Raw genomic sequence first — 72,089 nt, forward strand, 5'->3', positions numbered from 1 at the left:
ATTGCCAGACCAAACCAAGCAAGAGTACAAGAGACAGCTTTTTAAAGTTATTACAGCAATGGGTTTATTGCACGAAACAATAGAAAATACAGGATAAAAAAAGACTCCACCACTTGGCTAGGAGCCAAAGTAACAAAGAAAATGAGAAAGTGCTCACTCTGTTAGCTGGGAGCCAAAGTAACAAATAAACCAAAATACATGAAAGCAAAATGTAATAAATGTCCAACAGAAAAAAATTTAATGTTCAATCAAAAAACACAGGGGTAAAGTGCAATTCATGTGCAAACATCTATCCAGCATCCTCCCGGGGCAGACAGTCAGGCACTGGCTAACTGAACATCTCTCAGACTGGAATCACAACTAAAGAAAAATATACAAATAAACACATGGTAATCAAACACAAATCCAAACCAAATGTATATATAAAATGTTGCTGTGTTTATATTCCTGACCATAATCAGTAACAGTAATGTCCACACCATTTCACTCGAAGAGAACTCTGGGATCATATTTGAATTAGAAAGTTGCTGTTTTTTTTAATAATAGCCAAAATGAAAGGCTGTGATATCAAACAGCAGCTGATCACATTGAGGAGCCAAGAATGAAAAACTCACTCTATCTCAGCTCTGCCCCTGGGACTATAAGATGTACTGTCTATAAGGGTCTGGGTGATGAGGCAGCAATGGATTGGGCTTGAAGGTGCCATGTTATATCTAATTCAGCTTGGAGCATGTGTACAGTACTTCATAACAGAAGTACATATGTTATTTTTTTTTTATATGTTAAAAAATCTGATAAAATATGTTGTTCAACATGTCTATCAATACTATTCTGAATAGAATGTATTCATACTCACTGCTGGGCCTTAAGGTTCCTTTTAATTTTTTTTTTTTTTTTTTTCACAATTCAGCAAATTGATGTAACTTAGGGTTATATATAAGGGTTCTGTAGAAAAATGTTAATATGTTTGTAACAGGCTGTTGATGTGTGGGTGTGTGTATTCGCTTGTAGAGACAGAGGTTGAAACTGATGCACCCTGAAGGCAAACAGGATTTATTTACATATACTGGAACCCCACATGACACTATCAGCAATGGTAGCTCACGGGGGACATACGGCCAGTGTGCAAAAAGCAAAATAAACACTGTACAAAAACTATAAAATAAAAAGTGCAGTGATTACAGCAACCAGATGATTACAGTAAAGTTTTTAGCTCTCTTTGTCCAAGTAGCGTGGACGGTGTTCAGCCTATTCTCTTTGACTTTGCAGCAACCCAAAAGTGAATAAACGGGACCTCTTTATATCTGAAACCATGCTGGAACAAATCTACCTGATGATTAGCCACAGCTGGCAATCATACTTCATTAATTATTTACAATAATTACAATAAACACACACTCTTTACAATACATTTACACAAAAACCCCTCTTCATGTGCAGGGCTTGCCCTGCCACAATGTTGCATATGCAAGTTGGGATAACATTACTTAATAATGCAGAGTGGGCATAATATTACTTTTATCAATAACAAGGTAATAAAACATGTTAGATTTTTAATGGGAGTAATAATATTGCAGTTACTTTCCTTAAAAAATAAACAAGCTTGCCCTTACCCTTTCTCTGTTATACACCCATATTGGTGGTCTTTTCTTTTTTTAAAGCCAAAGCACATTTCAGTTCAGTTGTAACCGCTAACGAGAACAGCTCTTTAATCTATTTATAGTCAGCACAGCAATCATTTTCACTCCTATTAACATGTGCAAAGTTGCATACACTGTAATGATAACAATTTGCTACATCCAGTCTTATATTAAGAGTTGTTTCTTTGTTATGCTACAAGCATTTTAAAAAACTGTTTGACACATTTAATACATGAATTACCAGACATGCAGTTAAAAAGTAAATAATAGTCACAACACCTGTTTTGCAGGACAAGACAAGAGAAAGAAATACAACGAGTAATATATAAAGAGTATTATAACACGCTACTTTTTTTTTATTAATTAGTAAGTAAAGACATTATATTCATTTTTTTCTGAAGAAATTAGTGACGAGTAATAAGTTCCTTTTTTTCAGTAACATGCCCAACATTGTATGTGCATAATAGGTTTATAATAAATACACACACAGTCAGTTTTTTTAAGCAAATAATAAATGGAAAGTACATATCACTTTCTTGTAGAATGTTGCCATTTGTTTTTAGCTTTTTGTATTTGTGTAACATTATGTCTGGGTTTGTTGATTTGTTACCCTTGGGTTTTTCTATTATATTTTTTTGTTGGCCAAATACGTCAGACTGCATTTGCAGTTCTTAAATACAACTTCAAAACTTTGTGTAAACCCAGTTTAGGAAAGCTGTATGATATCCATAGTTGTGCAAGGCCAAATGGGAAAGACGACAAAAACATTTAAATATACCCTCCCTTATTTTAATATTAATTAGGTCATTTCCACCATTCACCATTGTGGATCAAGCTTTTCAGTAGCTCATGGTGGCAGATCTGACATTAAGGATCACTTGCAAAACAAAACGCAAGTTGAAGCAAAAAGCAGCTCCAGCATTTCTCCTTTTTTCGCTGAGGCAACTCTTGGTGAGCAAGAGTTTAATCGAGTGCTGTCAAAGACACTTACACCATGTTGTAAAAAACAACCAGAATTGTAGGTTGATGGACTTGATCTAAACTGATTCACAAGTTATGTGATGAAAGGTTTTACTGTGCTCACACCAAGACTGAAACTGTGATGGAAGTTTTATAATTCAAACTCTATAAGACAGAGACTCAGTAGGACAAGCAAATTTGACTAAACAAGTTTAAAGGTTTACAAACCCGAGAACACTCCCAACACACGCAGGTGTTAGGAAACCGAGCAATGTTATGACTACGCAGAACAAACTGTAAGTACTTATATTATTTCTTCTTCAATGAGGAAATGTATCTTAGCCAATCGTACTCTCTAGCATAACTCGTCTAGCAACATTAAAGTGGCCTATCAAATTATACAATAACAACACATCATATGACTAATATTATACCTAGTTATAATTAACTTATTATGGCTTTAGCAAGCATGTCTTGTTCCTCCTGGCACCATGACAATCTCTGTCTTGTCACGTAGGCTTTCTTGTAGTTACTTTAAAGCATGACTATATATGGGCATTTTCAATCTACCTTAAACCCTCCTCCCTTAGCAATAACAGGATGTGTGGTGAAGGCTGAAAGAGGAAGAGAAACATCCAGACTATAAAAGCTTATCTCTTAATTCTTAAACTTAATCAAACTTCTTATTACATTGGTATAATCCCTTTTTAAGTCACACAGGCTAAACAAACACATGAACAAACAACTCAGAGGTTAGTACATAAATTGCATGAGATGTAATTTTCCCACCACAAAACCATAGTGATTAACGTGTTGGCTCCACTCATTAAAAAGTACTGGGGTAACCAGCAATAAAGTAAATAAAAAGTACGCAAAATTTTAAAATGTAATATATATGGTTAGAACACAAATTCTAAAGAGATGGTGCAGTGGCTGTGCTCTAGTCATGTTGTTGTTTTATTTCTGTTAATTTAAAACTATTTTAAATGTTAACTCCCTGTGACAGAGATCGAATGACTCCTGGTGTTAGATCTCCCCCCCTCCCCCCCTCCCCTCGACCTGTGAGGGCGCTGTGTAAAGGGAACAAGATACCTTGGACTAGTTGGCCTGACAATTCATTCCCAGGGTTTGGCGGAAGTTGGCCATCTAGAAAGGGGGCGGAGCTATGGTAATACAAGCCATTGACCCGGAAGATTAAAGGCATGGCATCTGCAGATTGGAGGAGCAGATGTGCTAGTTAACCAAGGGGTTATGCTTGACAGTATAAATAGGGGACATAGTGATGTGATCTGTTCATTGTAATGGTTATGCTACTTGACCAAAAGGACCCGAGGGAAAAACTAACAGTGATTGTTTTTGTTTGTTTTGTCTGTCTAAAGTCTACTGTTTGTCTAGTTTGTTAGACTAGATGGCTAACACGATCAGGAGCTGTCACCCATGGCCAGCACAAAGCCCGGACACCAGAGCACTAACTTTTCACAAAATAAATTGTGGAAGAGGTGACCGTGTTTGTGTTTGGTGTGTTTGGACTTTGTTATTATTTAAAGGACTGCATAATTCCCTGTGCTGAACACATCACTGTGTATTGCCATTCCTCCTATTTGTTTTCTGTTTGGTCATCAAACCCCTGGATTAAAATAAACAGAACTCATTTTCACCCGTACTTTGTTGTCTGTCTCTTCATTATTGGATTACCACACTGCATCTGCATGTACCACCTACCACTTTGCTACACTCCCGTTCTGAGCTTTAGAAATCTGGTCACCAGTGGAGGCTCCTTGGTGGAAGCAAGGGAGGCACAGCCTCCTCAACTTTTCAAATAAAAAAAAAATTATATATGTTCCATAAATTAAAGTAAAGTATTATTGGCTAAAATAAAAGAAAGAAATTATTTTAACCTAAATCCCAGATTTAACATTCCTAAATGAACAGCTAGTGTGGCTGCTGAGCGATTAGAGTACTAGCAGAGGCAGATGGTGTTATGGTGCTGGAGGAGTGTTTTTTATGAGGGGAGGCTCTGCTGCCATGGCAAACTCTTATCTCCCATTAAACACAGTAACAGCAGTAACAGATTGCATGAGCTGAGCACATGTTTTAATTGGAGGAGGTAATGCCTCCGATTGCGAACTCCTGTCTGTCTGAAACACAGCACTCACACCAGCAGATCATGTGATCTGAGCACGGGTTTTAATTGGAGGAACCACCCTCATCCTCCCACCCTCTGCTGAGCACTACTGTAAAGCACTAAGTATGAGTGTTGATTGAAATTGTATCTTTTTGTTCCACATCGCATCAGCGAAAACATATAAATTATATATGTTTTGTTATTGTTTTGTTTTGGTGCTTGTCTTGTCCAGGCATTAAATGTAAAAGATCAAATCTGAAGGGAGGCCACAATCAAAAATTGAACTGTTAATAAGAACAGGTCATTTCATAGTTGTTGGTATGACAGAGATTAGCTGACCAGAGGTGTAGCAAATAACCATCTTTACTGCTGGCCTTGGTTACTTTTCAGTAACTGTGCTAGCATGGTCAAAGTATATCTTTATTGATTTAAAAAAAAATTGGACTGGGCTAAATCATCACACCAAGTTGAGAGACCATGTCAGTTGTGAAGTTAAACTTCAACTTCTGGGGCAGGTTACCCCTGTTTTCAACGTGATGCTCCAGAGGCGTGTTGAGTGTCCCACAATGCTATACTGATCACCTGTCTCACACTTGTAATTAAGCATTTCGTGAAGAAATTTCTTGTCCCCACTATCATGTCGAGAATGGTCATCATCTTTCTTCTTTTCTTTCTCTCTTGAAGAATCTTCCAAATAATGATTCGCCGTCTGGTATCACTTGAATCCATAGCTAACTAGCTAGCTAGAACATGGAATGCTATGTGACAGTGGGTAAATTTTTTCATTGGTACAATTGCACAATATCGATAACAAACATAAAAAACACATACATTCATACCCACTCAAGTCCTGGTTTTGTCTGTGGGATTATTGTGCATTGTGGGAGATTTATTTGGAAGAAGTGCGGCTCACTTCAGTTCACCGGTATGAAATCTGTTATTTCATGGAATATAAAGAAGTGCGGCTCTAACACGTACTTAATTTCAATTCAATGCTGGAGCACCAGTTTGAAACCCTTGGTAAGTGTACGTGTATAAAACAGTTAGAAGTAAGAAATTCTCTGTGTCTTCTCTCTGTCAGCGCTGTCAGTCACACAGACGACACTGTGGGAGCAGCGGGAAAGTTTTTTTTTTTTAATACATCTATAGATAAACTCAGAAGGCTCGCAAAATAACAATAAATGTGTTTTTTTTTTATTTTATTAACTATAATTAAAAATACTGTTTCTGCTTTTTCTATTTTATTACTTTTAGGAGAAGGTTTCCAATCAGCCTCTTTGCTTCAACATACAACTGAGTAATGTAACTTGCTCCTAAAATTTGACTGAATTGCTTCTTTATATTACATAGATATTTTTCATATGTACAGATTTATTAAGTTAATTTGGCCATTTATTATTTTAACAAATTAAGTTGATAGGGTGTGTTTGATTTTTGTCTGACTTTCACCTGCTTTAACAACTTTGTTTAGAAAATATTTTATGCAAAGTATGTTAAAGTGACATGGTCTTGAAATCTAAATGCTTAACAGCTTTGAATTGGGGTAAAACGTTAAGACGATATGAAGTGCCAGTCAGAATAGAATAATAAGATTCTTGTGCAGCTGGTTGCTTAAGGGGACCCCAAGGTCTCTTCTTTTGTCTGCCTCCCCATTGTCACTGAGGTGGCTGCACAGTAAATCTGCAGTGTGAAAAAAAAATGGTCGACACACGCTTCGGAGGACAGCTTGTGCTGGTCTTCGTCGCTCCAGGGGTGGTAGTGGTGAGTTGAGCTTAAAAATAATTGGCAGAAAATAATAAAAAATAATAATTGCCGATTACTAACTAAAGAAAATAAAAATAAAAATATGGCTCTGTGACAGGTCAAGGAGGCCTGTGCATTTTTTGTTTGTTTATTTTTAGAACGGGGTCTCCTCTTCCACCCCTATGTTATTTTGTGTTTGTTTATTTATTATTTATTATATTTATATGACGGCTTAGCCAAGTTGTTTTGTTATTTTTTAATTAAATGTGACGGCGAAGAGCCGTAGGTTTTGTTTGGCAGCGTGGATGGGAAGCACCATCCACATTAAACTACAGTACCTTGTGTGAATGCGTGACCGTCAGCTAGTCATTATTGAATTAGCTGGCAGTCACGCATAATAACTACCTGTGCAGACTATGACCAAGGATTAATGAGAGAATTAATAGTCGTTAACCCCTCGGCCATGATATAAAAGACTTGCAGCTTTGGCTGCAAAACGGCCAAAGGTTGCAGAAAGTGATATCACTAACCCCCCAAAGGATGAATCCCCAGCACCCCACTAAAGATCCCTTTGAGTGCAGACAAACAAAAGAACCACCAATGCATATACAAAGAAAGAAAGAAAGAAAGAAAGAAAGAAAGAAAGAAAGAAAGAAAGAAAGAAAGTGTCTTACACAACAAAGGTTAGTAACTGGCTCCCCACTAACTATGTGAAGACTCAGTGGAAAGGAAAAAAAAAAAAACTCTTTTTAGGGGGAAACCTTTTGTGGCCCTGGCGGAATGGTCATCCCCACTCCGGACATACTTGCAATGGACTGGTGCAGAAGATATCTCAGATGGGGCAGAAAGAATGTATGCTTTAACTGCTGATGAGGTCCAGCGCCCCATATTTTTGATTAGATGCTAGATAATCTTTGCTCTTGCTGCTGAGGTGGCTGCCTCGATTCTGAATGAATGAAGAGTATAGAATTGCAGGGGAAGACCTGCTCTGGAAACCAACGTGGACAGATGGGATGTGAACCAATACCTGAATATAACAGTCCAGGGTTTGCGTTCTGCGACATATTTCTGCATGGAAGCATATGGGCACAGAGAGTCAATTTTTGATAGCTGAATAAACTGACCTCGTCGAAGCTAATCCGTTTTGGAAATGCACAGGAACAGGATAAAGTGGGAATCTAGGAATGAGCATGAGATCACTGCAGTGATAATGCCAATAGAAGAAAATGTATATTATGAGCATTTAAAAAAAAATGCGGTTCGAAATATGGCTCGATTTGGATGAAGCGAGTGCAATCACAGGCACAGTGGTTAAAGTCAAACACGTGTGCTCCGTCCCCAAAAGTCGATTCTGATCAAAATAAAAACCCAGCACAAGCGCATTTAGTGGTACAGTGACAGTGTCCAGCCAATCAATGCTGAGTGGGTTGGGGAATCTGCTATCCAATCAGGGCCAGGCAACAATCCGTTTAAGAGACAGAATTTGCTTGCGTCACCGCAAGGCTCCGTTTTGAATGTAGACGTGGCGATTATGTTGAGCGGCAGCAGCACAAAGAAAGAACAAACAGTGCAAGTCATAACAGCAAGTAGTAGGTCGAGAAAATACATAGGAGATTGTTATATTAACCCTAGCGGTCCATTTACTCAGCACTCATCAGGCAAGTCAGGTCCAATTTATTTTCACACAAGTGGTTTGTTTTACACGCACTGTTTAATTTTTTTTTTCCCCCAGTGTAAAACAGGTTAAAAAGGCATTGAATCACAAAAAAACTCAGTACTGTATCCCCAGCCAAGCCCCACCCCTTGTTCACTGTATTTTTCACATACCTCTTTATAGACGTGCATACTGATAAATCCACTCCTGATCACTTGTTTTATCACCAAACTCCTCAATAATGCAATCCAAGTTATTGTTTTATTACTGTAACATCTCAAAAAGCCCTGCAAATGTCTGTGATATTCTTTGAGCGCTGAATGCAGAAGCAGCTACCTCCTTTGTTATGTCTGTGTTAACTCTGTAGTGCATGGGGCTATGAGATACGCCCTTTTTTCGGTTTCATTTGGGTCCTATCGGTCTCACCCGGCCATTGAAAGGTTTTCTCTGCTTTTTCCGGAGAAAAAACGACTAGAGACCCGTGCTTTACGTCTTTTTGATGATGTCAGACAGGGTCCGACATTGGACTGGAAAGGGTAAATTGTAATGTCGGACCTGGTCCGACATAGGACCGTAAAGGGTTAATAAAAGAGGTCGAGGCACATAAGGCAATCATTTATTATTTATATCAAGGTACATTATTTCATGGCATTGACATTACTACATGTAAAGTGTAAAATACTTACTACCCTCTCTGATCTGTCTACCAGTAGAAGCAGCTGATTCATTTTCTAGTGGGACATGAAGTGCCGCATCATGTTCCCTCTGAGTTTGTAATCTACTACAGTTTCAATAAAACCAGGGCTTTAATTCTTGTGGAATATTGATTTGTAACAGTGATTAAACATAACGATAACCTTCAGAGATTTAAGCCCTCGTATTGACAAATCTCCGATCCATTTTCTAATTCGTTATAATGTTTTGCCTGTTAAGTTAATACATTTCAGGCAGCAAAACAGATATCTTGTTTCAGGTCTGCCGATAGTAGTGACATATTTTAATCACAGAAACAAAGCAAATACTTTGTGGTAAGTTTGCACAACAGTTAACTTGTTTAAAGTTGCACATGATGCACGCACTCACACACAGCACTAGTAACAACCAGGGAAAGAAAGGACAGACATACACATACAGAAGTGGCACACCTGTTATGTGGCTCTCCATATACTGTGCGTAGATATTTTCACTTGTAATAATTGCCATGAAAATAAATTGCTACAGTCCTCGTGAAAATAAATGTAGTACTCCATTGTATTGCAAAATAGGATATTTTTGTAATTCATATATTTGTTTATTATTCATTTACGAATAACATTGTTAGTTTCTTATGTTTTGGTGTTTTTTGATCTTACGTTCTTTTTTCTTTTAGTTTACTTTTCTTTCTTTGAGTTCCTCTTTCTATGTCAGTCCAAGCACACGCAGTTGCTGCTTAGGACTACTTTGCTTTTTATAGTGTGTTCAATCCTTAAAGTTCCTGATTGCGCTACTAAATAAATCTGGTTTTAATGCAGTGCTCAATTGTCTATTTAGGACCAGAATCTCTCTCTCTCTTCTCTTAGAAGCCGTTCAGTCGAGTACGACTCTCGGCCACTCTATGGATCAATGTTCTCCACGTCTTCCGATCTTTCACAGCTTCTTTCAATTCTGCTATGTTCAGTCCAGTATCTTTCTTGATGGTATCTAGCCAGCGAGTTCTTGGGCGGCCTCTTCCTCTTTTGCCACCGATCATTCCAAGCATGACATCCTTCTCAAGCGACTTGCCTCGCATGATGTGACCAAAGTAGGAGAGCTTTTGCTTTGTCTTGGCTTCCAGTGAGATTTTCGGTTTGATCCATTCCAGAACTGCTTGGTTCGTTATTCTGGCTGTCCATGGAATGTGTAGCAGAAGTCTCCAGCACCACAGTTCAAATGCATCGATCTTTCGCCTGTCTGCCTTTTTCAGCGTCCAGGTTTCGCAGCCATATGTTGCTACTGGGAAAACTATCGCACTGACCAATCTGCATTTGGTTGCCAGGCTGATGTCTTTGCTCTTCCAGATGTTGTTCATACTGACCATCACATTTCTTCCAAGTGCCAGCCATCTCTTGATGTCAGGGGTGCAGTCGCAATCTTGATCAATTTTGGAACCAAGAAAGATGAAATCTTCAACCACTTCAATTTCTTCATTGTTGATCTTGATATTAACGTTCACATTTTTTGCTGTTGTCATGATCTTTGTCTTCTTGATGTTCATGCACAGTCCAACGTTCTCACTTTCTTCTTTGACTTTCATGATCAGATGTTCGAGATCCTTCTTGTTTTCAGCCAGCAGGGTGGTATTGTCGGCGTATCGGAGGTTGTTGATGTTTCTGCCGCCTATTGTCACGCCAATCTTGGACTCATCCAGGCCTGCTCGCTGCATGACAGCTTCTGCGTACATGTTGAAAGCTGCTGGTGACAGGATGCATCCTTGACGTCTACCCTTTCCGATCTTGAACCAATCCGTGCCTCCATATGGCATTTGGAGTGTAGCTTCTTGATCTTGATAGAGTGATCTTATGAGTTCGGTCAGGTGTGGTGGTGTGCCCATTTCCTCCAGGCAGGTCCAGAGCTTGTTGCGCTCAAATACATCGAACTCCTTCGAATAATCGATGAAACACATGTAGAAATCTTTCTGATACTCCCTGGTTTTTTCCATAATCTATCGAAGGTTGGCAATGAGATCACGAGTGCCTCTGCCTTTCCTGAAGCCAGCTTGCACATCTGGCATTTCCCCATCGACGGTTGTACTTAAGTGTTGTTGGATGATCTTCAGAAGGATTTTGCTTGTGTGTGGTATCAGGGCTATGGTGCGGTAATTCGAGCAATCCTTCGTGTCACCCATGAATACTGATCTTTTCCATTCCTTCGGCCACTCACACGTGCTCCATATACTTTGACATAACACTGTTAATGCTGCCGCTGGTATGGGCTTGAGCAATTCTGCTGGTATGCCATCAATTCCTGGGGCTTTTCGGTTGGCTGATTGCAGAATCACTTTGGTGAATATGTTAATGATACTACACCCCGAAATTTGTGCTGACATGTGGAGATGGGGCAGGCGCTACATAACAGCGCAGGACATGTCTTCAGAATACCATTTCAGCACAGTGGGGTTTTTTTTATGTCTCTGCTCCATTTTTGCACGACAGAATCAGGGACAAGAGCCGTTTGCGCTGTGATAAGAATACAGCCCATAGTTTCCATTGTTAGGTCATCAAATGTAGAGAAGCAGCCTTGATTGTGGACTGAAATGAAATTGTCAAGAATATCTATAGAGACAGGTAGACGAGAAGGAGAAGCGGTCAGAGAGATTTTAGAGATTACGCGCAGGAGGAGACGGATAGCTGGTATTGATAGGAGAGTTGGGGAGGTAATAGACATCAAGTGAAAATTGTATTGTATTCCTGACAGATAGGATTTGATTGTAGCTGGTGCAAGATGTAAAGAGTCTTTTTCATGACTATGAATGCCATAATCCAGTGCAGGTTGAATGGGGTCGGATTAATCCTGCTCTGGGAGCAGAAAGTCAAAAATGTGGTCCAGCCAGTTGAATAAGAGGATCTGGTGGAAGGAGTGAGTGCTGCAGTCATGCTGCAGTCATGCTTGTGCTACATTGAGCAGTCCGCTGAAAGTTGAGTTCAGTTCAAAATTAGCTGGCTGAACTGGAGGGGGGAGGGGGTCACTGCTGGACTTGGACACTGCTGTAGGGATGGAGGGCTTGGATTAGAATATTATTTGATATTTAATCCATATTAACTGATGCAGTAATTGCATAATTAGAGGGGAACCGGAATGACCTTTATTGATAATATGAACTGTAGATTTGTTATCACAGAAAAATAGTATTGATTTCTTTGACCAAATATGAACCCATAGATTTGTTAATGACTATTGGGTAGATTTCGAAAAGAGCTGTGGATTTTAGATGGGGTGTGGTTTTCTATTTCTAGCAGCTATTCATTAGAAAACCATTTATGACCTCCAAACCCAGATAATGAGGCATCCGTAAATAAAGCCAGATCGTGTGGTACTAAAATGAAATCATCATAGAAGATAAAGAGGCCGTTCCAATGCTGTATGAGAGCAGACCACATTTTAATGTCTTTTCTAGCTTCTGATTGAATATTGATGTAGGAGTCCAAGTTTTTTGCTGTTGATGAAAGAGCAAGTAATCAAGATATAAATGTCCAACCCTGGGGGATAATTCAAATTGCAAAATTAAAATGACCCAGCAATGAGAGCAGTGCACGTTTCCTGAACATTAAAATGATCTGAAAATCCTGAATAAGGGAATGAATATTATCAAGTTTAGATACAAGGAGGCTGGCTTCGAAATTTCAAGTCTGATTCCTAATGTAATTTGTCAATGCACCGACCAGAGGGGAGGCATGCCTTGATTTAGTCTTTTCAAATAACGAAGACAGAAAAACTAAAACAGAGGTCAGAGAACCATTGGCAAACTCAGATCACAACATGGCCTCATTTGAAGTGCTTTTTAAAACCACAAAAGGAACGACTAAAGCTAAGGTTTACAATTTTAAAAAGGCCAACTATGAAGGAATGAAGTAGAGGCTAACAGAAGATGACTGGAGCAAAATAGAGAACACATCCACAGATGACTATTTTGCAAAAGAATTACATCCCAAAAGTAGACAAATCTAAATCTAAAACAAAATGGTTTAATAGATCAATTAAAAAATATCCAGAGACAAAAGGTACTTTACAGAATGTTTAAAAGGAACCAAGAACAAAGTACACAGAAAGAGTACTTGGAAGTCAAAATGGAAGTTAGAAAGACCAAGAGAGAAATTGAAATGAGCACTGCCAAGGGGGCTAAAACCAATTCCAAAACGTTTTTCCAATATTCTAACAGTAAAAGAACTTTCAAGGAGGAAGTAAAATGTCTAAGAGATACAAATGGCAAAATCATAGATGAAGAGAAAAAAATAGCAAATATATTACACCATTACTTTTCATAAGTTTTAACAAAGGAGGCTACCTACAACTTGCCCCACATGCCAACCTGTTCCTATCCAGTTTTAAATAACTTTAGCATAACAGAGGCAGAAGTGTTAAATGGATTAGGAGCTTTTAAAATAAACAAATCCCCTGGGCCAGATGAGTTCCTTCCGATAGTACTCAAAGAAATTAAAGAAGTTATTTACAAACCGCTAACCAAGATCAGTCATGGTTAGAGTTGACAACAGAATAGAGTTTTTTAAATATTCTTTTTTTTTAAGCGTAAGTGTTTTAACTTTGTAACCGAAAACATGAACGTTTATTATGCCATCCTACAATAAAATGTGCAATGCTTCATATAATGTTTTTCAGCAGAATGTCCTTAATTAATTTATTGTGTGAAATAGTGATGTCTTGTTTTTTAGATTTTATTGGTGTTGACAGAGAAGCAAGTTTTCTTCATATTTTTTTTTTTTTTCACACACTTAACTATATTATTTTTCAAACGCATTATTAAAAGTATATGTGAATTTTGGGGTTCAAATATTTTCTTTGAAGGTGATTTCTGCCTCCATGCGTGATCGTGACATCATGAATTATAACTTCTAAAAACATGCCTTAGGCTAGTAACATAATAAACTAGTTTAGAAATCGGAGTCCTATAAAAATGAAAATTACACACCTTGCTAAATCCAGGACACTAACCTTAATAGTTCTAAAGGATGCACTAGCAGAATCAAAGGGTATTGTAACTGTGGGGAAGTGGGGTAAATAATGGCATTTTCTAAAGTATCGGTATAAAGAAATTGATGAAATGAAATATATTTGTTTATTATTATTAGTTATTGTTATGATTTATGTATATATGACAGCGAAAAGCCAATATATTATTTGTAATTTATTATTGTGTGGCAGGATGAGCAAGGTGCCGTCCGCCGTGGTATTGTTTGATATTATTTCTTGTTTTAAATATCTTGTGAAGATGCGAGACCCGGAGTGGAACAGGGAGGACCTCCCGATGGGCCAGAGACGCTGAGCATTGGGAATGCTGGGAATGACAACACCACTCTCTGCCCTTCTCAGACATGGCAGCCGTGGTGATCAACTACTTGGCTGCCAAGATGGGACTGCCCCAATAGGTTAACTTCTGAGCCGGAGGAGCAATACCTACCTGCACCTTCATAGAGCTAGAGGGAGACTACCTGCAGCTCCCACCTTCACCACAAGAGGGAGACTATCTGCAGCTCCCACCTTTACTGCAAAAGGAAGGACCAGGACGTGATGCTGGCATTCCTCAGAAGCCATTGCAGCGGCCGCGAAGAGGGCCAGCACTGCCTTAGCCACTGTTAGAATGGCCAACCTCAGCACCATGAATCTGTCATCAGGGATTGAAGTGGTGCTCCCACTGCCACATTGGTGCGGGGAGGAAATAAACTGTGCTCTGCCCTTTAGAAATTGGCAGGGATGGGGTTAAATTCCCCTACCTGCCTGGCTTTATTGTGTTCAGGTGGCTGGGGTTGATTAGTTGATTAGTTTTGATTAGCTTAATTAACGATCAATCAGTGCCCAGCCACCTGACATAAAAGGAGGCCTCTGCTTTCCATTAGGAAGAGGGAGCTGAGGAAGCAGGTTGGTGGTTTTTTGTTTGTGATTTTTGAATCCAGTGAAGGCATCGCCCAGCCTGGAAACCTTAATTTTGTAAGTTTTGCTTTGCTTTTTGTGTTTAAATTCCTTTGTTTTGTGTTTATTTATAATAAAAGTATATTTTTTTGAACTGCAGTCTGTCTCTGGGCCTCTATCCACTCGCCAGCCTGTCACAGAAGCCCTGTTTAATTGAACTACTGCACAACACAATGACGGAAACTACGTATCTTCTGTAGATAGGCTTTTTTTATTACTTCTTCTTCCTGTGTGCAATGCACTTAGGCAAAAACAAAAATGTAGATAAATATAATTTTTAAAAAATTAAAAAATACTCCAAAGCTGTTAACTTTCTTGTTTACTGTTCAGATGACAACTGTGTTTTAATCAGCCTATCAGTCTGCATTGGTTTTTCTGTGACCTGCTGTACCCTACATAGCAGGTGGGACAGTCAGTGCTGCATTGTTTTGAATTAGGTTGGACACACTTAGCCACGCTTAGACACACTTGTAATTGTATTGTTTTTTTATTTTTAGAACAGGGTCTCCCCCTCTGCCCCTGTGTTATTTTGTATTTGTTTATTTGTTTATTGTATTGTGTTTTATTTTGGATATAGATGACGGCGAACCGCCATGTGTTTTGTTTATTGTTTTATATTTGTAAATATGACGGGATAGCCGTGCGGTTTTGTTTTTGTGTATGTTTTATTTTTGCAGCGTGAATGGGAAGCCCATCCTTGTTGATTTAAAACTTCGTGCAGAAGGTGGCCATTTCCCGAATTAAGTGATTTAATTTGTTGTTAATCTGGAGATGGTCACCTGTAGTTTTCAGGGTTTTTTTTGTTGTTATAATTTTTTGGAGTGAGGAAGAGAAGGATGGGAGGAATAAGGGAAAAGGAGGAGCTGGAAGAAGCAGCAGCAACAGCTGCAGCAAGTCTGCTTGACATGTTTGAGGGGGGAGGAATGGTGTTTTAAAGTTGGCGAAGTCAGCCACGTATTGCCTGACTGCTACCACCCTCCACCCCAGGAAGAGGAGGTGGTTGACTGGGAAGCCCTCCTCCGCAGCATGGGAGTGCATTACTGCTGCAGCATCTGTGGGGAGTGAGGGAATTTCCCAACTAACTGCACCCTCCCACCAGAGGAACTTCCTGCGCCTGAGTGGGAGGAGCCAGAACGTCCTGCACCTGAGTGGGAGGAGCCTGAACATCCACAGCTGAGGGCTCTTCTTCGCCTGGGGCCACTGCCTGCCATGCATCGCCTGGGGCTGCTACTAGTCCTGTAGGACCGCTGGAAGCACTGGGGCCGGCCCCTCAGAAAAGGGGGCTGCTGGCTACAAAGAAGGGGGGGGGGAGGTTAGGAGACCAGCCACACTTTCACGGGAGGAAGTACGGTGGACGGATCCCCTACAAATGGGAGCTATCGGCCTTAAAGAAGTGGGGGGGGGGGGTCAGGAGACCAGTTCCCCCTGCTACAGTTCGGCTGGAGCCCCGGAAGAGGGAGCTACCAACCAGGAAGACATGGGGGGAGGAGGACCTCCCACCATGGCCACCCCCATGGACATTGAGACTATCGGGGGAGGTGGCCGTTGGGGCCTTGTGTGCTTCACACAAGGAGGGGGATATGTAACAGGGTGGTAGGAACACCCTGATGTTTAATCATATTGTTTGTTTATTTTTAGAACCTAACTCCCCCTCCGCCCCTGTGTTATTTTGTATTTATTTATTTGTTTATTGTATTGTGTTTTATTTTGGATATAGATGACGGAGAACCACCGTGTGTTTTGTTTATTGTTTTATATTTGTAAATATGACAGGATAGCTGTGCGTTTTTGTTTTTGTGTATGTTTTGTTTTTGCAGCGTGGATGGAAAGCCCATCCACGTTGATTTAAAACCTCGAGCAGAAGGTGGCCAAAGCAAAACAAGCAAAGTATATTTTGGCTGAGGATCATGTCAAGACATTTCCCAAAGAAACCGTACATGCAGATGGAGGTAATTGTTTTGCACATATTGTGACTTAAAGAAAATATGATCGATCACTATTTAGCTTCAGAATCACACATTAAACAAAAGGCTACTACAGTGGCTGCTAAACAGAAAGTAAAATAAACAGCTTTCAGAAACCAAACTGGAAAATCAGCGTAGACAAAAAAGTATTCCTGTGTTGGTTGTACCCAAGTTAAATCTGCACTACAGGTACAATCAAGAACAGCTACCTCGGTTCAAACAACCTGCACTTTACTTTTTAAACACAGTTTGAATTAGACTCGTAGACACGTTTTCTTGTTTTGACGCAGAACTGATAAAATAAATTCCTGGATGGGACAAATAACATGACAGCAAACGTGTTGCATATATGGACTTTATTAAAGAATGCCAGATACCTCTGTATAACTGTTTTGGAACTGTTTCTAATTGATTTCCACATCTGTATAACTTGGCAAGATTTCCATTACATACAGTAGATGTTAAAACTTCATGCTGATTTGAACTCGGCTCTCGCCAAGATAAGCACCAACTAAGACGTAGCTTTACAGTAAACTAATGTGATCCATCTGCATCTCCACTAAGTGCTTTCCATCTGATGATGTAGATATCCTTCTGTCTGGTGTTGATGGCTGAAGTGTAATGCTGCTTCCAGGGATCAGCTCATTTTGCCTCCCCAGCACATTGGCACACACAACAGCTGCGATGCTGGCTCCGGGATCAGTCCAGTGCGGTCTCCCCAGCGCATCAGCATGACAACAGTCTGGATTGAGCTAAGTAGGGTCCATCTCTGGTATCTTCAAGTGGGCACCTTCCATCTTCTGTGTTTTGTCAACTAGCCTACGACACCTTAAGTGATCGGCAGTGATTCTGGGTCCCAGCATCACCCCCCTCCGCCACCCACTCAACTCAGCCCAGCTTTGCCTTACACTTCCATCCAATTCAGTGGATGCAGACGTACAGTCTCAATGTATGGGCAAATCCATACCAGACAGAGAATGCTGGCATCAACTGTTGGGAGATGTTGCATGCTTGCCTTTTAACAAATTACAACACTCTGTTTCAGTAAGGAGCAAGTATCATAATTTTTAGGCTTTTATAGTGCTATGAAATATTATCTAGGTGTATTTAATGTTTAAACAAGTCCGCTAAATTTCAGTGAAATCCTAATTATAACCCTCGTCCTACCTGGATGACTTGGCCATGCGCATAACACATCCTTTTTGCCAATGACATAACTTTAGAACTCCTTGCAGCACATTCTGTAATTCATTTTTACTTTTGAGCTTTGATTACGAGCACAAGCTTCAATTCACAGTCATAATAATAATAATAATAATAATAATAATAAAATAGTGTCCCACCAGCATGATGCTTCACACCCAACTTGCCACCGTGTGATGCTGCACTCTTTTTTTTACACAATTTACAAAATGCGATTGAATCCAGTTTATTTTTTCCCACTGTGTTCGGTACGTGCACTCTGTGTGTTTTCTTTTTAGTGACAGGCTCGTCAACACCAGCCCCCATGACACTTTTGCCAGTAAAACCAGAGGCACCAAGTAAAACACATGACGCATACCGCATCATGTGGTTGCATGTTAACGTGGTGGATAGTCGCATATATGCAATGCAAACAATTAACTCAAACAACACACCCTAAACCAGTATGCTGTTGCAACACAAGACAGTACAGCAGCTACATATACGAAATTTCCTAATGCCTGGACTTAACGTTTACTCTAAAATTCGGGACAAATGGCATCCCGACAATACCTCAATCGGGGCGCGGACAAAGCCCCTAATATCTGGACAATCTCAATTTTATCAGGACATCTGTTTAAATACGATGTTTCTGCTCTGGAAATGTTATGTAGGATGTTCATAAATAAAAATATTAAGTTGTATCCGATTGTTTGTTTTTCATTTTCATATCGAAGCCATTTTAAAATGGAGCCACACATTTTGCGGGTGTGGCGGTTGTATGTAGTCTGAAATCTCGAAGGTTCTAGTGTTAAACATCTTGTGAAGATGCTTGGCTGATCAGCTACTGAGTATTTAATTAGCTGACAGCCACGCATCCTTATTAAACTTGTGCAGACTATGGCCATAATATAAAAAAAGCTGCAGTTTGGCTCCACAAGAAAGTGTGTTCAGAGTTGAGAACGAGTGTGCAGTTAGGAGGTAATTTAATTTAAAGAAAGATGACAACTGCTACGTCTGCTGGTTTTGCAACCAGCGTACTACTTGTTGCTGTTTTTTGTTTGTTGGTTTGGCCAACATGCTGTAATGAATGACCCCTACTGGCCGAATAGGCACATTGTATGTGTGCATAAAAGACATGACTACACATATATGTATAAAGGGGTTGCAGATAGAAGATTGCCATTGATTGGTTCTTGATAATTGTGTAGATGAGCATAAATGAGGGCAAGGTATCTTTTCTTGTTGTGTTCCAACCATGTTTTTAACAGGTTTCATTACATTTCATTTTACACCCTCCACACAGGGAATTACTCTGACAACTTAAGAATATGCACAACCCTAATAGAATGCAATATGAAAACCTGATATGAAACTTGTAGCTGTATTACTACAATTATTTGTGGAAGTTAATTATTATCCAATATATTATTTTCAAAATATACCATAGCTGACCTTTTGAATCATTTTATCCTCAATATGTATTTAATTTTCTTCTTAACTGGATGCTATGAACTATAAATTCATAAATTCAAACTATAAGTTCAGCCTGAAATACAATCAAAACAATGCAGACCTTTGAGGGCTCATCCGTGAAATCATTTCATGGAGTATCCTCTTATCAAATCTCTAAATGCAAATCATCTAAAATTCTTCCTCTGTATTTGTGTTTTATATAGGAAAATCACAAAATCTGGTTTATGCTTTATAATTTAGCCTAAAATCCCACAGCTGTATTATTAACTAGTAATACGTCCAAGCCAGCTATTAAAGGAAATGTTATCTATAGAAGATGGTTTGATCAAACTTCCAATCCATTACCCATTACTAGAAGTACTTCCTGTCAATGGTTTGTAGAATCTATGTACAAATAAATGTTATCACAGCTAAGCTGCAAGGTAAATGTTAACATTGATTATGCGCTGATATACTATTTAGTAGGCCGGCGCTGAGCAACAAGGAGAAACGAATATCCATAATGATTATGCCATTTTTTTCCGAGTAAGAGTCATACTCATTCTCAGTAATTACAAACATGAGTAATATATATATATATATATATATATATATCTATATATATATATCTATATTATATATATATAGGGGGGGATATATACTGTTTTGTTACGTAACTTAATCACGGACCGAGGTTATCCCAGTCACTGTTGATAGTAGAGTTCCAGACGTAATATCTTTGTAGGCCCCTACTTCCTCCTTCTTGCCGGTACATGTCGTCAGAAGCCACTGCCTGTGGAATGTTTGAGACTGGAGTGATTACCATCATTAGTGCTTATGTACATTTAATTATAATATGAAATAAACTTACCTCATAATGCTGTGTAACCTTCTCTGACACATCGTCCGATTTAAACCCCACCATTTTCTGTGCTGGATAATTATTTTGTTAATTTTCTAAGCAACTGAATGTGACTGCATTCATATTTTCTGCATTTCAACGTCCAGATATTTTTGTTAGGTTCAAAACTCAGAGCAAATTTCACCTGCTTCAGCAATTACAAAACGTAAATAAGTTGGCTCCTTTGGTCAGTGCTTTCATCTCATATTATGCTCACAAAGGGTTTTACTGAACTGGCGCCCGTTTCATAAAAGTGATCTGAGAGGAATCGCTGTCTCAGACCTTTCGCAGGTTGCAATTTGTGTTTCATAAAACCTTTGCAGGGCTGCTTTCACTAGAAATCTGCAACTGCTAGAGACCATCCACAAGTAGTAATTTTTCATCACAAATCATTTCAGTAGATATCGCAGCTCTCATAATACTACTAGCTTGTCATCGATATGGAATATGAGAAGAGAAAGAGTCTTTAGGGACTGGGAAAAACCTCTTGATGTGTATACAGACTCAGAATTGGTATCAAAGTACTGATTGCCAAGAGTAAAGAATTAATTTGTGTGATTTATTAGATCAAGAAATTAGAAATAAAACACAACAAAATATGTCAAAGAAAAATACCCCTCTTTGTGCAAAGCACACATGACCTCAATGGCCACAATGCGGAATGGCTGGCATCCTTGGACGAAGCAAGGCAGGCATCCTTGGGCAAAGCAAGGCAGGCATCCTTGGGCAAAGCGAGAAAGGCATCCTTGGGTGAAGCAAGGCAGGCATCCTTGGACGAAGCGAAGCAGGGAGTCAGGACAAGCTGGGGTGTTGGCCCTCTTCTCGGCCACTGCGGCCGGGCGGTTCTTCCCCATGCTTCCCTTGCATAGGCTGCTGAGGACCGCCAGCATCTAGTCCTGGTTCTTCTGGTGAAGGAAGAGGCAGCTCCTGCTCCTCTCCCCCTGATGGTGGGGGAAGTGATACCAGCAGACATTCATCCTCTGCTGGTGGGGGAAGTGATACCAGCAGGCATTTACCCTCTGCTGGTGGGGGAAATTATACCAGCAGGCATTCACCCTCTGCTGGTGGAGGTGGCAGAGGCAGAGGCAGCTCCTGCTGCTCTGCTCCTACCAATGGAGGTGGCAGAGGCAGAAACAGCTCCTGCTGCTCTGCTCCTGCCGAAGGAGGTGGCGGAGGCGTGTAGTCTCCTGGTGTAGGAAGTTGGAACAGTGTGTAGTCTCCTGGCGGTGGAGGTGGGAGCGGCATGTAGTCTACCTTTATTACAGGAGACTGGTGCGGCTCTCCCTCACTTGCAGGGGAAGGTGATGGAGGCAGAGGAAGCACCTGCTACTCTCCTCCAGGTGGTGACAGTAGGGGAAGTGATACCAACAGGCACTCACCCTCTGCTGGTGGAGATGGGAACAGCTCCCTCTCGGGCTTTGGATCTCCGCTACCTGGGCTGCTGTTCTATATATAGCTGCCTCCAGATAGCAGAGTACCAACTCCACCCCTTCCTCCAGGGAGTTTGGGGTGTGTTCCCTCTCATACACCTCCCATCACTCCCTGTCCATCAGCCACAGAACCCGGATGGCTATTGGCATGGACTTGGCCTCCAGCCCAGCATTGTCGCGGATCCAGTCCCTCAGCCTGACGACGTCCTCTGACATTTTTTTTTTGTTTGTTTTTTTTATTGTTTTTTTTAACAAGAAATTGTGGTTCCTGCTCTGGTCTGCGTCTAGGAGGCGCTGGTAATCCCACTTCTAACACCACACGTCACAAAGACGGCCGGAGTGGGGGACGTCAGACCAGAAACAGGAACCAGGAAATAAATGACAGAGAGGTGGAATTTGGTGGAGCTGAGCTCAGCATTTAATAAATAAACAGACAGTCAGAAAATAAACGGTTGTAAGACAAACAAAAACACAGGACACGGCACATTCGCCAAAACAAAGGAAACAAACAAAACGGACTATACTAAACAAACACAGTGAGCAGATATTTTTTAACTACTATTTCTTCTTCTTATTATTACCTCCGTCTCCAATCCTGTTCTCCACTCACCGAACACACAACCCGAGTGAGTGAATACATGCAGCTTTTATGCAGCTGTACCGAGACTCGATTCCTACTCAATCGTTCAATTGGAGTCGCGGAACAACTGCACGTGAATTAATAAAGTGCAATTCCCCGTGCTCACATATTATTACATTTTACTTGCATGTGAAGTGCTGTGCAATCCTCGTGCCTAAATACAAATATACATTTTAAACACTCATGTTACACAGATCCGTTTATATCCTGTGTACCAATGACTATACACCAACATTAAGACACAACACAAAATACACACAGGGGCAGGCACTTTGCCACATACCCGTATCATTGTAAGTCTTAACTACTCTTAAGTTCTATGCAAGCAGTAGTTTTCAGGAAGTAGTAGCCAACTACTACTTCCAAGTAAGGTCACTGTTTCTAGATGCGTATTCAAAGTTTCTACACCCTTACCATACACATTGGTGACTACATACACTTTCCGGAAGAACCCACAGAAATGGATGGCTTTTGCGAGACAGAGGTTAAGTAATAATAATAATAAAAATAATAATAATAGTAATAGTGATTTAAATAATAATAATAATAATAATAATAAATAATAATAATAATAATAATAATAATAATAATAACTATTTAAGTATTTTAAATGTGCCCACAAATTAGCTAGGCTATAGCTTTTATACATTGTAAATTAATTTGATCAATCATGAATCCTAAATCATACCTTCAAACATTCACCCAAAGATATTGTATTATAAATAGGAAGTGTAGGAACAATTCAATAATTGACAATTTAATGTTTATCTGGGTTGATTAGTTCTCTTATGAATAATATTTAATTGAAGTGTTACAAAGATTGAGGATTTACTATGAACACACATACACGTGCAGACACAAGGAATGTTTAATCAACAGTCGTATTTAATTAAGTACAAAAATATTAAACCAAAATCAGAAAAGTCAGAAAGATAATCTCTTAGTCTCAAAGCACCAAACACAAGTTCAAAGCTCTCCCTGCACTCATGCTGGTTAGCAGGCAATTGAAATATGACACCACCTATCTCCTCACCCATAAGGCATCAACTTCAACAGCAAGCAAGCTGTGACGTAGCTAGTACCTTGCTCACACACACGCACACACACACACATGCACGCATGCAACATGCAAATGTCTAACTACCTGTCCATGTAGCAGCACTGCATAGCTCATCCAAAGAGGCGCCATGAAGGAAAGCCCACGAAGCTGCCTGGCCCCTGGTAGAATGGGCCATAATTTCCCCCGGTAAGGGGGAGTACTTCTGTTCATATGCCAAGCGTATTGCATCTGCCACCCAGGGCACTAGATGTTGCTTCGATAGGCTACGCAGAGTTCAAACTGGGCAGAGCATGTGCTGCAAGGTCTGAAAGTTTCAAAAACTGGTTGGTTAATATGGAATGAAGATACCACCTTTGGCAAAAAGGATGGATTTGTTCTTAATGTTACCTGCAAGTCATTTCCAGTGAAAGCTATACATGTGTCATCGATGGAAAGCGCATGAAACTCACTTACTTGTCTGGCAGACTTAATGGCTATTAAAAACACCACCTTCAAGAAAATAGGGCACCGTTCTGCTGACGCCATGGGCTCGAATGGGGGACCCGTAAGGACCCGCAGTACCAGTTCTAGATCCTGGATGTTTTAAGGTTAAAAAATTATAAGAAAAAAAGTTTTCTCTAAGTGAACTGGGCAAGACTGGGGTAAGTGGTAAACACGTGACCACAGGTAGAATTGGACAACACCATGGCAAATTAATTGTAATATTACTAAATGTAAAGCGTTTCTAGGTACCAGCATAGAACAAATGAAAATGGGAACAGAAAATATGTACAGTACAGTACTTACAGTATTGAACATCTGTCTCCATCTTTTGACACACATCTATATGCCCCGAATCTGAGTAAATATGGTATTGTTAGAAGTGTAGAATACAAATCAGGTTTATGATTGTTTTAGGCACAGGTGAGACACTGTGTTCATATTTGGTCGTTGCATTACAAAAAAGTCATTGCTGCTTTAAAGACAGTCCAGCGAAGAACAACCAGACTAGTCTATTTTTAGGTCTGCTGCTCTTCAGATCTTAAAATAGATCCCAAACAGATAGATACAGTATGACTATTAGTTTTAGTCATTTGTATTAGGCTGTGGGAAAGCAGAAGCTCTGCTCATTGGGGTGTGGGTATTGTGGCTGGCAGCCATCTTGGCTCGGGAGTGGGCGACCATCCTGGTACCAAGACAGCCTTTTCACAGCTACATGTGAAATAAGGTTTAATACCTTTTCACAGCCACATATGAATTAAAGTTTAATTGTTTAATGTTTAATTGGTCAATTAGAAAAATGTGGAATGTGGCCAGGTAGTGATTGAATTACTGATTATCAATGAACTCCTGGCCACATTCTATATAAGTGCATGTTTGGTGCAGCGGCAGTGAATGTGTAAGAGAGAGTGTTCAGTGAAGTCACTTGCCCAGCTTGAACAGTGGCACACTACGCCACACGGAGAAGGCATATAACATGATAGACTTTGGGTGCTATTTTGTTTTGAAGTGTTTTGTTCAAACCTTTTGTTTTGTGAACAATAATGAAAATACTCAAGAGAGGTGAAATACAGTTTCTAACTGGGTTGACTATTACAAGGGCACAGACCAGCCTTGACCGGTACACTTAGCCATGTTGTTATTATTTGTTTATTTAGCAGACATGGATGTGTGAACCATGCATCAGCTGCAGAGTCACTTAAAACAACGACGTCTCACCTGAAAGACGAAGCACAAGGAGGTTAAGTGACTTGTGCAAGGTCACACAGTGGGTCAACGAGTGTGCCGGGATTCGGACCGGGAACCTCCTGATTACAAGCCCTTTTCTTTAACCCCCAGACCACACAGCCTCCTTGGGTACAGTAAATACTTCTAGAAAGGTGCAGCAGTTTTTACTTTGTTTATTTTTTCATTTTACGTGCAACTTAAAACCCGGTCATTACATCAAACAAAAAAATAAATAAATGTCAGTCTCCGTGTATAAATTTGTACTGTACACACAATATTTCCCAGAATGTGTTTGGACAGTATTGTGTTATTGAACTGTTAGTGTAACACTGATTTTCATATGCTGTCATCATTTGCATATGTCATATTTATGACAGGATTCTAGAAAAAGCCAAGAGCCATCATCACTCTTCTTTATTGGGCTTGTGCATTAAAACATATACTACACCACCTTACAAAATGTAATGGCCCCAGTATTGTCCCAGTAATTCTTGTTGAAGGGTAGAATAAAGGTTGTAGCTGATTCTTAGCTATTGTATAAAATATTTAAGTCTGCTGTCAGTAAATATTTAATATGATCATTATATATATATATATATATATATATATATATATATATATATATATATATATATATATATATATATATATATATATGGTTTATTTTAAGTGTGCACGTCATATCAAGTAGAATCTTTCGACAAGTCCTAATAAATATAGTTTGGGAATGTTAAAGACTAATAAACATTGTATCGGCCAGTCTCAATGTATTTAAACCTTTTTTTTTTTTTTTTTTTAACTAGGGTAAGAACCTTTGGGACTAATGAAGGTGACACTCATACATAAACAACACCAAAATTTGGGAAGCACTATTTGTGATTGAAGAGAGATGTTTAACTGTAGATTAACTGTCACACTGTCAAAATCAATTGAAGGTTTTAAAAACCCAAGGTGTTATCAGGTATCACTTTTTTAAGCGATTGCAAAGTTCGGTTACATTTTTTTAGGAGATCCTAAAACTGGCAAGAGGAATCTGAAAATAATTGCAAGCTGTTTTTCCATCTTTCAGAAACAAATGGGAAACATTACAATTGCTTTCAATGCACATTTAAGGCAGTAAGCTAAGCATGGCACGTGCCTTCTGAAGTCATACATTTCTCTAATTATATTTGTGAAGATGTTCAGTGTTAAGCCTGCACGTACTCATATTTATAAGATATGCATTGTCCTGGACAGCACATGTCAAATGAATACTCAACAAAATGGCAAACATATTATTTTTTAATAATAGTGTCATACTTCATTATCCAGTTCACTGTTACTTCAGCATATAATTAAAACTTTCCTGAATTAGAAAGGCTAAGTGGATGGTTATCTCTTGAGCACACACATTAGGCAATCACAGACGCCAACAGTCCAGTGATAAATGTTAATACAAAATTATTAGTTTCTGCACTACATATGAAACAACCTGAATTGTTGAAATCAAAAATTGTGGAAAGGATGAAATGTTGACACACAGAGACACAGAACAATCTGAAAGTAAAATTGTTACAAAAAGATGTATCCAATATCAAAAATGACCCTTATTCCATCTTGGAAAAAAACAAAAAACAGAGCTTATTCCACCTAAAACTTTTTTTTTTTTTTAACAAAAAAACTGTATGCAACTTCACATCTGAGCTTGAGGGGAATACATGTATAAGTGTCTCACACATGTACTGCGTGTTTGAGAACCTGGAAACATCAAATAAATAGAGATGTGCGAACCAGTGTGTGATGGGGTATGCCCGACCCTATATCTATAATGAATGTAAACAATTGCTACTCATGCTGGGGATAAACCAGCATACCTGTTTTGTTTGTATAGGTGTATTTGTTTTGGCCATCGTGCCATTTTGATTTTGAGAAAGTGTTTTGTTTCTGATTGATAAATTGATAAATATTGATAAATATTCACTCAGAGCTTCATCTCGCAATACTGTGCCTTTGTATACTTCCTGGTCTGTGACATCACTACTCAGCCATCCATGACACAGTGTCATGAAAAATAGTGTCCTTATGAAATAGTGTCCTAAGTTCACCCTGATTGTTTGGACTGTATCGTGATGTTATCTACCAGCCTATTTGCCATGCCACTATTTGAAATACTGTTCAATCTCAGGATAATGTTACTGTTACTACAAGGGAAAACATTTTATTACAAACAAGTTAATATTTCTATTTTTGTTTGTTTGTTTTGTTATAGTTATGATTTAGCTGAGCCAGAGAAATAGAAGATTCTCGATGTGGTCTAGATATTAATTGTCTTCTGTGTTCAAGTTATCCTGGAAAGGTGTTTCACGAATAAATTCTAATTATGGCTAGGGGTTCTGATTTTTTTGGTTACATTTTTCCAAATTCTTTACAGTTTTAAAACAAATATGTATTCCGTGATGTATGGAACAGGAGCTCCCACCCGTTATTAAACATTATTGATTTACTGCAGTAGAGAGCCTTGCCGTCTCCTCTCTATTTGTCTCCCCAACATACTTGCGTATATCCAAACAGTTGTAAAACGATTAAATAACACAGTGAGTAGTAAATGTCTGTTATAAAAACATCTTTTATTATTTATAATATGGTAGTTATGCTGGGTAATTCCATTTAGTTGTAACTCTGCATTTAAATCACCTCTTCTTTATCATGTTTTTTTAACCATATGTAAACCTCTAAATGTTAGTAATGTTAACAGTATTATTTTTCAGTGTTTTTACTATGCAACCTGTTTAGTGGCTTGCTTTGCACATTTCCAGCCTGGATACTGTATCATTGTACATCTGAGGAGAGCTTGCAGTGGTGTAAGTTTGGTTGCCATGGTGATGTGCTTTGTACCCTTTCTACAGAGAACTATTGAGACAGAGAAAGAGAGTTCCCTCATTTCACAAGATGCTTTGTCAGCCTCTTGATCTAGTTTTACTATGAGGAAAAATAACAAACAATGAAAAGTCAAACTAATTAAATTGAATATATCATAATTCTTTAGCTTGGCAATGTACAAGTAAGATGTATTTCATTTCTTTTCTTTGGTAGATTTGTTTTTTTTCAGCTTCCAAATATTTAAGTATATTTGATGCATTGGTAAGATATTTTGGGGAAAGTGGAAAATGTCTTATTCTGTGCTTAAAAATTCAAGAAAACACTATTCTCATGTGAGGTTATTAACTTTTATTCAGTGCATATTAGCATTGTAACTACATTTATAAACCGTAAACAATTTTACACGGCTTGACCATTCGTCCTTGCATTCACCATATTCAGAGGTGTACTATGTTCAATATACACAAACCGCAGAGCTGAATTAGACTCCTATGAATTTTACATTGTGGAGCTGTCTGTCAGATATGGACGGACCATGAATTACGATTATCACAAAGCTTTCGATTATCAGCAGCTATATTGGCAGCAGATAACCACATCATTGACTGGGCACAACCTGATTCAGATGTTGTTCAACAGGATTTTTGGCAGTCTCAGATCTAATACATGCAGGGTCTGCGGTGCCACTGGTCACTCAACATCTCTCTGCCCGAAGGCAGCCATAACATCATTCTTCTCCAGATCAGCAGTCGGCATCACTCCTCCTCACTATTCAAACAGAATCCCCAACCACATACTTTCTTCAGTCACCCATGAGCAATCCACAAGGCAAGACAAATATGGGCGCAGAATCAGATTTGCAGGAGGAAGGCAAATCTGCAATAATGTCAATACCAGTTTGTGTTCAAACAGGCAATGAAGTTTCATTCACATGTGCAGTCCTTGCAGGGATGCTCACTCTAAAACAATCTGCCTAGTAACTCCCAAATGACTTTCTTCAATGCTCACAGTCTCCACTCCCATAAACATTTTGGTACCGTCACAAAAACTTCTGAATCATCCAGACAAGATTTTCACTTATTTAACAGACTGGAAAATGTTTTTTCAACCGAGCTCAGTCAAATTCCTTCTTCCTCTTTAAAAAGTAAAAAACTTCATTCTGCTAATCAAGACCCAGAGTCAGTTCAATCTCTCATTGAAAAATAAATCAAAAAAGGATTTATAGTTGGCCCATTTTCAGCTCCCCCATTTCCAATCCACAGGACTAATGTCACCATGGGGGGGTCAAGCACCAGCAGCATCAACTCGCTCATTCCTCACAATCAATTTTGTCTTCATTACATTACCATCTCAGACGCAATTCATGCAATTAAATTAGCAGGCTATGGTTCATGGTTAGCAAAAGCAGATATATCAGACATATTTAAATTAATGCCAATCAATCCTTCTCTTCGCCAAGTGTTTGGTATATTTTGTGAAGGAAAGTTTTATTTCGTACTCAGTTAACCTTTGGCTACTGCAGCAGCCTGAATATATTCAACACTCTTTCAGAAGCGCTATGCTGGGTACTTCTCAATGCTTACCATGTTCCATTTCTGCTCTACCTCCTTGATGATTTTCTTCCATCTCCCCTCCCTCAGGTCCACCAGCAGAAACAATCACTAACCTTAAGAGTTTATTTTCAGAAGTTGGTGTCCCGCTTTCTGAAGAAAAAACAATCATTCCCTGCATTCTCTGGAATTTCTTGTATTCATACAGGACACAGAAAGATTTGAAGCCAGTCTCTTTGTGTCTAAACTCAACCATATTCATTTTTTTCCATAACTTTTAGATCATTAAAACAATCAGAAAACATGCACTGATTTCCTTGCTGGTCCATTTCAACTTTGTAATTCGCATTATCCCCCAAGGGAAGACGTTTATATCTCGACTATTTGGCTCGCATCGACAGCAGAAAACTTGAAGTCCTACATTAATATTTCCTCAGAAACTAGGAAAGACATTAAAATGTGTCCGGCTCTTATTCAGCACTGGAATGGCCTGTCTATGTTTTATAACAATTTCATTTCAGCACTACACAACATGGCTTTGTTTACAGATACCTCATCTCTGGGATTCGGAGGTTGATTAAACAATCAATAGTTTTCCAGTATATGGCCTCAGGAAATTGAAAATCTATCTCTACATTTAAAATCCACAAATCGTTGTTATTCTACTGCGATAATATAGCTACACTTTACATTATTAATAAAGGCCGTTCCAGTTCCCCTCTTATCATGCATTTGCTGCAGCGGCTAATATGGATTTCAGTATCCAACAATTTTCTTATACAAGCCCGTCATCTACCGGGCATTTATAATAATACAGCTGATGCTCTTTCACGTTTACAGATTTCCGAATTCCACAGTCTGGTTCCTATAGCTCTGCCATTTCCAGCAGCAACTCCACAGTTCAATCAGCTGATTTTCAACTGAATCCAACTATCAGTAAGTTACTTAACCCTTTGAGGTCCATTTATTCAGCACTTGTCAGACGGGTCAGGTCCAATTTATTTTACACACGCTGTTTAATAATTTTTTTTTCAGAGTTAAACAGGTTTAAAAGGCATTCAATCACCAAAGGACACTCAGTACTGTATCTCCAGCCAAGCCCTGCCCCTTGTTCGTTGTATTTTTCACATACCTCTTTATAGATGTGCATACTGATAAATCCTCTCCTGATCCCTCGTTTTATTATCAAACTCCTCAACACTGCAATCCAAGACATTATTTTATTACTATAACATCTCAAAAAGCTCAGCAAATATCTGTAATATTCTTTGAGCGCTGAATGCAGAAGCAGCTATCTCCTTTGTTTATGTCCGTGTTATCTCTGTGGTGCATGGATACGCCCTTCTTTTTCGGATTCATTCGGCTCCTATTGGTCTCACCCGGCCATTGAAAGGTTTTCTCTGCTTTTTCTGGAGAAAAACAACTACAGACCTGTGCTTTACATCTTTTTGATGATGTCAGACAGGTTCTGACATTGGACTGGAAAGGGAAAATTGTAATGTCGGTCCTGGTCCGACATAGGACTTCAAAGGATTCATTCAGCGCAAGGTTACATGGCTTCAGCACTTGTCCCTTCTCTATAGGTTGGGCCTGCTATGTAACTTTCTGCTCCCAAAGCAGGATTAATCCTATTCCACTTAACCAGGAATGGATCATGGCTTTCATAGTTCATGCAAAGGATTATTTACATCTGGCACCAGCTACAATCAAATTCTATTTGTCAGGAATTCAACACCAATTTCACTTCTCCAACTATACTATCAATCCCAGTTGTCCATCTCTTCCTTGGAGGAATTTTCAAGAGCTCTCCGGCTCCAACTCCTGCTTGCCTGCCTATCGTTATATAGACATTATTGGCATTTGATTTCAATCATCCATCAAGGCTGCTTTTCTCCTGTTGATTATTTAACAATGGAAGCCATATGCCTATCTGCATTTTTTGGGTTCTTGAGATGCTCTGCATATCAGTTCCTTCTATTTCCAGTTTTCCTACTCTGGGTATCCTCTGCAGTGATCTCACGCATATTCTAGATTCCCATTTGATTCTCTTCCTTTGCATTTCAAAAACGGATCAGCTTCGGCAAGGACAACGTATTCAGCTTTCAAAAATCAACTCTCATCTATGCTCATATGCTTCCATGTTGAAATATATCCCAACTATCCTTCTGACCCCCTGTTCATCAATGCAGGCAGGTCTGTTATATATCTCTCCACTTTGGTTTCCAGAACAGGTCTTCCCCCATAATTCCACACTCCTCATTCATTCAGAGTCGGTGCAGCCACTTCAGCAGCAAGAGCAAAAATTAATCAGCAACTAATCAAAAATATGGGATGCTGGACCGCATCAGCAGTGGAAGCTTACATTACTTCTTCCCCATTCGAAATATCCTCTGCTCATCAATCCATTGCTAGTATGTCTGGAGTGGGGATGACCTTTCCGCCTTGGCCACCAAAGGTTTTCTCCCTAAAAAGATATATACTTTTTTCCTTTCCACTGTGTAGAGGATCTTCACATAGTTGGTAGGGTACAGCTTACTAACACCTTGGTCATGTTAAGTGTTCTCTATCCTTATTGTGTTAAATGCTCGCTCTCTCTCTCTCTCTCTCTCTCTCTCTCTCTCTCTCTCTCTCTCTCTCTCTCTATATATATATATATATATATATATATATATATATTATATATATATATATATATATATATAGTGATACAGCAGGGAGGTGGTTAAAAGCTTCCCTGCCCAAAAACATGTGAGAATGCACATTGGTGTGTGGGTCTTAATTGAATTAGATATGTGTTAATTGTTTTATTATTAGTTATTCCCTGCAAGTGATGTTAATTGTAAATTAGAACCAGGTGCAGGGTATTTAAAGAAAGCAGTCAGTGTTTCTCAGGGCTGCTATGTGAAGAGCCTGCCTGGGTAAGTGTGTGCGCCTGGACGTATAAAAACTAAAGTACAGTCTTTTGTTGGTATTTTATGACAGGTAAACGGCTTAGTCGTCCTGCGTGTTTGTCAGTCAGGGACCTGTCCATGTGTAGTCAGCGCTACAAAACGGAGTTAGGTTTTGTTTCTGTTTTGCTGTGTATTTGTTTTTGTGTATATTAAAAATAGCACACAAGTGCTTAAGCTTCCATTTGCATGTCCTTGGTCCTGTCTTAAGGGGCAACGTACATGTGTGAGTTGCAGTCATTTTACTATATATATTGTAAGATAGCAGGGAGGGGGTTAAAATTCCTCCCTGCTAAAACCTTGTGAAAATGCACTTGTGGGTGAATGGGTAAGGGTTGCTAATTGTGTTAATTGTTTTTATTGTTTAGTTAATCCCCTGCACCTGGTGCTAATTGTAAATTGGAGCCAGGTGCAGGGTATTTAAGAGAGGCAGCCAGTTTGCTCAAGGCTGCTGAGGAAAGAGCCCGAGTGTGTGTGTGTGTGTGTGTGTGTGTGTGTGTGTGTGTGTGTGTGTGTGTGTGTGTGTGTGTGTGTGTGAGAGAGAGAGAGAGAGAGAGAGAGAGAGAGAGAGAGAGAGAGTGTGTGAGAGAGAGAGTGTGACCAGTCGTTTCAGGAAAAGGTATTGTGTATAACAGGTAAACGGCTTAGCTGTCCTGTGGGTAGTCAGGGATCCATTAATGTTTAGTCAGAGCTCCAAAGGAGAGCTAGGTGTTTCTTTTGTTTGTTTTTGTTTGGTGTTTATTAAAAGTGCGTGCAAGCGCTGGAAAAATCAATTTCTGTGTCATGGGTCTGTTTTAAAGGGACAACAAACAGTGTGAGTTGCGAAGGATATATTATATATATATATATATATATATATATATATATATATATATATATATATAATATATATATATATATATATATATATATATATATACACACACACACGTACACACACACAGACTATACCAAAACCGTGACTATTAACAATTGTACAGTTTCCAACCGTGTGACAAAGAGCCAGGTCTCTGGTTCCTGCGCAAGTAGGTGCACCTGTGATAAATCAGCTGCGACGGGCAGTCGGAGACGCGTTGCTAAGCAACCAGCTGACCCTGTATGAATCTGGAAAGGGAGGAATAAAAGAACATTTGCTAGGGTTGTAAATTAGCCTTTGCTTAACGCTTTCTGAGGACAGTGAATCAAATATGGTATATAAGTAAATGTCATGGTTCCTACTTTACCATTTCAACATTACAGCTGTATGTTTTAATTAGATGGTGAGATTTCAGTAACAATCTACATAAAATATGTCATTTGAATGAAGTGACAAGCAGTGGCGTGCAACAACTTTCTAGATGACAGATAAAAAAATTTCGTCTAACGTACACATAGTGATTAAATAAATGAGTTTACTGCAAAGCTGCAGCTTAGTTGGTGCTTATCTTGGTGAGAGCCGAGTTCAAATTAACATGAAGTTCAACATCTACTTTCATGTAATGGAAATCATGAAGATCTGGATACATCCAGTTTGCTGTGAATAGTGCAGCTGGCTACAAGGGAAATATCTTATGACAGCATGGAGAGATATCTGACAGGAGGAAAAGACCCCATTCGGGCTGGCAAGGGTTAGCTACCCTGGCCGGCAGTATCCATCTCTATGTTTTCAAAGGTAAACAGGATGCTGGAAACACCTGCCCAAGGCTTCTAAGAAATTAAAGAGAAAAATACCCCTAGAGTCTGCGAGAGTGGGGACAGAAGATGACTCAATGTTGGATAACACGGTTAACGACTTAGGAATGGAAACGGATAGACGTGAGGAGGACTTGCGTGGATACAACTAGTGATGAAACTAATGATCCTTGAGAACCCGGTCAGATGAACCAGCATAAGAGAGAAAAGAACCTCAACCGGCACAAGCCTGGAGTTAAATGGCCAAGAGCTTGTGAGCAAACTGCGTGGGACGCAGTAAACACTGATCTCTGTTTTACTTTGGAAAGGTTAAATGGAACAGATGAAAAGAAGCTGGATAAATTTGGGGAATCATCTATGCATATGGAAGCGAGAGGTTTGGAATTGAAAAAAGGAAGGAAAAAGTACAAACTATTCCTGGAAAGTCTAGACAGCAGCAGTAGATTGAACGCTTAGTTAGAGAAAGGAAGCAGTTGAGGAAGCAATGGACAAAAGCAGAACAAAGTCAGAAGGAGGGACTCAATCTGTTACAAAGGGTCATAAAAGATAATCTTGCAACATTGCACAGAGCTGAGCGCCTACGGAAATGCTACAAAAAGAAAGAGCGTGTGAGAACTAACTTTTATAAAGATCCATTCAAATTTGTAAAGAAGATATTCACCAGTGAGAAAAATGGTAACTAAAATCATCTAAGTTTGAGCTGGAGAGATATTTGGAGGAAACACGTGCAGATTCAAAAAGACAGGAGCCTATGTCAATTCCTTCAGATATCCCAACTATCAATCCACCCAAATACCAAATGGAGGACTGTGCACCTAAGTGGAAAGAAGTAGAGCAAGCTGTGAAAAAAGTAAGGGCATCATCATCTTCAGGGCCTAATGGAGTTCCATACAGAGTACAAGAGTGCTTCTGAAGTTCTACGAATCCTGTTGAAATTGATGAGTGTCAAGGGAAAAACAGGTTGTACCAAGAGCATGGCGCCGAGCAGGTAGAGTCTTTATACCAAAAGAAAAGGATTCTACAAGCATCGGTCAGTTTCGTCCTATTTCCCTATTAAACGCTGAAGGCAAGATTTTCTTCTGCATTGTTGCTCAGAGATTGTCAACCTACCTATCAAACAACTGCTTCATTGACAATTCAGTACAAAAAGCAGGCATTCCAGGTTTCCCAGGATGCTTAGAACACATCAGTATAATCTGGCAATAAATTATATCAGCAAAAAAGGAGAGGAAGGAGCTCCATGTGACATTCTTGTATTTGGCTAATGTATATGGTTCTGTGCCACATGAACTTCTTTGGGCAGCATTTGATTTTTTCAGCATACCGATAACAATAACAAATTTAGTGAAAGCCTACTCTGGAGATTTGCAATTTAGTTTTTCAACTTCAGAATTCAGCACTACATGGCAATGCCTAGAAGTTGGAATAATGGCAGGATGTACCATTTCTCCACTGGCTTTTACCATGGCTATGGAAGTAATTATTAGGGAATCAAAATGGGTAGTGGGAGGAGAGTGCTTGACTTCTGGAATGCGACTACCACCAATTGGAGCATACATGGATGACATGACAACAATGATTACAACAGTAGCCTGCACTAATCGGTTATTGGGCAAATTAACCAATAGCATTGAATGGGCACAAATGCAATTCAAGCCCACTAAATCAAGGGGCATCTCTATCATGAAAGGTAAAGTAGTAGATAAAAGGTTCTACATTAATGGTGAGGCAATACCAACAGTGTCAGAGAAGCCAGTGAAAAGTCTAGAGAGGTGTTACGACGGAGATCTAAAGGACACAGTTCGTGTGGGAGAAGTTAGACAACAAGCAGTGGAAAGGTTGAAGAGCATAGACAGCAGCGCTTTGTCAGGCAAACTGAAACTCTGGTGCTTTCAGTTTGGTCTACTGCCAAGACTGCTGTGGCCACTGACTGTGTACGAGGTTTCCTTGACAACAGTTGAGAAGCTGGAAACTTTAATCAGTTCATACGTCAGGAAATGGTTGGGAGTTCCACGCTGCCTCAGGAGTTTAAATGCGCCAAAGTCAGACTGGAAATGAGATTACTAGATTCACGTGACAAATGCGTAAGTGAGGCAGCACCTGCGTTGAAAGCTGGAAGAAAATGGACGGCAAAGAAAGCTGTGGAAGACGCTAAGGCTGCCCTTCGAATCAGAGATATTATGGGGCAATTTCAGCATGGAAAAGGAGGTTTTGGTCTCAGTTCAGCTCCTCCTACATGGCACAAGGCAACCCCAGCTCAACGGAGGAAGCTGGTAGTCAATGAGGTGCAAAAGCAGGAGGAGAGGATCAGGTGTGTAAAGGATCAGTTTCTTCATCAGATCAGCATATAATGTTCTCCCATCACCACAGAACCTAAACCTTTGGGTGGGTGAGTTTCCTTCATGTCCTTTGTGTTCATCACCTGCAACATTAAGGCACATTTTGACAGGATGTGAGGTGGGTCTTAGCCAAGGATGCTTTACTTGGCGCCATGACCAGGTGCTGCGATGTTTGGCCTTAGCATTGGAAGACAAACATAACCTGACCAATAAGTTACCACCAGTTCCATCAGAGCATTACACAAAAAGACAATATTCCTCCGTCCAGGAGAGCAACCACCAAGAAAATGTGTCAAAATCAAGCCTCGCTCAGGACAACTGGAAGCTGCTAGAGACTGGAAGATGCTGGCAGATGTTGGTCAACGGCTTATTTTTCCACCTGAGATTGCCACCACTAACCTTCGACCAGACATTGTCTTGTGGTCTGGATCAGCACACCTTGTTCATCTGGTAGAGTTAACAGTGTCATGGGAAGATGCTGTGGATGAGGCGTATGAGAGGAAGAAACTTCGATATACTCAACTAGCTGCTGAAGCGGAACAGCGAGGATGGAGAGTCCGAGTTTACAGTGGAGGTGGGTTGTCGAGGATTTGTGGCACACTCTACAACCCAATTTCTCAGAGACGTCGGGTTCAGTGGACAAGAGTTGTGTCGCACAGTGAAGAACTTATCTGAAGCAGCAGAGAGGAGCAGCAACTGGCTGTGGTTGAGACGGAAAGATTCTGTATAGGGATCTCAAGCACAATAGAAAGAAAGCAACGCTGATGTACAGGTAAGTAAGCTGGGCTGAGCTGAGTGGGGGGTGGAGGGGGGTGATGCTGGGACGCCAGAATCACTGTTGAGCCCTCTTGATGTGTCATGGGCTAGTCAACGAAACGCAGAGGATGGAAGGTGCCCACTTGAAGACCCCAGAGATGTACCCTACTTAGCTCAATCCAGACGGTTGTCATGTTGATGCGCTGGGGAGACGGCACTGGGTTGATCCCCAGAGCCAGCAATGCAGCCGTTGTGTGTGCTGATGCGCTGGGGAGGCAAAATGAGCTGATCCCTGGAGCCAGCATTACACTTCAGCAATCAACACCAGACAGAACGATATCTACATCATCAGAAGGAAAACAATGCAAATGGATGGAGATGCAGATGGATCACATTAGTTTACTGCAAAGCTATATCTTAGTTGGTGCTTATCTTGGCAAGAGCTGAGTTCAAATCAGTCTACTCTCATGTAAAGGAAATCACCAAATACATTAGTTTTGGCAAATACTACAAGTCAAACATAATGGAAGCTGAGAATATACAAACCTGTGATTACTTTACATTTCTACTGAAATGAAAAAAACAATTCTTCAATCTTTTTTAAGAAATTCCTCAGTGACCAAGTCGTGGAAATCTGGATGGCTGTGCCAACAGCCTTTTCACTAAACGTTCTATTGTGATGTCAAGAGTTCACACCGCTAGCTGTTCTCTCAAGGTCAGAAGCACCAACCTAGGCACGTGATACAACTTACAGCACTGCATGCATTGACCAGCAAAACATGAACAGATTACTTAAATCAAGACCTATGTATATTTCATATTCTTAAAAATGTTGTAAAATAGACATTTTTTGTGTGAATTCAGGGTCATGCAATGCATGTATTGAATATATTGACGGCACGCCAATGATGATAAGGAAACTGGTTGCACTATTGCAGATGAATGTGTGCTACTGCTCCTATTATGCAAAATGCCACACTGAGCATGTATGATCTTAAGGTTATTACAGAATTACAATGTAAACAAAAGTCTGTATTCCATCTCTGACTCAGGAATCCCTGGCTGCTTACTCTGCTCACACGTTGGATAGGCTGCTGCCGCTCCTCACCGCACCGCTCTGTCTCTGACTCAGGAAACACCGGATTCTGGAACTCTGCTTTACACGCTTGCATTTAATGGAAAGCTCTTTGTCTTGTTTGGTTTTTAAAATGCTTTATTTAAATAGTAAAAGGTACACAAAATAACAATCTTCAATACAAGGAATCCAAGGGATCCCTGGGTCTGACTCCAGCCACCTAGCTCAGTATAAGTATTCGTTCACATTTCCTGGGGTTAGATAGCCCTAGTTCCACCCCTAGTCCCCGTAGCCAGCAACCTATTGAAAGTAAGGCATACTTATCAAAACTCTCTAATTGGTCAAAATCCTACAGAGCTTGGCTACCCTCAGTCCGGGCTCATGCTGCGACTAGATGGTTGTCAAGTGTACCATAGCGTGTGTGACTAATGCTTTTGTGTTCTTCAGTTTTACTGTACATAATTATAATAAAGTAACTCTGACAAGGTGGTGGTGTGGTGACATCAGGCCAGATGCAGGAAGAAAAACAAATACTGTGGTGCAAAATGCGCAACGTGCACCATTTGTATTTTACAAAAATAAATACAAAAATAAATACAAAATTTTAACAAAAAAAAAAAAAAAAAACCCTGCTCACAGAACAAAATAAATATTGAACAAACACAAATCTCAAACAAAAACACAGTTCAGGCTGGGCAATCGCTTTCACTGACCCTGTATTTAGTTTTTTAAACTGCTCTCGCTCTCGCTCTTTTCTCTCCTCTGAACACCCACCCAGAACAGGGAGAATTGCAGGCTTTTATATTAGTGACCGAGGGATTAAATAGCTATCAGTTATCTGATAATCCTTTGGTCACATTCTGCATAGGTTTTTAATGTGGCTGGGGCTTCTTATCCACGCTGCACAACAATACAAAACATATGGCTCTTTGTGGTCACAATTAATCAAACAATAACAAAACATTACGGTGTCATTGTGGCAAAAGTGCCCACCCCTGTGTGTATTTTGTGTTATATGTTGTGTGTTGGTGTATAGTCACTGGTACGCGGGATATAAATGGGTCTGTGTAACACAAATGTTTAAAATGTATGTTTGTATTTAGGCACGAGGATTGCACAACACTTCACGTGCAAGTAAAAAGTAATAATATATGAGTACGGGGAATTGCACTTTATTAATTCAAGCGCAGCATGTTTTCACTCACTCGGGGTTGTGTGTTCGGTGTGGAGAACGGGATTGGAGGCAGTGGTAATAATAAGAAGAAGAAATAGTAGTAAAAAAATAGAAGCTCACCGTGTTTGTCTGTGCAGTCCATTTTGTTTGTCTCTTTTGTTTTGGCGAATGTGCCATGTCCTGTGTTTTTGTTTGTTACAACCGTTTTATTTACTGCTCTGTTAATTCATTAAATGCTGAGTGAGGCCATTCGCTCAGCTCCACCAAACTCCACCTCTCTGTCGTTTATTTCTTGGTTCTTGTTTCTGGTCTGACGTCCCCCATTCAGACCGTCTTTGTGACACGTGGTGTCAGAACCGGGACTACCAGCGCCTCCTAGACACGGATCAGAGCAGGTTTTGGGGGGGAAAAAAAAGAGGACTTTTTTTTTTGTGTGTGGGAGAAAAAAAAAAATAATAATAATAAAGAAATGGGGAGAAGAAGTGGGAGAGGAAAGCGGCAGCAACGACTGCAGGAGGAGGAGGACACAGAGGAGTTCTGCCTGAGGGCTAGGAATCCAGGGCGATATAACCAGCCATCGCCGGTGTGACCCCTCTGCGAACAGGGGCATCGCTTTTCAAGCTGTCCCTTCCGCAGTTATGAAGAGGACGAACTAGAGTCCAGGAGGGATGAGACAGAGCCTTTCCCGTCCTCTGAGGAGATGCAGGACTGGATGTCGGACCCGGAGTGGAGCGGGAAGGACCTCCCACTGGTTGTTAACCTGCTGTTGGCCAGAGATGGGGAACGTTGGGAATGCTGGGAACAACATTTCTACCCAGTGCTCTTCGTGAACCCTGCAGCCATGGTGATTAACTACTTGGAGGTCGATGTGGGATTGCCCCAGCAGGTTAAATTCCAAGTGAGTGAAGCCTCGCCTACCTGCATCCTCACTGGGCTGAAGGGAGATGACTTGCTGCTCCCATCTCCACCAGCAGAGGAAGAATGTCTGCTGGTTTTGCCTCCAGAGCCAGAGGGAGAGGAGCCGTTGCTGCCATCTCCAGTGCCAGAGGAAGAGGTCCCACCACTGTCTGGGGGAGGGAGGGAGAGCAATACCAGTCCCCTGTAATAAGGGTAGACTACACGCCACTACCACTTCTGCCGCCAGGAGGCTACATACCTCTCATACCTCTCCCACCTCCATCGGCAGGAGACTACATGCCTCTGCCACCTTCCACCTCCAGGAGCAGAGCAGCAGGAGCTGGTATCACTTCCCCCACCAGCAGAGGATGAATGCCTTCTGATATCACTTCCCCTACCAGCAGAGGATGAATGCCTTCTGATATCACTTCCCCTACCAGCAGAGGATGAATGCCTACTGGTATCTCTTCCCCCACCATCACGAGGAGAGGAGCTGGAGCTGCCTCTGCCTCCATCACCATCAGGGGGAGAGGAGCAGGAGTTGCCTCTCCCTGCACCAGAAGGACCAGGAATAGATGCTGGCTGCCGCAGTGGCCGAGAAGAGGGCCAACACCCACACCCAGCTTGACTCCCTGCCTCGCTTCGCCCAAGGTTGCCTGTCTCGCTTCATCCAAGGATGCCTGTCTCGCTTCGTCCAAGGATGCCTGTCTCGCATCGCCCAAGGATGCCTGTCTGGCTTCTTCCAAGGATGCCTGTCTCGCTTCGCCTAAGGATACCTGTCTCGCATCACCCAAGGATGCCTGCCTCGCTTCGCCCAAGGATGCCTGTCTGGGATGGGGTTAAATCCCCCTACCTGCCTAGGTTTATTGTGTTCAGTTGGCTGGGGTTGATTGGAGTAATTAACGATCAATCAACACCCAGCCAGCACTCAGCCACTTGACATAAAAAGAGGCCTCAGCTTCCCTTTAGGGAGAGGAGGGAGCTGAGGAAGCAAGCTAATGGTTGTGCTTGCTGTTTTTTGGTTTGCTTGTTTGTTTTTTTATATTTTTCTGATCCAGTGAAGGCATCACCCATCCTGGAAACCTTTATTTTTGTAAGTTCTGCTTTGTGTTTTGTTATTTGTGTATAAATACCTTTGTTTTGGCCCTTGTGCCCTTTTATTTTGTGTTTATTTGTGAATAAAAATATAATTTTTTTGAACTGCAGTCTGTCTCTGGGCCTCTATCCACTCGCCAGCCTGTCACACATGGTGTTAGTGTGGGATATAGTGCGTCCAGGAGGCTCAGAGCAGTATTGCATTTTTTTTTTTTAACTTTGGGGACAGTTTTTAAAAAAAAAAAAGATAAATAAATAACAGAAATGGGAAAGAAGAGCAGACAGCGGCAAAGCCAGAAGGAGGTGCAGCAGCCAAAGAAATGTAGGCTGCAGCAACAACAGCCACTGCTGGAGGACCCGGCCAGCCTCTTCCCCTGGTGTTCCTGGGGCGGGAAGGAGGACCACCGTTGGAGGTCCTGCCCAGAAGGGCCACCGGCAGACTGGTGCAGCAGGAGGCGGCCACAACTAGGCAGGATGCCCCTACTATCAGGCCCAGAAAGAGGAGCAGTTCTCACCCTGGGCATCAGCAGCCACCCCACTACCTCCAGCGTCACCACCGTCCCAGGAGATATGGGACTGGCTGGTGCACCCTGAGGCGGACCTCTTCCACCACCTCCCCGTAGCTATAAACACGCTGTGGTGTCGAGATGGGGGAGGTGGGAAGAGTGGGAGGAAAAATATCACCCGGCATCCTTCCCAGAGGTTGCCCTCATGGGCCTGAATTACCTCACTGTAGACATGGAAGCGGCTCCAGTCATTCAAACAGAGAGGGTGGAGCTGCCGTCCCGAGAGCCAGAGGGGGTGGAGCTGCCGTCCCGAGAGCCAGAGGGGGTGGAGCCGACACTCCGAGAGCCCAGAGGGGAGGAGCCACCACTCCCAGAGCCCAGAGGGGGAGAAGGCTGACGCTCCTCAGCAGCCTCTACATGTGCTGCTGAGAGGAGCCCAGTGGAGGTGCACCTGATTGTTACGGCAGGAGGTACCAGCCCTGCCTCAGAGGCCACTAGTATGGCCACAGCCTGCTGGTGGTGGAGGGGCTGCAGCCGTTGCCACCAGAGGAGCTGGAACTGCCGATACCAGAGTGGCTGCAGTCCTCATCTGCTGTTCCTGAGGGTCCGTCGGTCCGACCTGCTGTTCCAGAGGGAAACGGGCCACCGTTCCTGCCGCTTTACTAGAGGGAGACGGGCACTCTACGCTTATTGTACCATAGTTCAATTAATATATATTTTAAACTAGTTCTATTACATTTTTACAGACTTAATGTAAAGATGCCAATACTTTTGTCATCAACAAGTATTTTGTAATACACTTTTGTTAGTGACTGCATCTCATAATTTCGACATGGCAGTATTATAAACACCCCTTTAGAGCTTGTTTTTACTATTGTATAATGTTGATTGTAGTACTTAACCATAAGAATGCCTGTCATTTATTTTATTCCCTATCTTCCAGTCTTATTGCATTCTCCTGACCTCTCATCAGATGTTGCCCTAACTGTTACTATGGTGTTGCATCTTCACACTCTGTTGTTTCACTTTCACTTGTATCATTCCAGGTTCACTGACTTTCTTTTCCTGACTGCCCTCAATTTTGTTCGTGTCAAACCTCTACCTTTCCAGACATGGCTTGTTGTTTGTGTCAAACATTTACCTTTCCAGACATGGCTTGGTGAATATGAGAATATCCTGGATCACCACTAAACACCCTGTTTTGACTGTAGCTGCCTGCAGTAGGTGGTTAAGGAGTTTATAGAAGGGACAAAATTTTATATATATATATATATATATATATATATATCATATATATATATATATATATATATATATATATATATATATGTTCTATATATAGACAAAGATGAGTGTTAATAAAATCTTTATCCAATTTGTACATTCGTTTAACCGATAAAAAATAATGTGATATAACGTCCTTAACGTGTGTGAAAACTGACACTTTTGACAATAACCGGTAAAACACTTCATTAAATATATATATATATATATAATATATATATATATATATATATATATATATAGCAGTATTATCTGTAATCCTTGAACACAAATGAATGCTAGTTTTATGTACTGTATGGTATTTTAATCAGATCCTATTGAATGTTTGTGTAACAAGGCAAGAAACTCTACATTTATTTGTTTATTTTAGAACAGGGTACCCCTTCACCCCTGTGCAGTTTAGTATTTTGTGTTTATTATGATTTATTATTTGTATGTATGACTGTCACAAAGATGGCCGGAGTGGGGACATCAGACCAGAAACAGGAATCAGAAAAGAAACAACAGAGAGGTGGAGTTTTGGGGAAGCTGAACCCTTGCTTGCACTAGGCATTTAATTAATTAACAGAACAGTAAATAAAAAGGTTGTAACAAACAAAAACAAAGGACACAGCACATTCACCAAAACAAAAGAGACAAAAAAAATGTACTACACAGACAAACACGGTGAGCTTCTATTTTTTTAACTACTATTTTTTCTTATTATTATTACCTCCGTCTCCAATCCCGTTCTCCGCTCACCAAACACACAACCCCGAGTGAGAGAAAACATGCTGCTTTTATGCAGCTGTACCGAGACTCGATTGCTAATCAATCATTCAATTGGAGTCTCGGTACAACTGCACGTGAATTAATAAAAGTGCAATTCCCCGTGCTCACATATTATTACTTTTTAGTTGCACGCGAAGTGCTGTGCAATCCTCATGCCTAAATACAAATATACATTTTAAACACTCGTGTTGCACAGACCCGTTTATATCCCGTGTACCAATGACTATACACCAACATTAAACACACAACATACAACACAAAATATACACAGGGGTGGGCACTTTGCCACAAGGTGCCACATTCTTTTTTTTTAATGACAAAATCATAGCCTTAATCATAAAAGTCACTGCTATAAAATAAATAAATACAAATTGAATGTTGAAAAATCAATTTTAGGTCAGAATGCCACAGAGCTTTTTAAAAATAGTTTATAGAGTAAAACAATGATTCAACTAAACATACATGTCAATATCCTTATGAAGAAAAGATGACACAGGTTTTGGACTATATAGTTTATGTTCATTTTTTATAACTTCTTAAATCAGAAACAACTCATTTCTGATTTAAGGTGTGCTTGCATGTACCGCTGTATTGCTGTCGGTAGATTCCTTTGGACCAGTGGTCCCCAACCTGTGGTCCGCAGACCACGTGGGCCCTGTGAGTAAACTCCACAAACAAATCCCAAAATTCAGTTACGCAGTTCTTGCAAAACCCCATTTCTACACAATCATACGTTGTGCTGCTACTATTACTAAGCAACACAGAAAACAGCTTAAACCATGTGATATATAATCATATGTATGTAGTGTGCATTTTTCCTCTGTATCTGTTTTCTTTTATTACAGGTGTGTTTATAAATGAATGTACGGTATTGTAATGAACCCTCTCTGGTTCAATATTAATTATACCTGCAGTGATTCTGCTGCCACCACCTTTTTTATACTGGAGGGTTTGTTTGAGGAATGAGAACAAACTTGACAAGGCAACCCTGAAGCATAAAAGAGTATTTTGGTTTATTTTAAACAATTATCTAAAACCATCCAATAGGCTACTCTTATAGTTCAGCTCATAGGGGAGGAATCTGAGCATACATCTCAGTGATCATGTGCACACACACACACACACACACACACACACACACACACACACACACACTATCCTACAAAAGTATTTGTCAAGTAAATTCACACAACACATACTGCAAATTCATAATTTGAATAAAATATCACACAAGGAATAATTAAATACAGCAATACAATATGTGCAAACTACACGCCAAACAATATATATAGTGAGTAGAGATCAACCTGAGACTCCACTTCTCTCTCCTTTTTATCGGTATCTCATCACATAATGTCCCGCACCTGAGGTTATTCACCCTCTGTCCAATGGAGGGGGATACCCCCCCCCCCCCCCCCCCGGCAATCACTACACTATATTCCAGTTCCCTCTGATGCAATACCAGGCATCGCCTTCAAAGCTGCCATTACCTGAAACAGCTTTCTAATGTGAAACAAATACTAACTAAATACCTGTTCCACATTATGAAGCCACATTTGTCTTGTCAAAATTACAGACTTCTTATTTTTATATTAAAATCAAGTCTACATCTAGCATTCATGTAATTGCACATTTTTCTAATCTGTGCTCATTATTCCCTGTTCAGGAAAATAAAAATGTAATCTGGCTGTCCCAGCCTTTTTGCTCTGCATAAAAGTAGCGCACTGCATTGAATATTCATAACTCGGTTGGAATGACTAAATTAAATTAAACTAACAAACAAACAAAACAAAACAAAAAACATGAAAACCACAGTTTTATTACTTTTCATTTTCAACAATATAAAATATGTGCTACAGTGTTGCCAGCAATATATGAATAGACCTATTATCTCCATATGTTTTTAGAGAGGTTAGTTGCATGAAGTAACAGAGGATATACTTCTAGTTTGACTGTACCATAGGTCGATTTCAGCTCCATGTTATTATATGGGTTTATTCAGCCAGGTTTAATATCTATATGCCAAAAGGAAATTTTATTAACAGCACTGGGCGTAATGTGTAGTCTGTTCTTGATGCTGTCATATTTAACTAAAATGCTACAAATCCTATTGACTCTGTATCAGGAATCCTGTTTAATTTACACATCACAGCCCACCAGAAGTGGTAAGCAACATCTGTATAATAATTTTTTATAATAATAATTGCTTCCCATCCACCTTGTCTTCGTATTCTGATGTTTTTTATATGTACATCGAGAGATGTTGGAGACTCAGTGAATGCAATAAGTTGCATTAAATATGGAACGATTAATATGCTACATGAGGTAATGGGTTACATTTACTGGATCTGAGAACGTCCCAAGCCCAGAACATTATCTGTCAGGAGGTTTTGTTAAACAAAACTCTTAAACCTGCAAAATCGAGACACCATTTATCTACAAAGCATTCCAAATATCAAATAAAATAAACATTATAAACAAAAGAAGCGAACTTTGTCATCATCAACTTTCAGTGCACAAAATGACAACATTCCTTGATGAACTGGTAGCAAACATTCAAGCAGAGGGATCTCATTAAGTTAGGTACATTATATTAATACTTTACTTTCTACATGTACTTAAACATACATACATGAAAAGTAGTTTTTAAAATGTTGCTGTGAAAAGATGTGTGGCAAGAGGTCCGTTGGAAAAATCCAAACACCAAGTTGGTCCCTTGAAAAAGGTTGGAAACCACTGCTTTAGACTATAAGTACAGAAACACTTGCACAAATATTCCGGAAAGAGCACCCAAGAGAACATATTCCAGAATATTTTGCCAGTGTAAATGCTATCGAAAGCATTCTGGAATGCTCTCAAAAGATGGGGTTCGATTCCGGCACAGCCGGAATATTTGTTAATGTAACTGCACTAAGGACTTCTTCTGGAACGATTAGAGAAAATTGCCAGCAGGGGAATGGATGTTTCAGAATCCTTTCTAAACAATTCCGGAACGCAAGTGTAAACTCAGCATAATATTTTCAACAGCTACCGAAGGCCCTCAGGACATTTATAGAGCTGATGATTTCATCAAAAACAGGGCAGATTTCACTCTTGAACGAATATCTGCCCATTCATAAATTGCTTAGCGACAGTCGCCTGTCTGCACAGATCATTTTATCAATATCAATACGGATATTTTAAACGAAATACAATTAATTAGGACAATCGGCAAGTACTTTTATGACTAGACCCCTAAATGTTGTCAGTCAAGACAACCATTATATACAAAAAAAAATTCTAATAATAGTAATAATGTAGGGTTATTTTTGCATTTTCAATCATTTACAAAACAATGTCTAGAAATCAATATGAATATGATGAATATTGATTGTGTATCTGATAGTGACAATTAATTTACCTAAAAGCAGACTGGTTAAACTATATCTGTTTTTCCTGGAAAATCCATCCATTATTGTAATAAATATATTCTGTATTTTATTTAAACGACACATTATTAATGGTTTGTTAATTAATATGATTAAATATTGCTGCACATTTGCCCCATAATATTGCATGCATTTATGATTCCCAAAAGTAATTTGTTCTTGTAAAAAGTTGACTGAATTGGGCTGATATCTTCTAGTCATCATCTACAGCTAATTGAAACTCATTGTGTTTATTTACGACTTGTTCTAATATTTCGCTACTTGCAGCAAGGTTTTGACTTGTCCCCTTCAAACTAATCTTCTGAGCAGCCCTGTGAGCCTGTGAACCATTCCTAGTTCAAGTTATCTGGCCTTTTTTATATTAGCAACAGAACCATGTCAAGAAGATATTATTGTGTGGTATTTGATAATGCTAGGATAGTAAGAGAATAAATAAAGGCCTTCACTCACAGTTGATGTAATATCAGGGGACTGGGAAGGACTAATATATATACATATATGGCAATGGCGGTCAATGAGATACATACAATTAATGAATAGTTTTATAAGGATAGCCTACTTCTCAAGCAGGAAGATTTATAATTATTCTACATGTTGTGAAAGGATAGCCTGTTTAGTATTTTTACTAGAAAGAACCTTTCCTACTTCCCTTCATATGTTAATGTGTGTGTGCATTTTGTGATACACATGAGGAATGATTTCTTACTTACCCTTTCCACCTTTTTTCCCAAATCACTTCAGAGAAAAGTACAAAGTAAAAGTTTGTTTCTCCTTGTTGCTCATGGTACAGTAGCTTGTCAATAGTGTCATATTTCACCTAAGAGTGTTGGGAACTACAAATTAAAAGTGAAATTGTGCTTTTGGATGATTTACTTTTGCTGCACCAATACCCTGAAAACACGTAAACTAGTTCTCGAGCTTCGCTGATAACTTGCTGCAAGGAACTACCGTCCCTCTCAATGTATGACAGGTCAATTCAGAGAGTGGATAATCATGTGCTGTGAGCTGTGTTACTTGCTGTGAACCTGCTGCTGTAAATAAAGAGCCTGCTGGCTATTGAACCATGCTCTGTTATCTTTTTCTGATAGCAATTTCACCCTGTGCTATAATATAATAGAGATAATTTCCACTCAACTATATTGAGCAGGGATCATGCAAATTCCTGTAAAATATTATAAAAGATAACACGTTTTAACATAAATATAATTGCATAGAAATAAATTGGATGATAAATACATGATTAGTCACATATACAAAATAATGCATTTATTAACTGCATTTTAATATTTGGACCATGAAAAATAATAATATACAATTTTTTTTTTTTTGCTTTTTTCACTGTCTAGCAATTTTCTGTGACAATGGCTCCAGTTTTCAACACCACCTCTTAAAACAACCAAATTGCCAAGAAGTAATTTGTCCTTGAACCTTACATTTAGATTTGTTTACAAAACAAGTTATATTTTTCTGAGAATGTATTATACATGACTTTCAGGGTGTCACTTCAAATTAACTTATCCCTTTTACTTGATATCATTACACTATGTAACACAATTTTTATTCCTGGGTAGTAAATGTTATTTCCTAATTGCTTATGCCTCAAAAGTATAGAAAATGGCTATTATTCCCCACAAACTTTGCTTTTGTGACCAGGACAGTGATTTTTTGAAATTTACCTATTTCCAATGAGAAAACGGGCGAATTTGTGTCTTTTCGTTCACATAAAGTCAGAAAAAAACAACATATGAATCCAAATTAACATGTATTTATACTAAAGTAATACAAAAATGACAACAAAAGATTTAGAAGTGAGTAGTTTTTCGAGATTTACGATTATACTGTAAATCACTTTCACGAATCAGCCCCCAAATGTAGTCTCCCATCATGTTCTCATTATACTGTCCTTGGTAGCGGCGTTCAAAGTCCAGTATATCCTGGTGGAAGCGCTCGCCTTGCTCCTCCGAGTACACTCCCCTGTTCTCCTTGAATTTATCAAGATGAGCATCAAGGATATGGACTTTGAGGGACATCCTACAACCCATTGTGCCGTAGTTCTTCACCAGAGTCTCAACCAGCTCCACATAGTTTTCGGCCTTGTGATTGCCCAGGAAGCCCCGAACCACTGCGACAAAGCTGTTCCAAGCCGCTGTTCCTCCCCACAGAGAACTCGGTCCGCTGTGGCCAGTCCCGCCTGTGGTAGTGCGCCTTGGTGTCCCTGCTGTCCCAAAGGCAAAGATAGCAGGGAAACTTGGTAAAACCGCCTTGGAGACCCATCAGGAATGCCACCATTTTGAAGTCTCCTATGACCTCCCAGCCGTACTCATCATACTTCAAGGCGTCCAGCAAGGTTTTGATGCTGTTGTAATCCTCTTTGAGGTGCACCAAGTGAGCCAGGGGAAGAGACGGGTACTTGTTACCATTATGGAGCAGCACGGCTTTGAGGCTCCTGGATGAGCTGTCAATGAAGAGGCGCCACTCATTCTGGTTACAGGCGATTCCGATTGCCTCGAACAGACTGGTCACATTGTGGCAGAAGCAGAGCCCATCTTGACAGGTGAAGAAGCTGGAAAAAGGTTGGCGATGCTTCCTCTGATCTGCGACTTGCACACTTTCATCCAACAAGTTCCATTGCTTGAGCCTAGACGTCAAAAGCTCGGCATTGGACTTGGTGAGACCAAGATCTCTAATCAAGTCGTTGAGGTCTTTTTGGTTGGGGTAGTATGGGTTTCTCTCCTCAGCTCCACCTCTGAAATTGTCATCTGGATCTACAACGTCTTCCTCACTCTCTGACTTGCTGCTCTCTTCTAAAGACGGCTGCTCTCTCTCCGGAGGAGTGGGAACGGGGAGCTCATGGTAGTGTGGCACGGGGGCGATGGATGAAGGAAGGTCCGGATACGTGATAGCAGGTGCATTCTTGCCAGTCTGACGTTTGGAAGGGTCCACCATGCAGAAGTAGCAGTTGCTTGAGTGGTCAGTGGGTTCCCACCAAATTCTTGTGATAGCAAACTTCATGGCTCTCTTTTCCCCTCTGTACCATCCTACAAAAATACATTTATTTCATCCATGACTAATGTGTCTTCTCGCAACATTTTTCATATATGATATATTTTTTCAATAACATTGAAAATTGTAAAACATTTTAAAATTAAAAACTTTTACAATTTTAAAAATTTTAACAAATTTTATGACATAAAATTCCGAGCAACAATTGTCCATCTTACCTTCCAGAGTTTTTTTGCAGTGCTCGCAGGTGAAATGAGGTGGCATGCCGAAATATGCCTTGTAGGCCTCACACATCTTAGCAGATGCTTCCACAGAGTACTTTTTCGCTCTGGTCTTTATAAATTGGCTGCAGACATAGCAAAATGTGTCTGCCGGATGCTTGCAGCCTCTTGATGCCATCTCAGAAAAATGCAGATATGTATCCACTTAGGCAGCAGAAACTAAATTGAACTGGTGGGCTTAGGGCCCCTGTATTCATACTACTATTTATATTACTGGAAAGTTCTAGAAAGTTCTAGAAGTTACTGCAAGTTTACTCAGCACTGAATCTATCTGGAATGTTCTGGAAAATAGGTAAGTTTCAAAATAGCACTGTCCTGGTCACAAAAGCAAAGTTTGTGGGGAATAATAGCCACGTTCTATACTTTTGAGGCATAAGCAATTAGGAAATAACACTTACTACCCAGGAACCAAAAAAATTTTTTTTTTGTTACACAGTGTTATTTTGTATATGTGACTAATCATATATTTATCATCCAATGTATTTTTATGCAATTATATTTATGTTAAAATGTGTTATCTTTTATAATATTTTACAGAAATTCAAAAATACAAAAATTTGTTACACGGTGTTATCAAGGGTGACATGTGATGTAAGGAGTGATGTTATTACACAGATGCTGCTCCCATCAACTGGAAATGTATCATATTGCAAGTAAATATTTTGCCCCCAAAAATACAGTTGGGTTTTCACAGGTAGAATCTCTAGCTGTATGTGCTCCTGTTATGGGACTATTTCATACAAGTGCGAGGGAGACGGAAAGCAGAGCAGGAAGATGTCTTGCTCAAGAACCTTGCCAGCTATGTGATTGACTACAAGTCCTTGTGTTTACACCTCTGCACTTTGTTTTTCTTTATCGGTTTTGTTGTGGAAAGGCCTTTTGCAGGATTTAGGCCTGCAGATTTATGAGCTGGCTGACAGCTGTCATTTTGATTTTATACAATGTGTCACTTCTAGAGCAGGTTTTAGAAATTGGAAAATCTTCAGAATTCTGTTTAAGGATGTGGAATTAATATTAATTCATATAAAAAAAAACATAAAAAATGTATTGCCTAGAATCACATACTATTAACTTTACATTCTATAAAGAACCTCAAGCTTATTTAATAACAATAGGATTAAAAAAAAAACACTTTTACTGTTTATTATTTCTTTAATGTCATCAGAGGGAGCCAAAAAACTTTTTCTACTTCTCCAAACAGCACAGTTAGCTAAATGTATAATAAAATTATGCAACAGGTTCCTTTTTCATTTATCCTGGTGTTTCAGGGAAGTGATATCAAAACTGTTACCACTCTCTCCTGTGACTTCAATTGCACCACTGAATAGTGCTTGCTTGTAAAATTAATTTTCTTGGTTGTTCTACACCTCTCTTTCCTGTCATGCTTTTGAGATTACAGAAGTCAAATGACTACCTCAAGTCTGTGGTTATTAACAATAAAGTATGATTGATACGTTTCTGTACTGTAATAGGCATCTGAACTGAATTAAGTCTTCAGTAGGTCAGCTCAGGGCACACAATGACTCCATCAATTCTGGTATGAGTATTTAGCAACAGAATCTCATTAAAATAGTGAAAAAATAGAAAAAACTTTTACACCATGTTCTAGATAAATATGGCTTTTACTAATCCCCATTGCACACGGGCGCCTCAATCTAGCTAGTACAGATGCCATCAGTGATATACCTGACTAGTACAACATGTGTAGTGCCTCTTTAGAAAGGAGGGAAAGAGAGTGTGTGGTGTGTCATTCCATTTTTGCTTTTGCTTTGTGTGTAGGATCATTGTCCTGCTGACAGGTAAATCTTCTCCCCAGTCCCAGGTCTCTGGCAGACTGGAACAGGTTTTCCTCCAGGATCTGCCTGTACTTTGCACCATCCATCTTTCCTCCAATCTTCACAGACCTCCCTGTCCCTGCTGCTGCAAAGCATCCCCAAAATATATTGCTGTCACCACCATGCTTTATTGTAGGGAAGGTGTTAGGTTGTGCCGTGTTTGGTTTAAGCCACACATATCACATATCACAGTATACAGACCAAAAAGTTCCACTTTGGTCTCATCTGACCACAAAACCTTCTCCCACATGTGTGCAGTGTCCCCTAAGTGTTTCTTTGAAAAAGCTATGCGGCACATTTTCAACAATATCAGCCAGAGACCTCTGTAGTTCTTTTAAAGTAATCTTAGGCTTCACAATGACCTCCCTCAGCAGTTTCCTTAAGCCACAGCTATTCACATTGGAGGGACAGCCTGACAGAGGCACTGTCTTGGTGGTGCCAAACTGTTTCCACTTTACAACGATGGACCTGACAGTGCCCCAACAGATATTCAAAGACATTGAAAGTTTTCTATAGCCTTCCCCCAATCTGTACCTTTCAATAACTTTATCCTGGAGTTCTTTTGGCAGCTCCTTGTTTGGCATGTTTTGCCATTTGCTTCAAATTCACTTCATACAACAGAAACAGCTTGATTCTTCCTCCAGGAGTATTTGAATCAGTTGAACTACTATGATTGGACATAGGTGGGCTCTATTTAACTTAGTATGTGCGTTGTTAAGGCAATTTGTTGTACCTGAGCTAATTTGGGTTTGCTATAACAAAGGATGTGAAGACTTATGCAATCAATACTTTTTTTTTTAAATTATTTTTAATTACTTTTTGAATATTTATATAATTGTTCTTTCACGTTGGAAGTGTAGAATCCTTAAATCATGTTGCCTCGCACTTTTTTTCATAAAATATATACTGTACATACATGCATAAAGTACATTCAATTATGTGGCAGGGCAGAAACATAAGATTGATCATCAATTTTTCAATCAACGCCCACATTCCCTCAGACACATTACCCACGTAGATTCTGGCAGGGATAGAATTAACCCAATCCCTGCCAAACACAAATTCAAAACACACGATCTTTATTTAAACAATATCACATATACACTCATTATTTACACACAAATACATATGCATTGTAGACTACTATTTTATTAGCTATTGTATCAGTATTGTACTGAGAACGTTTGTATCGTGGTGACAGTCAGCTTAAAATTTATTGAGTGTTCCTATTTCTTCCGAGAAGCAACTTGGAGTCAAAGCAGATAAGAACTGTTTGAATGTGCAGTATATGTTAGCTTACTGGGTTAGAACAAAGGAAATCATTGACAAAATAAAATATACATTAAGAAAAAAATTATTATGAGGACATTTGTTGGAACTCTAATTAGCTGTGATTGGCCAGGCAATGTCTCTCTATAGTGCGAAAGTATTCCAGCTTCAATTCCTGCTATGTAAGCCTGATTTAAAACAGCCTTCCCAGATGTGTGGTTAAAGATGCATCTTTATAGCAGCTTGATACAGTGGGCATTAAAACTCATTCATATATATGTTACTGTTGTAGCAATTCACTTTCTCCATGAAGTGGGTGTAAGTTTCACCCACCTGTCCCTTTAATTAGGGTCAGTAGCCTGGCCAGGTTAAAACTCTTTTTCCCATAGTTCCTTGCTATCACCCTCTGTTCATCTTCTCCCCCCATTGGCTCATTCAGGTGTATCCACTCCTCCAATCTGAGAGCTCCTTGGAAGCCAGTACCGGTATTAAAGCTGGCTGGCTAGGCCAGGAAGGGACTCCATTTTTCTCTTGAGGAATCCATTTACAAACAAATAGCATATTACTTAATTAACAGTGTAACTTTAACTATTTTAGATAAATCCTGGTGCATCCATTTACTCTTTTCATAATCTTGTACTTTGTCTAAACCTTTCTTTCTTGTTTACACTGTTACTTGTTTAAGTTTAGTTGCTGTTCAAGGTCTGTTTAGAGTTTGTTTTTTGGTAGTGTGTTCAGTCTCCATTTTGTTCCTGATCCTCCTGATATTTTCCAAATGGCTGTTCACCACTCAACCCGGAACTACTCAACAGACTCACCATTTTCAACGATCGTTATTTTTTCATCAACCTTCATCCACCATCATCAGTACAGGACTCTATTCGCGACTTCATTATTTGTTGGTGAGATTATTCCTTTTCTGTTTACTTTGATACTTTGGTTACTGGAATTTTGGTTTTGTTCTTTTGTTACTTTGGATTTCATCTGCATTACTTCACTGGACTTGTTAGGCCTAAATTTAATTTATCATCCATTGCCATCAAGACGGTCTTTGTAATTGTTTTCCCCATATACTTAGCATGGAAGAGGGGGTCTTGGTCTCAGTTCAGCTCCTCCTACATGGCACAAGGCAGCCCCAGCTCAAAGGAGGAAGCTGGTAGTCAATGAGGTGCAAAAGCAGGAGGAGAGGATGAGGTGTATAAAGGCCATTTCCCAGGCCAAGCAGGGAGAATGGATGAGATGGGAGAGTGTGGAACAACGCAAGATTGGCTGGCAAGACCTATGGTCAATTGAACAGAGCAAGGTGAGTTTCCTCATCAGGTCAACATATGATGTTCTCCCATCACCATAGAACCTAAACCTCTGGGTAGGAGAGGATCCCTCATGTCCTTTGTGTTCATCACCTGCAACATTAAGGCACATTTTGACAGGATGTAAGGTGGCTCTTAGCCAAGGTCGGTTTACTTGGCGACATGACCAGGTGCTGCGATGTTTGGCCTTCGCAATGGAAGACAAGCGTAACCTGACCAATAAGTTGCCACCTGTTCCATCAAAACATTACACACAAAAGACAACATTCCTCCACCAAGGAGAGCAACCACCAAGAAAAGGTGTTAAAACCAATCCTCGCCCAGGACAACTGGAAGCTGCTAGAGACTGGAAAATGATGACAGATGTCAACGGCTTATTTTTCCACCTGAGATTGCCACCACTAACCTTCGACCAGATATTGTCTTGTGGTCTGGGTCAGCACACCTTGTTCACCTGGTAGAGTTAACAGTGCCATGGGAGGATGCTGTAGATGAGGTGTACAAGAGGAAGAAACTGCGATATGCTCAACTAGCCACTGAAGCGGAACAGCGAGGATGGAGAGTCCGGGTTTACCCAGTGGAAGTGGGTTGTCGAGGATTTGTGGCACACTCTACAACCCGGTTTCTCAGAGACGTCGGATTCAGTGGCCAAGAGTTGCGTCGCACAGTGAAGAAGTTATCTGAAGCAGCAGAGAGGAGCAGCAACTGGCTGTGGTTGAGACGGAAAGATTCTGGCTGGGGATCTCAAGCACAATAGAAAGAAAGAAACGCTGATGTACAGGTAAGTAAGCTGGGCTGAGTTGAGTGGGGGACGGAGGGGGGTGATGCTGGGACGCCAGAATCACCGTTGAGCCCTCTTGATGTGTCATGGCTAGTCGACGAACGCTGAGGATGGAAGGTGCCCACTTGAAGACCCCAGAGATGTACCCTACTTAGCTCAATCCAGACAGTTGTCATGCTGATGCACTGGGGAGGCCGCACATGGTTGATCCCTGGAGCCAGCATCGCAGCCGTTGTGTGTGCTGATGCACCAGGGAGGCAAATAAGCTGATCCCTGGAGCCAGCGTTACACTTCAGCCATTAACACCAGATAGAAGGATATCTATATCATTATATGGAAGGAAATGCAAATGGATGGAGACACATATGGATCACATTAGTTTACTGTAAAGCTACGTCTTGGTTGGTGCTTATCTTGGCGAAAGCCGAGTTCAAATCAGCATGAAGTTTTAACATCTACTCTCGTGTAATGGAAATCATTTTTTCATTCACCTTTGTCTCTATTGCCTGTCGGTGTGTTGGTTTTGTATTGGTGTGGTGTTTGTGTGTGTGGGTTTATTGGAGGCCCACCAGACACCACATTCATTTCGCTTTAATGTTAGTTTGTTTGGATGTTTGTTTAATTCACTTTACTTTCTTACTCACCTCTACCTTCCACTAAGTGTTATCTGCAATAAGTTGTGGCCATTATATTTCATTTATTACATTATAGTTTACAATAATAAACCGTTTGTTTGTGAAATTGACACCTCTGACGTCCCTGTTTTTGCTGTCTGTCACTCTTGCTGAGTTAATTAGTTATAGATATTGGGCTGGTAGTATCTCCTTAGGGAGGACAGTACAACTGCTTCTCAGTTGTGCAGAGTGGTCGTTACACTGAAAGTCAGAATGTGGCAAATCGTAGCTTTTAAATACCAACTAAGGGGGAACATGTCTGAAATTATGAATAAATAGGTTGCTTTTCAGATATTTACCAGTTAATCTTATGATTTACCAAAGCTTATTGGTAAATGCAGGTAAATCATTGAAGAATGTATTTATTCCTGCATATAAATGGTCAATTAACAAAATAATCATTAATGTCGAACAATATTTATTTATGCATACACATTTTCCATTAACAAAAAACATTGATGTCGAACAATATATTCTGTTAAATGCAAATTAAATCATTTAGGACCTTCGTTATTTCAACAGAAAATCTCACTTTGGTTATGACAAAAAACGCAACAAAGGCAGGCAGTGAATAGATATATTTACTTAATTGTTGCAGCATGGTAGACTCTTGTGGCACATGGAGTGAAGCCTTACAATGTGCGAAAGTGAGACATTCAGTCATTAGGCAAAGGCCATTTATCACGTATATTTCGGACATTTATCTCTTTGCTTTGCAAATTATGACATTTACCAGTAAATCTTAAGATTTGCCAATATTATGACATTTACCATAACATATAGATTAATCCAAGATTGAATTCTAAGTCTTCTTAAAATTTTACAGACCAAAACAAACAGAAAGTTGTCAATACTTACTGGTAGATTTCCTAAAAAAAGGTACAAACATGTGCCCTGTCTAGATATGATAGAGCTGGAACAGCTTTTGATGTATGGTGTTAACAGCACCTCTGTACCCTGTGGGTTTCTGAAGCTCTAATGTCTGTCTGTCTGCAGTCAATAAGTTAGTTAATTTATCTGAAAAATGTCTCACAGTGCGAGAAACAGTATTGGCTGCCTAAAAAAACAAGATACAAAAGTTAGCCCTACCTAGGGCATCACATCAAAGAATGTAAAGTTGCTTTTAAAGGATGGACAGAAAAAACCTAAGTTACTTGAAATCCAAACACGATACTAACTATGCATTTATTGGGCTTGACAGCCCAGTAAGAAGCACCTATTTTTACTACAGCTCCTATCTCAAAAGACAAGGTTCAACTCTCTAAATAAAGGGGTTACAGATTTCTTCATGCCTGCCTAAATTCTTTGCAATTACTTCAGCTGCAACTTACAGTACGTAAGTTAGGAGGAAGACCATATTATCAAAATGTAAGCACGTATCCGGAGCTGTCGAAATGGGCAAGCACTAAAACGGATCATCACTGCACTTCACTCACTGTTTAAAATTGTTATCACCCACCATGAACACTACAGCACATACCCGGACTGGTGACCGTGGATTGTATTATTGTGGGCTGGATGACTTGCATTATTATTTTGGTTTGCAAATCCATTTACATTATTTACCTCTGTGCTTTACACATTGGTGTGTATTGCAGGGGGCTTTCTTGTTTGGTTGCCAGACCGGGATACCAATCTTGTTCTTCTGTGTATAGCTGAGACCTGGCACTCTGTAAATGACATGCACTCGCTACATAGGCCCAAAGGACTATTCCCTCTTTGACAAACCTCGTCTCACTGGCAGAGGCAGGGCCACTGCTGTTATTGAAAATTCTGTGCTCACTTCCTCAGTTCTTTCTTTGTCTGCCTTTTCTTCATTTGAACATCTCGCCATCAAGCTCCCCTCTCCCCTGTCCCTCACCCTTGCTGTTATCTACCATCCACCTAAGAGCAACTCTGCTTTTATTGCTGAGTTTTCAGAATTCCTGTCCCTCGTCTGCACTTCTGCTGACAAAATCCTACTCCTAGGTGACTTCAACATTCATGTTGGCCCCTGGTAACCAACTTCAGCACGCTTCTGGACTGGCTTGGACTCTCTCAATCGGTCAAGTCCACACTCACGCCTGAGGACACACCCTGAATCTGCTCATCACCAGGGACCTTGATATCTCCACTCTCTCTGTCTCAGATACCTCTCTCTCTGACCATTTCTTAATCACTGCTAATATTAAAGCTCCATCCTCCGCTACTGATACTGTTATCTCCTTCCATTCAAAGAAACTGACTCCCCTCTAACTGGGTACTCTCCCACCCTCAGTTGATGATGCAGTGACCCTATACAACACAACCCTTACTCATATCATTGACACTGTTGCCCCGCTTTCAACCAGAACCATCAAGAAAGATCGTAACTCCCCATGGTACACTATCGAACTTCGAGTGCTTAAGTCTACCTGCCACAAGCTAGAGTACAAGTGGAGGTCGTCTGGACAAACTGTTCACAGAGAGATCTGGACCGACCATCTCGCAAGCTACAGGCATGCGCTTGCCGCAGCCAGGGTGAAATACTTCTCTGAAATCGTAACTATAGGACATGGTAAATCCAATGTTCTCTTTAAGATCATTGACCAAATCTTACATCCAGCCACCAACAGATCCATCTCCCATTCATCCTCCTCTCTTACATGTCATGATTTCTTCTCATTCTTTTAGAACAAAACTGACAAAATCTATTCTACGCTCTCCCACCACAAACACAGTTTACGACTTCACCACCTTGGTGCTCCTACAGTTGCCCCTCCTGCCCTCTCTTCCTTCTCTTCTCTCTCCATTGCTGATATTTCCGGCATACTGTTAAGATCAACTACTGCCACGAGCCCTCTGAATCCCTGACCAACTAACCTTGTACATCTCAGTGCTTGTGATATTGCTCCTTCCATTATGCACACTCTCAACCTGTCCCTGGACTCTGGTTCGGTTCCTGCTGCCTTTAAGCTTGCCCGAGTAACGTTGGTACTCAAAAAACCCTCCCTCAACCCAAATGACTTCTTTAATTTCCATCCCATCTCCAATCTCCCTTTTCTCTCCCAAAACTCTCGAAAGGGTGTAGCCAGTCAGCTGATGAAACATCTCACTGATAACATTCTGCTTGAATCTCCACAGTCTGGCTACTGTACTAAAACTGAACTACTCCGGATTGTAAATGAGCTCCTGCTCAATGCTGATGTTGGGCTTGTCCTCCTTGACCTAACAGCCGCTTTTGACACCATAGATCATAAGAACATAAGAACATAACAAATAATAAGTTTACAAATGAGAGGAAGCCATTTGGCCCATCTTGCTTGTTTGGTTGTTAGTAGCTTATTGATCCAAGAATCTCATCAAGCAGCTTCTTGAAGGATCCCAGGGTGTCAGCTTCAACAACATTACTGGGGAGTTGATTCCAGACCCTCACAATTCTCTGTGTAAGGATGTTGCATCCTCAAAAAAATCAAGCAAGTTAGTTAGACTAGATCTCCCTTTTCTAAAACCATGTTGACTGCCTCCCAGGACCCTGTTACCATATAGGTAATTTTCCATTTTGGATCTTATTATAGTTTCCATAAGTTTGCATATAATAGAAGTCAGGCTTAATCTGGTCTGATAGTTTTGACCTGGTTCAGTTTTCTGCAAATTTAACAAGTTTGCTTACTATTTTTAGTTAGGAATAGCAGAGGACCTAATACTGATCCCTGTGGTACACCACTGGTTACCACACTCCATTCTGTGGATCGGTATTACATTTGCAATTTTCCAGTCTGTCGGTACCACCCCTGTGTCAAGAGACTGCTGCATGATCTTGGTTAGCAGTTTGTAAATAACTTCTTTCATTTCTTTGAGTACTATTGGGAGGATCTAATCCGGCCCAGGGGATTTGTTTATTTTAAGAGCTCCTAGTCCCTTTAACACTTCTGCCTCGGTTATGCTGAAGTTGTTTAAAACTGGACAGGAACTGGATGACATGTGGAGCATGTTGTCCGTATCTTCCTTTGTAAAAACTTGCGAAAAGTAATCATTTAATATATTTACTATTTTTTTTTCTTCATCTATGATTTTGCCATTTGTATCTCTTAAAGATTTAACCTCCTCTTTGAATGTTCGCTTGCTATTGTAATATTGGAAAAACATTTTGGAATTGGTTTTAGCCCCCTTAGCAATGTTCATTTCTATTTCTCTCTTGGCCTTTCTAACTTCCTTTTTGACTTGCGTTTGCAGTTCCGTGTACTCTTTCTGTGTACTTTCTTTTTGGTCCTTTTTTAATGCTCTGTAAAGTGCCTTTTTTCACTGAATATTTTTTTAATTGATCTATTAAACCATTTTGGCCATTTAGTTTTACATTTAGATTTGAATAGTTTAGGGATGTAATTGTTTTGCGCCTCTAGTACTACATTTTTGAAGAACAACCATCCTTTTTCTGTGTGTGTTTTCTCTATTATACTCCAATCGACTACTGTTAGTCTCTGTTTCATACCTTCATAGTTTGCTTTTCTAAAATTGTAAACCTTAGCTTTAGTCTTTACTTCTGGGGTTTTAAAAAACACTTCAAATGAGACCATGTTGTGGTCTAAGTTTGCCAGTGGTTCTCTGACCTCTGTTTTAGTTATTCTTGATCACCTTCAGAAGAATGCTGGGATCTCAGCAACCTGTCTCTGCTGGATGTCCTCTAACCTATCCGAATGCATGCAGTCTGTTTTCTATGCTGGATGCAGTAGTGTCGCAAAACCAGTGGCTTGTGGTGTCCCCCAAGGATCTGTTCTTGGGCCCCTTCTCTTCAATATCAACATGCTTCCTTTAAGTCACCTCATTCGCCAACACTGCGTCATGTTTCACTCCTATGCTGACGACACCCAACTCTACTTAAAACTCGACCCTGGATGTCTTTTTGCTATAGTCCGGCTCTCAGCTTGCATTCAAGATATCAAGACCTGGATGTCTGCCAATTTTCTTCAACTGAACACTAGCAAATCTGAACTCCTTCTAGTAGGATCTAAAAGTCAACTTAACCCTTGAATATGACCACTTTGTGTTTAGCGCTTGTAGTTTGGCAACCTTACATCAGAAATTAAAACCAAATATATCTATAGAAAGGCCTTTAGTAGCTGTTTCGAATGAAATAGTGTATTTTATTGTGGAATTGTGACAGGAACAACGTAGTTGTGGTGTAAAAACAACAGACCCCCGTCCAGTTTATGCACCTGGTTTTATTTCCTTTCAACAGGTCACCAAAACGACTCTAAAAAATTATAACAATAAAAAATAAGGAAGCATATATTTTGTAACCCGACAAAATAAAATGAAACAGGGTTTGCAGTCCCAAATAAACAAACAACAAAACAGTCCGTCTTCCTTTTGTAATCCGGGAACGGGAAAACACGTGGGGTAATAAACCCAGCACTTTCAGGTTGTTGCTCCTCTGAAGTATCCTGGAGTATACCGTTAGTGCTCTAAAATACAAAAAGGAGATTAGTTAGCAGGTAAGCCCCCAACAAAGACAACCCATCTTTCAACTCCCTGCTCGTTTCTCTCTCTCTCTTTCTCTGTCTCTCTCTCTCTCACACACGGTACCTTGCCAGAAGGAACAGAACCCTGGGCCATGCCCCCTTTTGTATGCTCCGTCCCGTCTCCATTGGTCAGCGAAGGCAACTGCCGTCAACCAATACGTGATTGCCACTGCGCTTCCCGACCAGGTCGATGACGTTGCACACCACCACTCCGCCCCCTTTCCAGGTGGCCAACTTCCACCTCCCCTGGGGATGACTGCTCCTCCCCCCTAGCGCCCTCACTGGTCGGGAGGGAGATCTAAAATAAGAGTTCATTCTCTCTTTGTCACATATCCCACTGCTCAGAGTGGAGCCGAAGGAACACTCGGTCAAATCTACCATTCCCATTACTCCCCCTCTCCCGGAAAAAATAATACACATTATTATTCGAGTTATTCGAGCATTGCTATCCTTCATGGTGCTTAACCATCTGAGTGGGGCGTGGTCCATGACCAGATCAAATGAATGTCCCGGTAAGTAATATCTGAGGGAGTGGGTAGCCCATTTATTGGCCAGGCACTCTTTCTCCACAACCGAGTAATTGCGCTCCCGAGGAAGCAATTTTTTACTGATGTAGAGGATGGGATGCTCCACCCAGTTAACTTTCTGGGACAAGACCACTCCCAAACCAACCTCTGACGCATTGGTATGAAGGAAGAATCTCTTGCTAAACTCTGGTGATATTAGCGCAGCAGCCTGGCACAGTTTTTGTTTAATGGTCTCAAACGCTCCCTGACACTCCGCTGACCACTTAACTAAATTTGGCGCACACTTCTTAGTGAGGTCTACAAGGGGATTGACCACGGTTGCATACTCGAGGATAAAGCAGCGGTAATAACCAGCCAATCCCAATAGTGACCTCACCTGGGACTTGGTTTTGGGTACCGCAGCATCCACCAAAGCCTGGACCTTGGTGGCCACTGGGTGTCTAATTTAGCAAACGCACATTTCCTCAGGTTGGCTGTCTGCCGGGCAGCCCTTAGAGACTGAAGGATGGCTGTGAGTCGAATTACATGCGATTAGTGCTATCCTTCTTAGCCACTATAACAATGAGACTGCATCACTCGCTTCTGGAAGGCTCAATGACCCCAAGTTCAAGCATCGCCCTCACCTCATTCTGGACCCCACTCTGGCGGCTTTCTGGGATCCAGTAGGGCCTCTCCCGAACAGTGATCCCTGGCGGAGTAATAACAGCATATTCAGTAAGGTTAGTTCTGCCGGGCACGTCAGAAACCACATCCCCAAATTTCCTGATCAACTTACGCAATTCCACCTGCTGATCCAGAGGTAACTCTTCCCCCATTGAAATCTGCCTGGGGCTAGGTGCCTCGATGCAGGGTCCTAGGACATCTTTCATCTCGCCTGGGGCTATGAATAAGACCTCCCTTGCCTTCCAGGGCTTTAATAAGTTGACATGGTAAATTTCCATTTTGTTTCGGCGATCGGGTTGCCTAATTTCATAATTTACTAGGCTTACGGCCCGTATCACCTCATACAGCCCCTGCCATTTAGCACAGTTTCGACTCTAATGATGGAAGAAGCAGCATTACTTTATCTCTGGGTCGAAAGGTTTGAATACGTGCATTAGTATTGTAATGCTCCTGTTGCTGATGTTGAGCCGATCTAAGATTGTCTTGAGCCAAGCGACCAATTAAATCAAGACAATCCCGTAGTAGGAGCACATGCTGCACTACATTTTTAGAGGAGCTTTTGTGTTCTTCCTAACCTTCTCTCAAAAGGTCGAGGATGCCCCGTGGCTGCCGGACATATAACAACTCAAAGGGGGAAAATCCCGTTGAGTGCTGAGGCACCTCTCTCACAGCGAAGAGAAAGTAAGGAAGAAGAGTAGCCCAATGTTTCTGCTCCTGACTCACAAACCATCTCAACATTTGCTTCAATGTTTGGTTAAAATGCTCCACTAGACCTTCCGTTTGGGGATGATAAACAGACATCGTGATTGGACGTATCTTTCGAATTTTGTACACCTGCTGTAGCATTTTTGAAAATAATGTTAGTTCCATGATCAGTTAATATTTCTTTGGGAATCCCTGCTCTAGCCATAATCTGACATTATTTCGCAATTGCAGTGGCACTAGTGGACCGCAAAGGAACTGCTTTCAGGTACCGCGTTGCATAATCCACCATCACTAATATGTGCATGTACCCGGAATCAGAAGGCAGCACCGGCCCAACTATGTCCACTGCAACACGTTTGAAGGGAGTGGAGATAATAGGCAGTGGGACCAAAGGGGTGGGGCGCACTCGACCCGTCTCTACTCTCTGGCATTCCGGGCAGGTAGCTACCTATTTCGCCACCTCGGTGTAGAGTCCTACCCAATAAAAGTCTGGACCCAGAATAATCAGGTGTGGTAACTGTTCGGCCACCCCGGCTACCAGGTGGCGCTTTATTGGACCTAGCGATAAATATACTTTTCGGGTGGGGTATGTCACCATGTCTCCATGGATACAGGAGATCGTCACCTGTCCTTGTGGCTGCCACAACACACTGTTGAGGAGAGCTGTCCGAATCAAAGTTTGCTCACACCATGTGTCCACTAAAGCGTGGGTTTTCACATTCCCAAGCATAACATCAACCATACACGGGCCCTCCCAACCATTTCCCCATTTCTTACCTGTCTCCGATGCAAGGTGACACACAGCCACGTCGCACTCCATGGCTGCTGTGCAGTATCTGCTGGTGTGTCCCTGCTGCTGGCACCTAAAACAGACTGGTGGGGCAGAGGGCAAGGGCGGTACATATTTGTCCTGCTGTTGGTATGACAGCGGGGTGGGGGAAACCATTCTACCCCAGCTGGGGGCCAACCTCTGCCTCCATGGCAAGGGGGCCGGTTGGCCCGACGGGGTCGGTGGTCTGGCAGGTCTTGGTCCGGGGAGGTGTTGATGGTGGTCCCTCAGTAAGGGGCAGTTCAGCAGGGTGGTTTGGGCGGACATGAGGGCGTCCTCAAAATTTTCGGCCAACGTCACAGTCTGGTCCAGGGTAGTGGGGTTGTGCCGGCGAATCCAGACCTGCGTTTCAGCCTCGACCACATGGCAGAACTGCTCCATAACAATGGCTTCCCCCATCTGAACCCCGGTTTTTTGGCTAGGGTTCAGCCATTGTGCCATGTGGTTGCATAGCCGCTGGGCCACCGCCCTGGGCCAGGTGTTCGGTTGCCGCTTTCAGAACCTGACCCGGTGGGTCTCCCTCGTGATGTTAAGATGGCGGAGGATAGCTTGTTTCACCAGGTCGTACTGGGCAGCGCCCCTCCCCATTTTTTGGGGAAAATTGTATAATAATATTTTTTAAAACTGTCAATTTCAACATCTTAAACATCAATTAAATAGAGGATACAGAAGCTGTGCAATTTTCCAAGGATTTAAAATCAGAAATGAGATTTGAAATATTTTGTACCCTCGCAGAGCTACACACAGTTTTTTAATGCATGCTATTTTACCAAAAATAGCCTCTGAAATGGCAAATGCAGACCAAACTGAGAATGGAAACATTATTGCCCTGTTTGTGATAAAAGTATGTTTATTTATGAATACAGCAGTCACAAAAATAAATCTATACCACACAAGATGCTGAGAATTTTATTTCATTTTATTAAAAAACAAGCAATATTCAGCTAGCATTGGCACAAATAGTTGTGTATGCTAAATACATAAAAATACAAAAAACACTCGGTCATGACAAAACTTTGACAACAAGATTTTTTTTTTATTTTCAAAACTAGAATAAAGAAATCGGGCTGCAAATGTCAGGTTTTACTGTAAACACATTATAAAGTACACAAGATAATGATCAGTAAACTATTTACAAAAACAATGCCTATGTAGTGTGATGTCAAGAAGTTAGAAAGAGAAAGCATGCAATAATAATAATAATAATAATCCACCCTTTTACACACACACGCAGAAAAAACATAGAAAAAGTAAACTCGTATAATAAATGACAGCTAATAATAAAAATGACTTGACAGCTGTATAGGCATCAGATGCAGGGGATTTTGCTGGCGTCCTGATCGAGGAGAAAAGTTTACAAAAACATGATCAAATAAATAAATAAAAATGTCCATAATTAAAAATAATAACAAATAATATGAATAATATAAATCCTTGTTTTATCAACAAACTCCTCAATAATGAGATCCAAGTCATTATTTTATTACTCTAACATCTGAAAAAGCTCTGCAAATGTCCAAGATATTCTTTGAGTGCTGGATGCGGAAGCAGCTATCTCCTTTGTTTGTGTCTGTGTTATCTCTGTGATGCAAGGGCATCACAGAGATAACACGGTATCTGTATTGTTCAGATACGCCCCTTTTTTTCGGTTTCATTCGGCTCCTATCGGTCTCACTCAGCCATTGAAAGGTTTAATCGTTTTTTTCCAGCGAGAAAACGACTAGAGACCTGTGCTTTACATCTTTTTGATGATGTCGGACAGGGTCCAAGATCGGACTGGAAAGGGAAATTGTAGTGTCGGACCTGATCCGACACAGGACTGCAAAGGGTTACTAATAAAATGTTAGTTCTAACTTGAAATATGCAACTGTTTAAGAGCTGAAAACAAGTAAAAACGTCTAATTAAGCAAATTATCAGTTCAATTAAGGGTCTAGTTAAGTAATTGAGAGCTCAACTGGAATGAAAACCAGCAGCCACAGGGGGTCCCCAGGATCGAGTTTGAGAAGCCCTGATTTAAATAAACTGCCTTTAGTCCTTTAGACTACCCACTCTATAAGTTGTTCTGCACAGGGTTCATTGAATGGTTTGTCCTGGAGTTTGGGTCTGTCTTACTGGTAATGTCTTGGGAAATTGTCTCATCTGGGTTTTAGAGTAATCTTGATGCTGCAACAGGGTGATGAATTTACTCCCAACTACAATCACATTTATCAACTCAGGAGCACAGAGGCTTTTGGAATGCAGAAACAGCAACTTGGTAATGTTCACAGGTGTAAATATTTATTTTGGAAGGATACTGGATTTATACTGGAAGGATACTTAATAGAATCACAAATGACAACTGATGCTCACAGACTAACAGGTTGAACACAAAATGACTGATGCTCACAAAGACAAGATCATGAATGACAAATACAATGCATAAATAAGTCCCAGCCACACCCACTCTTAACAGGATCAATTATTAAATTATTAAAAGTTACAATTGGAAGTATTTTATGCAAAGATTACTGAACATATGGCTATAACAAACATTTGTCCCGCATGTAACAGTACGGCGACGTCATTAAGGTAAGCTCCCTAATCTAAATAAAGCAATATACCGTCATATAGCAAATAAACTTACTCAACACTATGCACAAGGCATAAACTGTGGCTCTATCACCAATAGAATAACAACAATAATAAACACAATAACAACAGGCATTTAAATATTACCATGAGGCTGTTACCCACACAATTAACCTATATATTTTTTTATAATATGGGAGCATTACTGTTTCCAAAATGAGAAAGACATTCTGGGTATTTGCAACTCCAGTTGATTGTGAATACTTACTAAAATTAATATTGATAGAAATGTGTGAAACTTGTAATAAAATAATCTGTCAGAAACCTATAATGCACTGACTTATATTTCATTTTGATTTCCCCTTCGCCATAAGCCTTTTCAAGTTCAAACAAATCTAATTTCCTTAAGCAAAACCAACAGGGTTACTGGAGAGCCATAAAAGTAGCAGAACACTGGAGGTTGATCACGTATTAGTGTTAAACTGATTGTTACAGGTGCTTACTACATGAAGGTTGGTCTGTTATCATGTTATGAGCACACAATACAGTAAATCTTTTGATAATCTGCCTTCAGGTTGTAAAGGTATTGGTGTTCTTGAGATATTTTTCATGTTCCCTGAAAGCAGGTTATGTGGGTTAAGGCCACAGCAAGCTACAGATATTGTAGCTAATGGTTGTGCAGAGAGGAAGTAGCATAGCCTGCTTTACCCACACTGATTGTTAAAATGTACTAATATCAAAAAGGCAGTACATCTGCAGATTGGTAGATATAAACTGCTATAAATTTATATTATAATAATTAACACTCCTTAGTAGGTCAGCTTTATTTAGGCCAATGATGCTAACAGACTGCATACACAATCTTCGACCTGAAGATATTCAGCAGCCTTTCAAACAGAGCTGCATTTTCAATCTGCTGGCACATGAAAAATAATAACCCACACTGAATGTGACAAGAACATGCTTTCTTTAGAACACAGGCCCTTAGGACAGACATCCTTGTTGCTCCTTTACCACAATGTAGGTGTGATGTAGCGACCAATTTTGGAGTGTTTCTTGATTAAAGTTCTGGGTGTGCATGTGTCTTTGAAGTAAAGCCTTTTGACAAACTTATCTACTTGGTCTTCTAGGTATATCACATGTCACATTTTTCAGTCTGCTGTACTGCTCACTACTCTCTACAATTAAAGAAAAAAGTAACCTGACACCAGAGAGGAATAAAGTGGAACAAAGCATGTTGTCTTGTGTAATTAGTGTGTATTTGTTGAGGTAGCTTTAGGCAGGTAATGCATAATCATTATATTTATAGAATATTATAGCATGCTGACTAGCACAGCATTAGGGTTTCACAGCAGCTGGTTGTGTGACAGCAAGTACAAGTGGTTAGAATTTAGCAAGTGGTTCATTCGGGTAACTTTATATCACATCTCAAATCTTTAAAACACAACAGAATGACTGCATGTTCATATGATTGATTTTATTGTAGAACCCATCTAGTTTGTTTAGGTTAGTTTGTGATCATGTAAATTACACCTCAGTCGTCAGTCACTGGTATACCAGCTGCCTTTCAATTTTTAGTATAGCCCAAGAAAGGGCATTGAGTTTCAGCCTTTTTATTCCTCTTTTACATATTTCTGCAAGGTATTGCTTTTTAAACATTTTATATCCTGGATAGACCTGCAGGTGTAGTGGCTGTGGAAGCTGTTGCTTTGTGAATACAATGCAGAGGGGGTTCATCCTTTTACCCCTCCTCTTCATTTCCATCATCCCTAGATTGACCCGCAGAACCTTCCACCACAACCTGTTGTTAAGTGCTTATTTATGACTTTTCTTATTTTACAAGGTACATTAGTTACAGTTTCGATGCAGTTCTTCCAAAGCTCATCAAAGTCAGGAGTGTAGTTTAGTGATGTACTCTGAAGCACTTTGAATAACTTGTACCGCTGAAAGCAAGTCAGTTTGTTCTGCCTGAAGCATCTTGTTTGGAGCATCTAGTAGCTGTTAAATCTTATGGACCATGTGTTCAATTGCCATTATTATTAGTAGTAATTGTACCGTTGTACTCATACAGTTTTCTTTTTTTTTTTTTTTTTTCATGGTACCAGTCATAGTAGTCTGATTTGAAGCCCAGTACATCTGCAGCTATCAGAAGACAGCTGGACAATAGTAGAATAGTTGAAATGATATTTTCAACAACACTATTTTATTGTTATTGTTATATATAACTTACTATTATTAAAATCAATGTTATTATGCGCAGGTCACCACTTTCCTTATTATTATTTACTTTTATTTAGTTTTTTCTTTTAAAACAGTTGATGAACATGACAGAAAATGCTTTATAAATATGGCTCATAATCTTCAAAACTATGTATGAGCTTGGTAATGTTGGGATGTGTCACAAAATACAAACATGACACCTATGGCTAGAGCCTGATTAATCATCACACATTCACATCGTAACCAATTTTTCTTTTAAAATGTAAAACATGCTAAAACCATCAGCAAGAAGTACAATATAAACTGAAATCTTTCATTGTCAATTAAATCCTGCCCTTCAAGTAATTCGTGTCACAGCACTTTGATCCCACTTGAACATGATGTTCAGCCAGACTTTAATGAATAATTGTGACAGAGACAGAGAAATTGTGTCATGAATCTTGGTTATAAATCTCACTCCCAACTTGTGAGGACGTGATGTAAAGGGTACAGAGTGCCCTGGACCGCATGGGCTGACAATGAATTCCCAGGGTTAAGTGGAAGTCGGCCATCGAAAAAGGGGGCGGAGCTGCGGTACACCAAGTCATCGACCAGGAAGGAAAGCGATCTGACATCTGCGGATTGGAGGAGAAACGGCTGCACTCGCTAACCACTGGGGCATGGCTGACGGTACAAAAAGGGGACGTAGCGAGGTGATCTGTTCCGTTGATATGGTTAAGAGGAGAACCATTGAACAGTCATTGTACCATTAGCCTTTCATAGTTTTTTTATTTTTTTTATTTTCCGTGTTAATTGTACTGTTTGTCTTTTAAACAGATGGCTAAACACATCCGGGAGCTGACGTTTAAAGCCAGCACCTAACCCTGACCTCACTACACTCGTACTCACAAAATAAATTGTATTCATGTATTGTGTGTGTTTAATACTGTGTTTATTATTTCAGGACTGAACCCTGTGTTTATTTAGCTGTGCATAAACATTGTTGTGTCTCACCAGTCCTCCATTAGTTTACTGTTGTCATCAGACTTTGGATTACAATTAAACCATCATTTAATCAGTACTTTGTTGTTTGTCGTTGTCTTGAACATTGCATCACCTCAACATCTGCGGACCGCAACCCACTTTACCACAATAAAGAATTAAATATGTGTTGTGCATGTATGGTTTTATTTTTTATCAGACTTTTACATAATATATGTTACAACAATAAAATTTAAAAGCAGTGCTAGACATACTTTAAAAAAAAAAAAAAAAAAAAAAACAAGAGTCCTTACAAAGAACCCTGTAAAATAAAAGTTTCTCTTATGAAAAAAAGGTCAATTTGTAAGGTAATGTAGCAGTTTCCCCTTTTGAAAAAAATTGACTACAAAATGATAGGTAATATAATGGACAATCTACTATAATTGGCAGTATTATAAAAGATACAATATTTACAAAGATATTTACCACAGTCTTTATGGCACTATCTCTCACAAAACATTTAAGGACCAAGCGTTTTTCAGTGGGATGCTCCCCCAGAACCAGGGTAGGCTACAATTAACATTTTAGGAGCATACTTAGAATTAATTATTATTCTTACAAAAAAATGGCATAACGAAAAAAATCCATTCTGACGACACTTGAAACCTTAAAAACTGGGCTTAATCATTATGTTCAAATGGGTGAGTAGAATAAATAACATAACATGTTGCTGAGTATGGTGTATATAAAAATGCTTGATTGATGTTTACTTTGCGTGTGAATGAACTCGTTACATTTACAAATCAGAGAGTGTGCTACCACAGTAGACTTTGTCATGGCACAACTTATATAAAAAAAAAATCATTCAGAAAAAAAGACAGTAGCCAAAGCCTTTTTTATTATTATTTTACTTCAAAAACATACAGCTATGTCGGATCAGCTGGCTTTTAAGTAAACCTATATAGTATTTCCTTGTGATACAATACTGTCCGTATTCAATAAAACAGTGGCGTTATCAGTACATTAATTTGAAAACTCGGCGCCTAGCTATGGAGCCAATTGTGTATGTATGTGTGCACGATATATTGTGTGGTTTCATCTGCTGTCATATCGGTACATACTGTGGCAACACCAATGATAGCAGCTTGTCAGGGTAATGCCATTACTAATGGTGAGTGTCCATCATTCTGCATTCTTGCGTGGCCGTTGTGTGCAGTTGCTATATCGGTAGTGAATGCGCAGAAGGTTTTGCTAATTGCTCAAAAAACTCTTAGATTTCAATGTCTCGCAACTGCTTTGTGCCGTTTTGGAATACCTCTCATTTTGTGCCAAAGCGCTATGTTTTGGCGAGACACCAATAGCGAGAGGATTGCGCAAAGATCGAAGATCGGCACACGTACTGTTAGTTAGTGCTCCAGCAGTTTTATTAGCGATTGTTTCACCACCACAGTGTAAGAAAAATAAAACCAACACCAGTTTAAAACTGTAAATCAAGACTCCAGCCTGATC

Source organism: Polyodon spathula, chromosome 4 (assembly GCF_017654505.1).
Source record: "Polyodon spathula isolate WHYD16114869_AA chromosome 4, ASM1765450v1, whole genome shotgun sequence".
NCBI classification, from domain to species: Eukaryota; Metazoa; Chordata; class Actinopteri; order Acipenseriformes; family Polyodontidae; genus Polyodon; species Polyodon spathula.